Source organism: Chenopodium album, chromosome 3 (genome assembly GCF_948465745.1).
Source record: "Chenopodium album chromosome 3, dcCheAlbu1.1, whole genome shotgun sequence".
NCBI classification, from domain to species: Eukaryota; Viridiplantae; Streptophyta; class Magnoliopsida; order Caryophyllales; family Amaranthaceae; genus Chenopodium; species Chenopodium album.
The window spans coordinates 2,927,873-2,999,961 of NC_137836.1; the positions used below are offsets into that span (position 1 = coordinate 2,927,873).

At 34.6% G+C, this 72,089-nt stretch overlaps 1 long non-coding RNA gene across 3 annotated transcripts; it reads left to right on the forward strand.

Annotated features, from left to right (window-relative positions):
* The first annotated feature begins 22,355 nt into the window (after positions 1–22,355).
* On the forward strand, positions 22,356–24,753 carry LOC145610398 (uncharacterized). 3 transcript variants are annotated; one of them, XR_014106280.1, is made up of 3 exons: positions 22,356–22,410; positions 22,965–23,030; positions 23,508–24,753. It is a non-coding gene; the product is annotated as an uncharacterized LOC145610398 (long non-coding RNA). The 3 variants fall into 3 exon arrangements; XR_014106279.1 differs by lacking the exon at positions 22,356–22,410 and having other exon boundaries at positions 22,502–23,030; XR_014106281.1 differs by lacking the exon at positions 22,356–22,410 and having other exon boundaries at positions 22,502–23,030; positions 23,563–24,753.
* The last annotated feature ends 47,336 nt before the right edge of the window (positions 24,754–72,089 follow it).

Sequence of the window (72,089 nt, forward strand, 5' to 3'; positions counted from 1 at the left end):
GTTGGGAAGCTGGAGAATCCTTTGGTATTCTTAATGTTGTCAAGGGTTTGAAAGATGAAGGTAACACTTTCTACAAAGAGAGTAATATGGATTTAGCTCTTGAAAAATAATTTCTTGCACTCAAGATCTTAACTTTTGTTTTAGTTTGTAATGATGAAGATAAGTCAGTCTTTTTGAGTCTTTCCGTGTCTCTTAATCTGAACTTGGGTGCTTGTTACGTCAAAGAGAAAAACTTTGACAAGGTGGGTCAATTGTGTTCGGTAGTTTTGTGTTATGATACTTCATTTCTAATGTGAAAGCTTACTTTCGAAGGGCGGTGGCAGCTTTAGAGCTCAATAAACCTAACTTAGCTTTCATGGATCTTGCACAAGCGATTAAGATTGATCCCAATAACAGAGAGTTTCAACAAAAACTCAAGGAGGTGACGTCTCTGTTGGCCTGGTCTACGGATTTTATCAATAATGAGGCACTTGCAGTTACAAGAGAGGATGAAATGTTTCGATATGTTAATTTTGGGAAAGAAGAAGAAAAGAGGAAGTTAGAGAAGAAAGGGAAAAGAAAGGGATGAGATGGTAGTGGAGATGGTTGTGTTCGTAGGTGTATTGGTGTAAAAGATGTCACCAAAATGAAAAAGGATGTTATTGGAAAATCTTTGAATTCGAAGGAGGGTAAGCTTAACCGTACCCTATCAATCAAGATCAAAGGCCCAACGTTATTGATAACAATTCTGATATGAAGTCAACTTCATAAACCAAAAACCCAAATCTTACAGGGTTAGGTTATCGGTTTTGTAACCAAAAACGTATTGATTCCTATTTGCATGTAACTCCAACAATGTATGGAGCGATTTCTAAGGGACAAACACTACACTGCTATTGCTCTTTCAGGAAAATTTTTATTAGCATCCGAATACTCAATCCTCCAATGAAGATGGATTGTGTTGAAACTCAAAAAGTTTTTACACTAATGGAGATTTGTCACCCCCTGTAAAAGGGCATGTTAGGTGTGAAACAAATCCAATTTGGCGCAAGAAGATTTGACCATAGGTATGGTTAATCAAGTGTCATCGTGTGAAAGTACGTCGGTGCCCCTTCCAGCTGCTCCAGTCGTCCGATCTCCATCGAAGGTTGCAGTGAGCCCTAACAAATCTTCTCATAATTTGATGATATTGGTTTCCTCTCGTCGCTCTGAGCTAGAAGGAAAAATGATTCTCTAAGAAGTTTAGCTTCCTTTTTTTCGACTAGCTCTTTATTTTACAGGATGAGTGACTCTAAAAGAAAAGCGTCGTATCACGTCGAATACTTCTGGTTTTCGAATAGAAAGTTGTGTATGGTTCTACCCCTAATGTTCTAATATGTAACTTAGTTTATACTCCCTCCGTTTTTAAATACTTGCTCCATTTCTCCATGCGCGGAGTTTTAGGAGAAATTGGAGAAAGCATTAAAATATGGAGATAGTGGGGTTGGTGGAAGGTAAATTGGAGGAAAGAGAGTCTAAAAGTAATAAAATTGGGTCCATTAGTTGAGAAAAATGAATTCAATATTATAAAAGTTTTCCAAATAAGAAAATGGAGCAAGTATTTAAAAACGGCCGCAAAAGGGAAGTGGAGCAAGTATTTAAAAACAGAGGGAGTAATTAATTTACGATTTTGCTGTTGTCCAAAAAAAAAAAAAATTTAAAAAATAAATAAAAGACAAGTATGTAGATGAGATTTGATCTCAAATTTGCATACCACTTTATATAAATAAAAAAATCATAACCTTAGGAGGACATATACAACTAATATAAGTAAATCTTATATGTTTGGATTAATGAATATACTAGATGAATCCCGTGCAATGCACGGTTTGTTTGAATTTTTTAAAACATTTTTTATTGTTTTAATTAATGTGCTAAAATTGGTTATATATTTAGATAAAATTCCTAATATCAAAAGATAATATTTTATATTTAATTAATTTAAATTTTAAAATCCCATTTGCCAATTTTGCTTACGTGGCATTTGAATTATTTAATTATAATTTAAATTTTAATATCTCATTCGCCAATTTTGCTTACGTGCGTGGCATTTGAATTATTTAATTATAAAATATTTTAATAAATATCTTATTTAATTGGATACTACTAAAATATATAATCCTACATGGCACACTAAGAAAATTAGATCCTATGTTGCTCTCTAAAAACTCGGGAAAAAACTCTCCTTTATATATACTAGGGAGCTCACGCGCGCATTGTGTGCTGTATAATTAACCAATTGTAGTGGAATTATGTATTTGGACTTTAGAGTTTACATACTTTCAATTGCTATTTAACGATGGTGTGGAATTAATATTTGATGATTAAATAAGTACACTGTAGACACCCATTTGTGTCTCCCCAAAACCAAACCCAGTGATGAGTACCTTTCACGTCGAATCATAATCAAATGAAACGAAAGTGTGGAAGGTCTAGTGTTGCGGAAAGTTTTTTATTTCTTTTCTCTTCTCTCTGTTTTTGAAAACTTTATTTTAAGAAAACAGTCAATCCAGTTTGGTTGGTCCATGATATGGGTCCAATAGTAGTGTAGTTGGATGGGGCTTGCAAAGACCTTTCCAACGATATATTATAAGCCCAATTCCGATGAATATTGAGGAAGTTATGGCCAATTTACTAAATTGGGCCTGGTTTGAGCTTTATGTACGGCCCAATGATCTAGGGGAGGGCCTAATATGATTTATCATTCCTAATGCAATTAGGAATGGTTTTGGTCTTCTAGAAGGTTCTTTTCATTCCTAATTCAATTAGCATTGATAAGTTGACTTTGTTGACTTTTCAGAGTTTTAATCAAAATCAAATAGCATTTTCGAAGAAATTATATTATTTTATCTTCCAGTACGGTAAACTTATCGGATTTTCGAAAACGCGTTAGAATCAAGACTGGCGTCCAACCCCAGGCCTTGGCGCCAGGCGCTAGCCATTGGCGCCTGGCGCTAGCCCCTGGTGCCTGGCACCAGCTAGCCAGGGTTGGCGCCAACCTTGTTTCCTGAGCGTCAGACTCTGTTTTGTTAAATTATCTTTTTTGGCTGATTTTCTCTATAAATATCGTATCAAAAACTCCGTTTTCATTCACCAATTCATCAATTTTCACCAATTCTATTCATTCTCAAGCTTTCATCAACAATCATTAATTCTTTAGCATTCTATAATTCATTCAATTCTTTCTTACTTGTTTTCATACAAAATTCCGTATTCACAAGATCTAGAAACACCTAGCCATATTCGAAGTTGTCTTCGCCCTAGACGTGAAAGGTTTAATTTCTGAGGGTTTGGTCCTAAATTTCTCTTTCAATTATTTAATTTAATTGTTTGGTTATTATTTTCCTTGAAGTTACTAATGTGTGTTTTTTGTTATTAGAAAGAGGTACGAGGCATCAAAGTAAGTGCTTTAATTGATTTATTGATATTATGATGTAGACATCATGTTTGTATTGTTATTATGATATTCCTAGTATCATGTCTAGGGTATTTTTAATATTAAATATGATTGTTATGATGCCTCCTATGTTCTTCCTAATGTTTATTCATGTTAGTATCATGTTAGGGTTAAAGATTTGATTTTTATTGCTTAGTGACATGCTAGGGTTTGTTATTAACCTTGTTAGTATCATGCCTAGGATCTTGCTATGTTCATTGTGCTTTAATATTAATATGAGCATGATTTTGATTATGATTATAATTTATGATGATTATGAATATTATTATTATAATTATTATAATTCATGTTTATTCATGATATTTATTATTATGTTGCTTGATGCTTATTATTTATTGCTTGATCACCTTTTATGCATGTTTAAAGGGAATTTGTACTTGTAATCACGCCTGATAAGATAGTTAATAATCTTGTTAGGGTTAATTTGATTATAATTCAAGTGATCGCCAATAATAGATTTGTTTGTGCATTAAATTCAACCAACATAGATTAAACAGGTTTAGGGTTAATCCTAATGATTGTATGTTAGTCAAAAAGCGCACATGAATACGAGCAGAATAAAGTAGAGGCCTATTATTAGGGCAGGTTCAATCTCTTTTAGGTTGGATTTGTACCATCATCCCCGAACCCTTATTTGGTTCATGACCTTATGGAGTTGACGATCTCTTGGATCGTTAAGGGGTGTAACCTTCATCCTATGAACGGTTTACAAGTTCCTTAAAAACTTGTTGGCGACTCTTTTGCTCTATCCTCTTCCCTTTTGGCGCCACCGTATTTCAGTGTATGATCACAGTGGGGTTCGAGCTAGTGGGATTTTAAAGGCTTGAAATTATTCCCTACATACACCATTTTCTTGCTTCGTTATTCCTAACTTCAAAATTGCTCTTTAAAAAGTGAGAGAAATCAAATCATTAAGGATTAAGGGCGTGTTTTGATTTATTGAAGTAAACTAAACTGGAATAATTAAGCTGAAGAGGCATGTTAATGCCTTTTAAAAAAACATGTTATTGAACAAATGATTTAATTATACACATGAACAATTAAGAATAATTACATATTAGGAAAAATACAAAATAATTACAGTGGAATGTGATTGGAATTTCTTCTTAAGAATCTGCTGAAGTGGTCTACCTTCGGCCATTTTGTATTGAGCATGTCTCAACCTCCTGAACATTAACTTGTGGTGTCATCAAGCTAGTACCCATTTCAATTGTTCATTTAAAAAAGAAAATTGAAGAAAGGAAAGAAAAACATTTTGCACTATTATTCATTTATTCCTATCTTAGGCCGTGGTCTGTGGATTTAACATCTTTTCCCTGTTTGGGCTATTTTCACCAAAACTTCCCCATAAAATACAATCTTATCCAATAACCAAGCAGATGAAGACTCCAATGAGATATAGGTCAATTTAACTTGAGCATTGAAAAGAAAAAGTTCACAAACCTAAGGGGTAGTAAAAACGCAGGATCTCCAATAGTGGCACACATGTAAATATCGCCATTTATAAATGATCCAATACCGTGCTCTGTTTCGCCGGATGCCGTCGCCGCCACGGGTGATCCCCTCTCCATGTCATTTCCCGGTGAAGCCTTTCTTTCCAATTCTAAACCCACTGAATTTGACATGTTTTGATCAATTTAATTGTATTAAAATTGAGCTAAGTTTATTGAAATATGAGAAATTTGAGATTCTTGGTATTTTTTTTATTTTTTTTTGGGTGAAGTGGAAGAAAAGGAAATGCAAAAAGAGGTGAGATGAAGAATTGAAGAAGAAAAAACAGAGTGGATTTGTTGTGTTTGTATTAAGTGAGTGATTTTATTTTATTTTTATTTTATTTTTAATTTTTTGGGGGGATAATATGCCAGCTTGGAAAAAGAAGGAGCTTTTTGCTTTATTTTATTTAATTTTGTGTAACTAACTTGTAACAGGGTGGCACTTAAAAACCCAAAAAAGAAAAATACAAGTATAGAAAAAGGGTGATAAATGAGAGTTTATTTGCCCTTTTTAGGGTATAATAATTAAGTTGAATGAAAGAAAGGAGATGATCCAAATAGTTGCATAATTGATAATTGGAGGATGAGGGTGAGGCCGTGAGGGTGAGGGTGAGGGTGAGGGGTCTCGTTCATTAAAATTATACGTAGTAATAACGAAATATTATCAGACCATCTATCCTTTTTAGTTTTTTTTTTTTTTTTTTTTTTTTTTTTTTTGACAGCTGGGAAACAATAAGGTTATTGTTGTTGTTGTTGTTTGTATGTGTATAAAGGGTGATATGTGGGATACAAATTTTATTTGCGCTTTTATATTAAACTTTAGTCCTGGATAATTTTTAATTTATGACGGAATTAATTTATTTTAAGGTATATTTTATAATTTCATTTTATAAAAGTTAATATTATTAATCTATCATGTCAAAAAAATATTATTAATCTAATATAATATAACTTTATAAGTGACAACAACAATCGGGAGGGGACTGCAACCTAACTATCCAAAATTGATCTCGAATCCGAATTAGCCCTAAGGGTGAACTGAGTGGAGCACCAAAAAAAATATATATTATAAGTGTTTTTCTAAAAGTAAATTTATGTTAGAAAAATGATAACTTTTATGGTAAATAAGGTAACTTTAACATGTTTTACAATAACTTAATGCAAGTCTACCTTAAATAAGATGATTTTTATAGCGGTCGTTTGAAATAAAACTACCATACATTAACCTAAGTGTCGCAATATGATTGAATGATATTATCCATGTCATCAATATTTTTGACTTATTTTTTAAGCCAAATTATTTTCAAATCTCTGAAATTCATATTATTTATGTCAAAGATTAATTATTCTATTTTCTTTTTTTTTTGAAAAAAAATTATTCTATTTTCTGAAATTCATTTATTTATTTCAAAAATTAATTATTCTATTTCTGAAATTCATTTATTAATTTCATGATTCCAGAAATTAAAATATAATTAAAAATAAGTTTTTCATTGTACGTTCATCATCCACAATCAAATTTCTTTTTTCGAAATTTTGTAAGTTTTATTTATCAATTCATTCAATGATTCAATTGTAGTTTTTAATTAATATGTTTCGTTCACAATTCATTCATTAGGGATTTGTTCTTCAAATTGAACAATGAATTTTTAATCCTTTGTTAAAAAAGAATGAGGCGAATAGATATTTGAAAATATCGTTGTGGACGATGTGTCATTTATTTAGGCTCAATTAATGGTGTTTTTCGACTAATCAATCAAAGAAGAGAACCTTTTGTGATAGAGTATAAAACATACTCCTAAGCTTCAACCAAACGCGGATCATAAGCTTATAGTTGAGGCCCAAAAATATGTTTTATACTCTATCATTTTGATTCCTTATTAGAATACATGGAATCCTTTTTGATTCATTAGTTGTCTGCACAAAACAGTTTATAAATATCTACAAAATATTGCAAGAACATACACTTTTGAGTTAGGACTAATGTCTTTTATTTGTCTTAAATATTGATTATTAGTAAATCCTTTATAATAATTAATTAAGGTCAATCAGGTCATTAGGAGGCTAGCAGTTGTTTACCCAGGCCCATTAAAGGCCCAAAGCGTTGAAGTAGTGTAGAACAATGATCCCAATTGGTCTTGGCTGCACAAGTTGTTAATGGTTGAGATCGACCTCAGTTAGTGTTGTAATACCACTCATGATTGCTTTAAAAAGGATTTGATATAATACTCATATCAACAAGATACATCTTTCTTTTAGGGAGTTCATATGCTAAGATACTCCACAACTAAGCGTGCTTGGCTGGGAATAGTCTTGGGATGGGTGACCTCTTGGGAAGTTTTCTCGGGTGTGCATGAGTGAGGACAAAATGCGCCGGAAGGACTTGTATTGGTTTGTTGGGACAGTTGTTGGCCCTTGATGTGCATTTCGTCACAATAGGCTCATCCCTAATTTGGGAGCTAATATGCTAAGATACTCCATAGTTAAGCGTGTTTGGCTGGGAGTAATCTTGGGAGTTGGGACAATAGACCAGGGCCGTCTCGGGATATATAGAGGCCATGTGTTAAGAATAAAATTTAGGCCCCTATTATAACAAATTTGAGACATTGGAATAATTGGATGGTTTTGACCCACATAGTTGCTTGCTGAAAAAAAAAAAGGAACGGGAAGGTAAGAGTGATAATTAAGAGAATTAATTGTATTTTGGGTAAAAAGAGATTAGAATCATTTAAAACCATGATAAATTGTAGAGTTTGTTGAATTGTTGTGTTGGTAATGGTGAGCATTCAACCCGGAAGCCATTAAGGAGGAAATGAAAGGGTTTTCTTTTTGGGTTATTCAGTAATTTTTTTTATTTTTTGGGCCCCAAATTTTTGGCGGCCCTGTGTGTGGGTGAGAAAAAACCGCCCAAGAGACGGGCTTGCAATAGACCATGAAAGAGAAAGTATGTGTCTGCATTTCGTGCAGGACTATATGTCTATATATGCATTTGACAAACTTACATATCGAAATAAATATATAAATAAAATTAGAAAATAAAAAAAACTATCTTGACTAACCCACTTTGAAAATATGACTCAAGTTTATTGAGGTTAGATTAACACAATCTAAACGTAAATCTTAATCCTATTAAAGCAAAATACGAGTAGTAAAGAAGATGATCCAACAACACAAGAATTTACGTGGTTTGATGTATTAGAATTACGTCCACGCACAAGTGGGGATTCGTGTAATGCCCTGTTTTTTAATCAATATTATTAAGTTAATTAATGTATAATACCTATTTTGAATAAGATTTTTCATATATAACGAACTTGTAATCATGTTCCTCTTATCAATATTAAATTGGAATATCTATGCATGAACATACGTAATATTGTACTCTGTAATAAGTTAATAACCCTTGATCATGTTGAATTGCTCGTGAACCTTTTACACGGATCGTGATCAAGAAAATATCACCTGAACATTTCTATGCTGTAGGCTGTAGGTTTAAGGCTTATGGAAATATATGTTATGTTATCTTGACCTATGGTGAAGGGCTGAAGGCATAAAGCTAGGGTGTTTATCCTTTGTATGATTGTATTTGCCTTTGTTAGAGGAAATTTTCTTGTATTATTAGCCAAAAATGTGCCAAATTGTCTAAAATGTCATGAATCCACTTCAGATTAAATGAAGCTTTTAGTCAATAGATGGATTACATTGGTATTGGAATGAGACCAATTATACTGCTTTGGTATGTTGATGTAATAAGTATATTTCTCTGGTACAGTAAAGGACATGGTCCTTGGCAAGGTCCATTGATCCAATTGTTGAAGGATTTCTCTGAATTATTGGCTCACCTCAAAAATGAGGTTTCTGGGGAATTTGAGTGAGATTTTGCTTAGAAGTTGATTAAGAGTATGATTTAATCCACCCCGTGTAAAGGAGGACTATCATAGAGGATAGTATGATGTAACTTTTGGGATTTTGGGAGCCGATTAAAGATGGACTCTTTTAGTGAAGAATCAAAAGCAAACAAAACCGAACAAAGAAACATAAACCTTGGATGAATACGTCTCTCCAAGCATTAGGCTTGAGCTTCATTCACTCACCATCTTTCTTTAGTAGCTATATTACAACCTTAGATAATGACTACTGAGGCTAATTTAAGAGAAGAAGTACACAAAATAAGCTTAAGGTTTTGGTTGATTGTAATCAGTTGTAGTACATGTGTGATACCCTGGCCGGGGGGGTTGGGGGGGGGGGGGGGGTTGTTAAATTTATTAGTGACAGTCTTAACAGTTTTTACTGACATGCTGGAGGGATGTGTTAGGGCAACATAGGTGATCATGTTGAGTTTGTGGCAGCATACCAAGTGCTTTTGGTTGGCAAAAAGACTCAAGTCATAGATATAATGAGTATTTCTTACGATTTCTCAATTACTTTTGAATAAGTATATCTAAGCGAATTAACGATATTTGCATATAGCTTATAATTTTTTGATAGAGGATACAATTAAATTTAGGAATCAATATTCTTTGTATTTTTTCCCCACGTATAGATAGACTTACCGTTGATCTGTTGGCAATACGACTATACGAGTATATATTTTAATATATTGCATAGTATTTTTTTAAAGTAAGTGATAGTGATTTCTTCAAAAAACAAAAAAAAAAAAAAAAAAAAAAAAAAGTAAGTGATAGTGATGAGCAGACGAAAAAATTAAATAAAAGGAACTAGTATAGGATCGATGCAAGAAAATAGCTTTTTGAGCTCTTTTAATCCTAAAAAGATTGTACTTAGTACAACATAATTAAAGGTGGACGAATGTGACGTGACATAGTTTGTGACTTTGTGCTAGATTAGATCTCAATTAATTATAGAGCTTTTAGAGCTTACTAGCTTAGACACAACCTTAGTTTTATTTTATTTTATTTTATTTTTTATTTTTTATTTTTTTATTATATTTTATTTTTTTTAATATACTCCGTAGTGTATATAAGAAGTATATATATTTTACAATTATGAGCAGAAAATGATAGAATGATACGAATTATCACCACCGCCACAATTTAAATCAACTGATTTAAAAGTTAAAACTATCTTATAGTCGTAACTCGTAAATCAGCTCATAATGCTTTACCAGTTTACCCATAAATTACTCATGAGAACAAATTACTACAGCTCGTTTTGAAAGTTCCTAAATTAGTACAAGTTGCTTATAATCCGCGTCTGATTCGGGAAAGCACAAACTGTTTTTTCTTCTGCCAGGCATTTAATCTTTACTTCAGCTTTGGACATTGCCTCGTTTTAAAAACAGCTTCCCCTTTGCCCCAGGGGAGCCAATTGTAAGGACTATATATGCATTTCACAAACTTACATTGAAATAAATACAAGTGGTAAAATAAATTAGAAACTACCGAGTACTGAGTATCTTTGAATAATTGAATTTAAGACTCAAGTTTATTAATGTAAGATTAAGTGATTAACTTTCACCAAAAAAAAAAAAATAATGTAAGATTAACACAATCTAAATGTAAATCTTAAAACAAAGTTTCCATTGAGAAATAGGTTATATACGTTGTGTTTTATTTTATTTTATTTTGTTAAGGTAAGGAGAAGGGCTCTATCGTGCCGAAATCTCTCATAGGTGTCTGACTCGGATTAGCGGGCTAGACAATTTGGGAGTGGAGGGAAGGATAAGGGAATCCCCACCCCAAATTGTCTCTAGTGAGGTTTGATCCCACAACCATGGTTGTGAGGTGGCCACTAGATCAAACTTAATTAGCTTGGTGTTGTGTTTGATTAATTGCAAAACAAACCAATGAAATACAAGAAAAACAATACGGAGTAATAATTAAAGAGCATAAGAATTTACATGGTTTACGGTTAGTTAGATTTACGTTCAAAGTTGGAGGATTCGTGTAATGCCCCGACTTCTAATCAATATTATTAAGTTATTTAATGCATAATTAGTAGCGGAAACCTAGTTTGAATAAGATTATTATACTACTATTTAAATTAGATTGGCCACTTGTATCAATATTTAAATTAAATTGGAATATGAGCATGGCATAACATATATATAGAACAAGCAAAATCTCTGATATATCATTGTCAATTACCCAAACTGTAAAACATTATTTCGTACGGAGTACGGAGTACTGAATGAAATAAACTTGGATCATATTTGAATTGGTTGTAAACCTGGCTTTTACACGGGTCGTGATCAAGAAAATATCATACAAATATTTTTTTTTTTGGTGAAGAATATCATACAAATATTATCCTTTTCATCATACAATATCTCAACCACTTCTAGAAATGAGTATATCAGGAAACGTGACTTGACAATTTTTGCATGAAGTTTATGATTTTGTGATAGAGGATACACTACTCCATATAAATATATTTTTTTTATTTTTTATTTGACAGTACCATATAAATATTTCTTTATGTTTTTTCAGGAAGGTCAAATATAATTAGTTTTGCGGATGGCAGATTATCTAAGTAATGTACTTCAGAAATATTTGAAATTTCTAAGTAATGTACAAGGATGTGTGAATCTTATCATTTTATACCCAAAGAGTAGTTCATTCTAATTGTGTCAATGTGCCACAAATTCAAGTTTCATTGCAGAATTCGGTATAAAATTCATTACTTATTACGATCCATTTTTAGGATACCAAAGTGCATAAGAGTATTACACTCCAATACCGAACTCTAATATTGATTAAACTAAAACAGATGTAATGCAATCAAAGGTAAAATAAATCTAGCTAAATTATCACCCTATTATTTATTTATACAAGTTTGCATTAATAAATTAAGATTAAAAAAGTAACATTGGAATTAAATAGATAGATTACTTTAGTTCATCACTAACATGCATATAGTAACAAAACAAACAATTTAAGGCACACAAAAGTATAGGGGATGAAACACCGAGTATTATCAAGCGACAAATTATTACTGAACCTTGAAAACTATTGTGCCTTATGAAAAGAATTAGAGAAATTCGTATACTTTTTTATGATATGGAGTGTAATTGTGTAAAGGCGCGTAGCAAGTAGCAAATAACAATAGGGAATAATGTTGCTAAAATAAAATTAAATAAGTACATAGATCTAAGTATCCGGTCTAAATTAACAAGCTAAGATGGATAATAATATAATTTGGCACATGTCATAATTCTCATAATTAAGGGCCTGTTCCAATTGACTGAACTCAGCTGAACTGAACTGAACTGAACTGAACTGAACCGAACCGAACCGAACTGAACTGAACTGAACTGAACCGAACCGAACCGAACTGAACTGAACTGAACTGAACTGAACTGAACTTATTAATTAGTGATTTTTAACTACGGATTAGTGATCTTTGATTATTTATTGATTATTTATTGATATTTATTACTATACACATGTGTATATACAAATGTACATATTAAAATATTTACGAAAAATATACTATATAATTATAATTATAAAATATATGGAAAATATATTATAAAATGTATGGAAAGCAGCTATGGATATTGTACGACAAGAAATAACTGATCAGATATGGGAGTCAGTTCAGAGGAATGCCGAGGTAATGGAGGAGTTTGGTGGACAAGAAGAAGACGAAGAACTAACTGAAGACGAAGAACTAACTGACTATGAAAATTAGTTTAAGTTGTGTAGTACTCTAATTTTCTCAATGAGATTAACATTAGAAATATGTTTCAAAAAAATAGAACCATTTGAACAATGAATTGTATCAATATTATTATTGTTATTATTATTATTAATTATTGATAATTATTATTATTATTATTTATTGATTATTATTATTAGTATTATTATTATTATTATTATTGTTATTATTATTATTATTATTTATTGATGATTATTATTATTATTTATTGATTATTATTGTTAGTATTATTATTATTATTTCAATTATTATTGTTATTATTATTATTATTGTTAATATTATTATTATTATTATTATTATTATTATTATTATTATTATTATATACTATTTATTATTATTTTTGTTGTTGTTGTCGTTGTAATAAGATCTTAAAAGAATGAAATTTGGCTTTATATCATTAGCAATATCATTAGACATAAATTAAGAGCTGAGCTGAACTGAACTGAACTGAACTGAACTGAACAAAGCTGAACTGAACTGAGCTGAGCTGAACTGAACTGAACTGAACTGAGCTGAACTGAACTGAACTGAATTTCAACGGAACAGAACAGGCCCTAAATATGTAATGGAAGCATATACTCGTATTAACTAGTAGGGAAGTAGTTATTCATCATTTACTATATCATCTTCATTCATTAGAGGTATAATAAAGTAAAAACTGCTATATAGGATATTATTGGAATAAAAAATAAGTTAAATTCAACATATTTATGGATCAATCATACGAATAACTTTTGCTGTTCATTCTTAATCTAGTCGATCAATTGACCTAAAAGAATACAGTAGGTTATTAAATTAAATTAAAAAATTTACACACCGACTAAGCTAATTAAGTTTACATACCATATACTTTCTAGCTATTAATAGTTAATTCCTTTGCTCCCTTTCAAAAAAAAAAAAAAAAAAAAAAAGTTTACATACCTACCATATATGAAAATGTTAAAAATTAAAAAGGAATTTAAGAGATGGCATGGATAGTCGTGTGATAATTTATCTATTTTATTACGGAATAGAAATTTATACATGACCATTCAAAAGAAAAATTACTATAATTAAATTTTAAAACAATATAAGTCTTACCAAACAAAAATATGATAAACATAAAATTACCCGTAAACTTTACTAGCTTTACATCACATTTAAAAAGACAAGTGTATAAAATTCATATCTATGTAATCTGATAATAAGTAATCAAACATAATAATCATTGGATTAAAAAAATATTAAACATTGCCAAACAACAAAACAATCAAAAAAATTAAACATGAAAACCAATAGAGTACTGAGTAGGGGGTTAGGGGCTAGTAAGCACTAGCTGGGCATTTTATGATTCTCCCTATTGCAACATTATATTTGTCCAAAATACTAGTAAAAGATTTGCATGAAAATGGGAAGAACATTTGTCTGTCTAATAGTCTGATACATACTGTAGCACTCATTTTTTGACCCCACTTGATTTTTCCTTAAGAGTTACGGAGTAGTTATATATACTCGCTTGTATGTATACGTAGTATATATTACGAGTATTAACAATAATGTTAAAGAGTTATTGATTGCATGCAGAAAGTTGTCTAAGATAAGTAGATAACCACAAACCCAACCCTTTTTTAAATTAATCATAGCCTCGTATAATTGTACATACTTGTGAATGTTGTGAACTTGTGAGTTGTATATATAGTGTCATAGGATGTATATTAATTAGATTACTTGGTCTATTAATTAGAAGGATTGATAATTGCTCATAGGATGTATATATAGTGTCACCTAATCAAAAGAAACTTGAACATGATTAATTAAGTCTCTATATTTTGATCAATGTTTATGATTAAAATATTAGTCTCATTATATCATAAGGATCTCCAAGAAGTTGATAATTGTTGTACGAGTTGGCGGATCACAAGGGTCCTTCGCTAATTTTTTTTCTTCTCAAATTTGAATTCTAGTTTTCATTGCACGAAAAAAACAAAAAAAAAAACTATAATAAGGTACTCCTTCAATAAGAATATAATAAAGCTCAAAATGTACCCGAATAAAATTTAAATAGTACCCGACTTTCAAATTAGGGCTATCAAATAGGTCATGTCGTGTTAACTTTGTGTTCGTGTCCATATTAAACGGATTGATAAACCCTGGCCTTAATCCAAACCTAACCTTATGAAGTTATAAATTTATTTTCGTGTTCGTATCAGCTTTTTATAACCTACTTCAAATCAATTATCAAGTTATAAATTTATAAGAGTAATTTTTAAAACTTATAATATTCCCCATATATATACAAGTATCTAATTTTTTTTTAACATATATCAAAATTTTAACATTACCTACCCGCTAAACATTGAATTGGAGTAAAAAGTCTCTCAACAAATATAAACATAAAACACACAATAATAATTTCTCCAAAAAAACAAACTTTCCCCCACATCCATCCAAAATAAAGGGGTTTACACTTTACTCCACCAATTTTTTTTTTATCTCTGGACTCCGTACATTACACCCCTCTGCAAATCCTATACTAGTAGTACTGCCACATATTAAATTTCATACTGTAATTTTCAAATTGGAAAAAAGACAGCTGTAATTTGCATAGCTGTACTGTAATATGCATATACTTGTATACGTACACCTCCATTCTTTTATTGGTTATTTTTTTTCCTTTTTAATTTCTTAGCTATTTATACTCTACTCGTAATGTTTACAGTGTTCCATTCCATTTCATTTTAACTACAGAAAAGCCAATTTCTAAAGCTTCTTCATCATCTATTTCTCAATCATATATCTATTTCTCAATCATCTATTCCTTTCTTGCTTCTTCTTTAATTTCTTACTTCTTTAAAAATGTCTGATCATATATCAACCAATCAAGCCCAACAAATTTTGACCGAAGAGTTTTTTCGCCAAGGTTCGCCCGTCGAGAAATCATGGAAGTTAGTTCAAGACTTCATTTGCGGAGCGGGGGTGAAAGAATTCAACAAAGTGTTTTTGAAGGATTACCTCCCTGGAGCTTTATATGGTATTTTTCTTGTTCAAGATTTAGAAACGGTAAAGATTTTCATTTTTGAATCTTTAAATGAACTTATAAAGGATCTTAGTATAATTACTCATGCTAAGCGTTCAAAAGAATGTTTGTTTTGGTGGGTTGTTTTGTTGTTTATTTATGTTAATTTTTCTAAAGAATATGGTATTTTTAACAACTCTCAAGTTTTACAAGTCATCTTTCGGTTTATTTTTCAAAAGGAGATTACAAAAAAATTGTTCAATTTTCTTCCGAAATTTCAGACATTATAGCATTTGCTATAAAAAAATTTAGAAAAATTGTTTTCAAAGAAAATTCATTTTTATATTCTCAAATTTCTTCTAAAATGGGCGAGCAAAAAGCCAAAATTATTTTCTCTCATTTAAAATTTCAAATAGAAGAAATTCCAGAAGATTTTCAAGAAAAAATTAGGTCTGAAATTCTTCGTGATGAAGGATTTCGGATATCATACTTGGGATTTGCTATTTCGGTTGCGTTAATGCCTTTAACGGTTATAAGTTTTGTTGGGAATTCACCGTGGTTGGCAGACAAAAAAGCTAGTATTAAACCATTCCAAATAGCAATATTTTCAATTTTAATTGTTGTTATTTTATCGTTAATTATTTGGTTTATTGTGATGTTGTACAAAAAGCAAAGAAGAGTGAAGGAAGCCTCAATATTAAATTTATGTTAGATTAGAATGTTGTAATGAAATTATTGAGAATTGTACTGTTATGAAATATTTTTTGTTTTATTTTTATTATTTAAATGTTAAGGAAATGCATGTTCTCTCGCTTGTTGATGATTAAACTTTGGAGTAAATGAAAAAAGCATAGTATAAAGGGTGCAAGTAAAATTTTTAAAAATTACTCTGTATAATACTTTATAAGTAATTACTAGTGGTCTTGTCAAAAAAGTAATTACTAGTGGTATACTTTGATTATTCACTTAAGCCTCTTTAAATAGGAAAACAAGAATTACCCTAGGAGTACACAAGTAGTCGACTATATCATAAATAAAAAGTGAGATACGGACTAATTAAGCTATAATAACTAATCTAAGAATAAAGAAAGCAATCTTATCAACATTGACTAGGTCTATAAAGATATTTACAATTTTACATAGAAACAGAAAGAATAATTTGATGCTCTATTTATTCCTTAAAACACCCTCGCAAGATGAATGTCCTTTGGAAAGACTAATCTAGTAATCTTGGAAAAGTGATTTTGAAAAGACTAATATAGTAATCTTGGAAAAGTGATTGCGGAATATGATAAGTGTGTCGTGTACCTAACAAAAAAAACCAAACTAACTTTACTATGTAGCCGAGCAAGTAAGAGTCGAATCCCAAGAGATTAATGACTAACTAATTAAACCGACTAAAATCAATGATAAATAAGTAACCAATCAATATCGATAAAACTATACTAAAATAAATATTAACTATTAATCAACGAAAATAGTACAGAATTAAATTAAGAAAAGACATCTAAGACTAAGTATCCCCGCTAATATTAATCAATGCAATAGAACAATTCTTATCCCTCAAGTAAACCAATAAATATTCCACAGAACGGATACTCCCTACAATACTAAGAGTTTATTTCGATAAACTAATAGCTTCCCTAACATGCAATCATACCTATTTTCATTGAATCATACATATTAAAGACATTAAGAATGACATCCTATAAGTCCTAGTAAGAACTAACAATTAGCCATTTTCATGCATAAAGGCTCTTATTAGGGTTCTAAAATCAATTAAGAATCAACTTTCGTTGTAAACCTAATCACATTCAATAATACTATTTCTAGTTAATTACTGATAATAAAACCAACCCTAACAAAGAAGAATTCTAAATCCATTCAAAAAAAAAAAAAAAAAAAAAAGAAGAATTCTAAATTAATTGAATTGGGAATCAAATAATACATCAATCCATATAAGGGTTCAACGAACCTACCCCTAGATTATGAGAATACTCACACATGATGTTATAAATAACAAGACAAATAATTAAAGAAAACATAATAACAATAGAAAATTAAAGAGATTAAAGATGAAAGAGAAATACTTGAAATTGAATTAAAGATGAATGCTTCAATGGAGTTCAATGTGTTCTCTCACAAATAAAACAACGTAGAATAGAAAAGGCTATGAAAATTAAATGTTTCAAAATAGGGTTAAAACCACTATTTATACTTTCCTAAAAATAAACATTAAATTATAAAAATAAAATTATCTTTTGCGCACACGTACACAGCCATGTGCTGCTGGGTACACGACCATGTAGCTAGCCTCTACTTGATCTCAGATTTCATCATGTATATGCACGGTCGTGTAGCTAAGGGGTACATAAATGACCCGTGTAGGCAGACTTCATAAGGAGATGGCATCACACGACCGTGTAGCTCTTGGTACACGGCCATGTAGCAAACAGTCGTACATGGAAAATATCACATGACCGTGTAGTTAGAGGTACATGTCCATGTAGTAATGTCATCATCTTCACTCTAACATACGACTTGCTTCTTATGACTTGCAAATCATCTTATGAAGTTCACTAATCCATCTCAAAAGCATATTCATCATCACTCCAAATGCTCTATTTCATCCTGAAATCACAACATAACAACCAAATAAAAAGAATAGAAGAAATTGAGTCCAACTTGGATAAAACGTACAGAAACAGGAACTATATGTTGAAATTCTATGGTAAACACATTCCAAATAACCCAAAAATAATGGTATAATATCGACTTATCAAATTCCCCCAAGCTAGACCAATGCTTGTCCTCAATCATTGAAACATGGAACACAAGAAGCTAAGATAAGGGTAAGATAGGCTCTCAACCAAGAATAATATATGTGCCAATAAATTAAAACCAAGTGAAAAACAAGAAATGCAAGTCATTGATTAAAAACCACAATAATCGTCATGCACTCATAATTGACAATCAATCTTCCCACGCATCTCCCCTAACCAATTACTCAATCATATATAAATAACACCTCAATTTAGTTGTGCAAAATAAAACAAACAAGCCATTCATATGTTTACAAGGGTTAGAATAAGAAATCACTCATCCTAATTGTAATTATGCACGTCGACTTCATGCAATTGTCCTCTTTAGATTTGCTAATAGATTTTCTCCACTTGTAAAGCGGTGATGCAAATACGAAAGTCATGAGATCCTAAATAAGGGTAGGCTTGGTTATATGGGGTTAGACGATGTCATTTGGGAATGTGATGCTAAAAAAAACAAAAATCCTAATCCCACCACATAGCCAAATGTTGGGTTCAAACCAACCTTATATCCTCCGCACAACATACAAGCATGCCTTTATTCTCACTTTTCTTCACAGGACAACGTAGATTTCCATGACAAATATTACCTTTATTTCTTCTTCATGGATTTCCAACTCGAATTCTCATGAAGCTATAACATTTTTCTATTTTTCTCTCTTTTTTTTTTTTTTTTCTTTTTCCAACTTTTTTTTTTTATATTTTTTCCTTTGAAACTTAGAGCATAAACATGCTTATTTTTCTGATTTTTTTTCTTTCCATTTTTGCTCTTTTCTTTCTAAGTTCTTTTTTCTTTCTTTTTTATTTTCAAACACAACTCGATAGGGCATAAATAACAATACATTGATTCTCAATAAAATAAACCTACAAAAAGGCTCTAAGGCTTAAAATAAAAGGCACATCGCATAATAAAGTCTCAAATAATCACAAAGCGAATCCAAGAATCAAAATTACATGAAGGAAAATCTAACACACATGAAGAGAATGACCTAAATAAAATGTATCAGTCAACAATGGCTCAAAAGTCTCACATAGGTACTCAAGCTATCAATATTGGTCATGCGAGGAGACCATTCTAGCCACAAACAAGTTCGATTCCAAGCCAATTAGTGAATGGGTTTTCAAAAACAAGTTTTGCAAAAACCACACATGTATTACATATTACCATCGAGGCATGGTTGTATAAAGACACTAAAAAACAACCCAAAGCAAAAGAATTACTATATACCTACAAAGCGAAAAGTAATCCCTCCCCCAAGCTAAACTTCACATTGTTCTCAATGTGAACATATATCAAATAAGAACAAGCAAGGGAAAGAGAAAACTAGGCCTGGCCTATTGGCCAGAAGAAGGATCGATCATACTTAGGGGCGGAGCTAGGACCGCCCTTAAAATAATGTCGCATCATACCCCTAAGACATTAATTAACAAAAATAAGAATAAGGAAAATAAAAAGAAAAGAAAAGGGAGAAGAAAAAAAAAACAGAATGGGTTGCTGATAGGCCGTCGCCGAGCCTACCAAAGATAAAGTCCTATCTTGGTCTCACTAGCTAATAGCAAGGGTAAGAAAGGGTCGAACCCAAGAGAGGCGTTGAATCAACCACCGAGATACTACCGTTTAAATATGCTAAATGAAGTCGAAATTGGTTTGGTTTTACGTAACATGTACTAGTTCAAATCAACTAACGCTAGGGGGAGATTAACAATATTTAGAGGATTCTAGGACTCGGGTTGTTACACCACTCAACTTCATCACAAAGCACAATTAACATGCACAATCAAGGTAAAATAAGGGGATAAAATAGGGGAAGTCATCTAAAGCACCCAACTACTCTCTCAAGCTAGAGGGATTATTACTTGAATCATGAATACAACCTACTCTCGTGGTTACAAAGCATAAAGAAAGTGTTAAAGCATAATCACGGTGACATAAACATTCCCTTGACCGGAAATTCCTATTCTCATGGCATTACTAGTCAATTAAGCATAAGGGAGCTAACTCAAGTTCATCTCTCGATCCTTCGTTGAGAAAGCTTGGATAATAGTTCTAGCAATGGCCATATACAAGAACTAAGCAATTAAACCACTTAAGCTCAACTAATTAACACCCAATAATTACCAAATTAACACATGCACGCAACAAGTAATTAGTGACTATATTGAGGGTTTTACCCTACCCTAGAAAATTAGACTACTCACAATCTATGGAGATTAAAGCAATTAAGAATTTCAAGCAACTCATGAACAAGTTTTAAACTAAGAATTAAACTAATTAACAACGTAAGTATGTAAGAATTAAGAAGACAATAAGCAATTGAAGTAGAGAAAATAGAAGAGAAGAGTGAGAAATAATTACTAGAAGCTTAAACTTTAAACAACAATGGACGAACTTTGTCTTCTACAATGATTAAATTGAAATTTCCAAGCTAATAATTAAATTCTAACTAATGATTTAAGAGTATTTTTGTTTCCAAGATTACAAACTAAGAGAAAAGCTCTCAAAACTTGGATGCTCGTTCAAATGAGCAAAGGGGAGTATTTATATGACCCCCCAAATAAAAAAGGACGGAGAAAACAAGAGTCGGGCTCGACTGCAAGACTGCACGGACGTGCCAGGATTGGCACGGACTTGCAGCCTGCTCTGCATGAACGTGCAGCTCAAGACAGACAAATCAGTTTCAGTTCTGATTTGGGCTGGGCAGACTGCACGGACGTGCAGCCCTCTACACTGACGTGCTGGAGATATTGCACGGATGTGCTGAAGTCCTGCACGGTCGTGCAAGGACTGGCAGAAAGCTTCAGCTGCTGGAACCCTCCTGCACGGACATGCAAGACATGGCACGGCCGTGCAGGGTCTTCTAGGCCCTTTTCTTCGTCACCTTTTCTTCGGTTTTTCTCCTTTGTCTTGGCTTCTAACCTCGGTTTATCATCCATATGCTTCAAATGACTGTCTTTGGACCTAAAAATACAACAAAAACACTAACAACCCGTGAAACAAGGAATACACAAAAATTGCACAAAAATAGAGTAAAAGTGAACGAAAACGCCAATTTACCAAGTAAACAAGGTCCAAAATCATCCTAAAATCATATCGAATAACAAGTTATCAGTTGCCTCCCATTTAGCGCTTGTTTAAGGTCTTTAGCTCGATCTCTCTTTAGTAACTCAACCTGGATCACCACAGTAAACAAAGAAGATACTCCGTGGTATTGCTCATTAATATATCCGCCTCCAAACTACTCCTTTAGATTAAAGTTGATATGTCCATCCGAATTTACCTTCATATAACTAAACCCATCATGTGGTGGAATATTGTCCTTTTTGCTCACCTATTAACCAAAGGGTTAGTAGCATCAATTCTCAAACAAGTACCACCATCAAAACTAAAATTATGGTCGGTAAAAAGCTTAAACAGAATTTCACTACAAGAAAAAGGGAAATTAGCAATTGATTTTTGCGACTACCATAATAATCAGTCGCAAAAATTATTTTTGCGACTGAAAAAGACGAGTAGTCGCAAATTTTACAACCGATTTTGCAGTAGTTGCTATGCGGTCGCTAATTTGCAACTAATTTTTGCGACTACCATAATAATCAGTTGCAAAAATAATTTTTGCGACGGAAAAAGACGAAAAGTCGCAAATTTTGCAACCGATCTTGTAATAGTTGCTTTGCGGTTGCTAATTTGCGACGCTCTTATAATTTTTTGTGACTAAATTGTAGTTGCTAGGGTTAATAATTTTGAAACCATTTTTTTAAATAAATTTGCAACTACTAATGCAACTAATATGGTAGTCGCTACCATTGTTTTTAAAATTTATTTAAAAAGAAATAAAAAACCCTTAGTATAATAAGCTGTTGCCGCAAAAAAAAAAAAAAAAAAAAAAAAAAAAAGCACTAACATGGTAGTCTTTTCTTATTCTCTCAATCTCTCTCCTCTAATCGGTAAACCATACTTTCCTCTCTTTTCTCTCTCTCTCATTACCGCCTCTTTCCCCCCTGCTCTCTCATTCTACACTCAACCGTCGTCCCTTCACCCGCCGTTGACCCATTCTACCTCTCTGTTTCTTCTATCTGGCCTTATTCACTAGTGGTCGTGATGGTGGCGGCAATGGTGACGGTTTTCGTGACCACCGTGATTAACTTAACCGGAGTCGGATCTTTGCCAAGCAGCGGAAACCGCCACCCCTCCTCAGTTTTCCTCTTTCAATCTCTTTTGGGATGGGGTTTTGATTTTGGATTCGTGATTTGGCTGTTCATCCAGATTGACATTAGATAAAGGATTTTGAATGATGTCGTTAAATTTAAAGTCTTTGCATACTCAATTGCATGTTCGCATCCCTTCTTTCATTTCTCTAGGGCTTGACAAAATTTAAAGCTTTTACTTCTGCATTTCTCACTTTCTCTTTCCTCTAGCTTGGTATTCAAGGGCTTGACAAAATTTTTGGTTAATTTCTGAAAATTCTCCTAATTTGTAAAATTTGGGCTTTGATTTTCAGTTAGATCAATGGAAATTTCTCAACGCTAATCGGAGAAAAAGCTGCAAAAGACGAGACGATTTCTAGGTCTGGTTTGTTTTCTGCTTAAATCGTTCAATTTTCGAGCTGTATCTATAATTTCTAGAATTTTTGAATTTTTGGCTTCACTTTTTTTTTGATTGCAATCTATTTTGTTTGAATGAATTCCATTCTATCAAGCTGTTTGATGTCAACATTATAATTTCTTTATTTGCTGTTTTTGTTAATTAAATTGAATTCTACAATTATGCGTCAGAGTTTCTTAATAGGCCTCATCACTCTCATAATTCAGAGTGTGGTTATATTGTTCAATCAATTATCTAATTATTGTTTAATTTTGATTTCTCAGTAGTTTCAAATTACTTTGTTAGGTTACGTGGTCTTTTGATCGAACACCAACATTTATCAGTGCTGCAATTCACTAATTTGGTGATTTTAAATGTGTTAATGATTAATTGTGTATGTTGTCATATTCACTTGTATCTTTTTAAGGAGTAATTTTTTTTTATTACATACAATGTTCAGGCACATATCAAAACTGATATCAAAATGCATCTAGCTTGTGGTGGTCACATCTCAGGTTGGAGTTCACTCAAGCAAAGGTCAACAGAGTTTTGAGCTAGTTTAGGCATTTAGATTTATTAAGGTAATAATTTAAATTTGCAGATAAAGAATGACTTTCCTAAGTGTATGTGATGTTATGTGATGTTACCTGAGTAGTCACCCTGTATTTCACGCAACTGCTAGCTTGTGTATGTGACAGGTTGTGCTATTTCAGGCACCTGCTATCTTGTGTATGTGATGGTTTGTTCTAGTTCAGGCACCTAAAAGAAATTTGAGCTACTTCAAGTACCTCCTAGCTTGTGTATATGATAGATTGTGCTAGTTCAGGCAATGCTTGTAAAATTAATTACATTGGTTTGTCAATTGCTTTCCAATCAAGTGTCTGATTGAAACACCCTCTCCATGCTTGAAATTTTGAGAATAGCTGCAGTTATAATCATTGACTCTATCTTATTTATGTCTTCTTGTGTGATTATATATCATGATTAGGATGCTGTTCACATATTTATTTATATTTTCATTAGGTTTTTGGTCTGTATACTTGTATAGAGAACTCAGGTATACGTGTTATCAGATTGACAGTATATGCTCCATGTAGATACCCTTGAGAAAGTGAGAAACATTCCAATGCTGTGTTTGTAGCTGATTGTATGCCTGGTTTTCTATCATAAGAAAGAGAATCTGTCAAATAAATGATCTGGGCTTGTTATCAGTTATTTCTCAACTAAGCTCTCAAGTTGAAGAATTAAAGAAGATGGCGGAACAAAACCATGACAAGGCAGAAGAAAGCCAAAAAATGGCGGCAGAAAGCTTAAAATATGCCAAGCAAATTGCTGAAAATCATGAGATAGAAAAAGCAACATGAAAGAAGGAAAAAATAGCTTTGCAAAAAACATTAAAGGATATGACAACACTTGTCCAACATTACTATCCTACGAAGCCTCCTACGTTTACTGTCACCCGCTCTCGTGATGCAACTAAGTGATTTTTATTTTCTTGGTGGTAATTTTGTGAATAGTTGATCTTTAATATTTGGAGGTGTATTTGTATATCGTCATTAGTTCTTATTGGAAGTAGCTTCCTTTATATGGGAGATGATTTTGAAACAATTAGTCATATGGTTTAGAATATTGTTTTTTTTATACATTGATACAAAATTTATGATATTTTTGATATATGAATAAAATTGACATTTTGGTTATTTTAATTTATGCTTGATAACCCTTTTTTCTGTGACTGATATTGGTCGTTGCAAAATTAGTGACTGCAGATTTGTTTTAGAGATTGAATGGTTAGTTGCAAAATAATTAGTCTCAGTATTCTCTAATCCGTCGCAAAAAAAATTGTCTCGTAGTCGCTAATCCGTCGCAAAAAAAATTAGTCTCGTAGTCGCTAATCCGTCACAAAATAAATTAGCCTCCGTAGTCGCAAAAGTTTGTTCTGGTAGTTGCAAAATTTTCGTATGGTAGTTGCTAATCCGTCACAAAACATTGGTCTCCATAGTCTTAAAACATTCGTCTCCGTAGTCGCTAATCCGTTGCAAATATTTTACAACGGACAAAGGTTTAGTTGCTAAAATTCTAAAGGTAGTTGCTAAATGGTAGTTGCAAAGTCGTTGCAAATCCGTCGCTAAATTTGCGACTATCCAAAAATTAGTCGCAAAAATGGATTTGCGACGAGGTCTTTAAAGACTAACCAAAGTAGTTGCAAATCTGTCGCAAATCCATTTTTGCGACGGATTTGCGACTACTTTGACCGTCGCTAATTCGCCTTTTTCTTGTAGTGTTTGTTTATCCTGAGCTCTATTGGTCACTTGTCCTTTAATTTAGGAACATCTATTAAATCTTGACTTGTAGCAAGAAAAGGGCAGCCAAAGATAGGTGGGATCTTATGGTCTTCTTTCATATCCACTACAACAAAGTCAACAGGAAAACAAGTTTACTAATCCCAACTAATACATCTTCAACCCTTAGGGAGTCTAACACTCCTATTAGCCATTTGAAGAAATATGGGAGAGGGTTTAAGTTTTTTTGAAACCTAGTTTTTCATATAAAGAAGAAGGCATTAAATTAACACTAGCACCTAAATCACACAAGACCCTATCAAAAGATGTTTTATTTATCTGCAAGGAATAGTAAAACTACCAGGGTCATGCAATTTAGGTGGTAGGCTCTCATGTAAAATATTAGAGTTTTTTTCCCTTACTACTACACTAGCTTACTAATTCCTCATCATTATGATTATGATCTAAAATTCCTTTCACTAATTTTGCAAATAGAGGCATTTGAATTACAAGATCAGAAAAAGGAATAGTGGCATATACCTTCTTAAGAGTCTTAAAATATTTCCCAAAATGCTTATCGAGCACAACTTTTGATAATCTTTGCGGGAAAGGCATTGGTTCCTCATTGGCCTGTGGAGCAACATATTTTGGACCTTCATTATCACGTTTCTCTGTTCTTGACTCCACATTGCACACTTTCTCTTCTAATCTTCTCGTATTCAATTCATCTCTCCTCACGAAAATTGCATTGCATTGTTTTGTTTGGACATTTGCTGGATCTTGAAGAGTAGATAAATGAATCACTTGTTGTTATAGTTGGGAATTATGAGCCTCTATCCTCTTATTTTGAGTGACGAGTTGTTGAATCGAGTTTTCAAAATATTCATCTTGCTTTGCTTGTAACTCAAACTGCTTTGATATAAGCTCTTGTTGTTGACGTCTAAAAGTAGTAAAAGTCTCCATAAAGGTTTCAAGATCATATGTTAAAGATTGGGGTAGTGGTTGGTGCGTGGATTGATGATTGAAAAGTGCATTTGCTAAAAAAACGGGTGGTGGAGGATTCACTGGAGCTTGAGTATTCTTGTATGAGAACCCTTGTTAATTTCTCCACCCCCATAATATGTATTGGAATGAGGATCATATGGCCTTGTGGAGGTCGTGTTATAGAAATCATTCACTTGCTCAATCATCATTCCATCATAATAAAGTTGACACTCTCGTGCAGTATGACCCTGCGTTTCACACATTTACAAAGTTTTCATCGAGGGTCGGGGAGACCCGGCTTGGAGTTGATCTATTTTATGAGTTAATGCCTGCACAGAATTTGTCAAAAGAGTTATAGCATCAACATCATGTTTACCTCTTCTATTGGTAGCATTTCTTCCTCTTAGATGATAATCAAATCCTTCACATCAGTTGGGTTCTTAGTCATGATAGAACCTTCGAATGTAGCATCAATGTATATGCGAAACTCATAGGTCAAACCATTATAGATTGTTTGGATCAACATCCACTCTGGAATACCATGATGAGGGCATTGAAATTGACAAATTCACCAGAATCAAATGAGCAAATTTACCTAGTAACATCAATCTTCTCATCAGTCTCAGAAGCAGTGGCTTCGAATCCGTTCACGCCACCTCGGTAACTCACTACTGGATCTTCCTCAAGTGTCACTATGTAAATCTCTGCATTTAGGAAAGCCAAGTGGGCAACCAACACTACCACTAAAAATCCAATTGAAATGCCCTTCATTTTTACAGTAGCCATCAAAGTTGATCAGCAGCTCATCCCCTTTATCTATTCAAGAAATTACTCAAATCTTAGTACAATACACTGAAAGGGTGTTAAAGTAACACTCAACTTGAAACTTATACCATACATAAACATAAACTAATTCTATTGGCAGGATAAAAATATTCATTTATCAACTAAAAAATTGATAAAAATATAATTACATCAATCATACACTTACACAGATTCTGACAATCAGATTTTTCACAAGATCTAGATAATTAAGTCTACAAAATTTACACTCAAGGAATTAAACAAATTAAAATTAAAGCAAAAGTGGGTATTACAAAAAGGGAAAGTTGCCTGCTTTCTTTTATTTGTAAGTTTATAAAATGCAGTCCAATGTAACACACACATTCAAGAAAGGAATCCAAAACACCCAACTTCACATCCACATTCAGGTTGAGGATTAAATCCCGTCTACATCACTGTCCTTTATAATTCTCGAAAGATTATACATTCACATTCAACAGTACTCCACTAAAACCACAAACAAACCCCACAAAAATGTAGATAAAAGTACAGGAAATAGAAAAAAGATAAGATCTTTTTACTCACATTAATCCAAAGAAAGGAATCAGACCCAGAAATTGCAAAAAATAAAATAAAAATGGAACAATTAGATAAAATCTGAATGTACCCAGTAGTTATTTATGTTGGTAGATAAAAACCCAGAAATTTGGTGATACTATTGGTTGAAAGAAGGCAGAATGATTCAGTGGAGGTGAGTGGAAGTAAGAGTGAGTGAGAGTGAAGTAAGAAAGAGAGAGAAAGATGGTAGTTAGGGTTTTTAATTAGACTTTAAAGATAGGAGTAATTGAAAAAACGCGCCAGACAGGAAAAATCGAACGTGGAGGGGTCTCCTTTTTGCGTTTATTTTTTTTTTGTTGCGACTATTACGGTCACTGTTTGCGACTACTCCGTATAATAATACCCGAGTGTAGAATGGAAATTGATGATTAGTCAAATAACGATACTTGGATTTACTCTTGTATGTATATTGGACTTCGCTTGTAGATAGATTTATTTATATGTATCAATTGACTAATGACTAAGGGTCTGTTCTCTTCAGCTTAAGTTCAGTTCAGTTCAGTTCAATTTCTAATTTCCTCCTCCCACAAAATATTCAGTTCAATTGAGTTCAGCTCAATTCGGTAAATCAGAACAGGCCTATATAATAAAAAAATCTTGTAAATAGGTATGATAGGGTTTTTGTTCTTGTGTTTAAAATCATAATGTAGCCATTGTTTTTGTAGCAAATTATTAATTGTCTTAAAAAGTGTTAAGGATGATGTCTCCCTTCCGTGTGAAGGCCATATGCGAATGTGTGCTTGCTCGTTAGCACAAGATGTGCACACATCCGTTCAGGCGTCCATGTTGGCATGTATCATCCTTTGTGTGTCCCAAAAGTCTCAAGAGGATAGTTATACATGTTGAAGAAGAATTGTTCTTATAATTTGAATCCTTGGTTGTTTAATACTTTAATATTTGTATCATGTTGTTACTTCATTCAATCCATCAAAATATAAGCCACCTTAGTTAATATCTTTTGATCTTAAATCAACAAATTCAAAAGTGCCTTAATTTAACAATATCAACACGATGTGATTTTTAACTTTTATCTGAATTAGAGGAATAGAGGGATTAGAACAAAATTAAATAAAACATGATGAATCCAACTCACTCATTAACAATAAACCATGTAAATGTTGTGGTGGGACAATGTTGGTATAATCTAGGCAATCAAATTACTAGTTGTATGAAAATTATGTAGCTATAATATGAGCAAATCGGGCGAGAGGAGAAAAAATGATGGAATTGGACCATTTTTCCAGCTTTGACAGCTATCACCATAATCATATATAGAAACAAACTATACAAGTACCTTTTATCAATTTTATGCAATGATTTATTGAAGACCAAAAATGTTATTATTGATCGAATTTTTTCTTTTTACCTTAATTGATGAACTATGCAATATCAATTTGGATCAAACCAAAATATTATAGATTAGGATAGAACATACAAATCTGCTAACTGGTGTATTTGATATCATGTCAAAAAACCAGCTTATCTAAAAGTTTAAGATGATAGTTTAAGTCTGTGATTGGTTTTGTATTCTACCAAGTCCTCGCATGAAAGTCTTAAATGTAGATGCAGCATGGACCCTTCTTCCCATTATGCAAAATATACTACATCAGAAAATGATGTAAACGGAATTTGACATGCATGTCTTGAATACTACCCCTCACTATTTAACCAACTAAGGTATGTTCTGATTGACTGAACTGAACTGAACTTATTAGAGTTGAACTCAACTGAACTGAACTAAATATTTTATGAGAGAAGAAAATTAAAAACTGAATTAAACTGAACTGAAAATAATCTGAAAAAAACAGGCCCTAAGTTAGTTCTCATTCACTTTAAGAGTACGTACAAAACTACAAACTTACACGTTAAGAAAAATCGTACTCCAACACAAAACAACTCATGATTAGTTCTACTCATAGTATTTTCTAGGATCGGGCTAACAATAATAATCAAGATAATCTATGAAAAGCTAAAAGAATTCACCAGCTTTTCAGTTAAAAATCAATAATTATTGGTAGCTAAGAAAAGGGTAAAAAAGCAATTCAAACAATGGCCCCCCATCCTTTTTATAGTCCTAAGTATAATTAAGAAACATTATAATTAAAATTTTGGTAAGGTAATTGATATAATAATCGATTATAGTTTCACAGCTGAACTTTCATGAGAATGTTTGCCAAAAAGTGAAGAAGAAACGCGTTAAAATCACTAATGTTGGGTTAAAGTCAAAAAGAAGTAAAGATTGTGATTGAATTTTTGCATGAAATTTGGACGCATGCATCATAAATTCACAATCTTTTGGTGTTAATAGTTGATTCTTTTGAAAGTTAGCACATGGCCATTGCTACACTTACATATAGTGTTTGACAATAACTTTATAATTTGTGGACTTGTGGAGCATACTATATATGACCATAATATATAAATCTATATATAGTATGTTTATATGGTGTGTTGTTTTGGTTGATGACAATAAGCAAGGGGAGAATTTAGAAAAGTTGTGTAAAAGGAATGAAATATATTAGCTATAAACTAATTGAAGAAGAGCTATATATGGGTTAAATCGTGTTATTGTAGGGATCATGACGGGTTATAAATGTTTTATAAGAATCAAAATGAAGAGCCTGTTCTCGTAAGATTATTTTTAGTTTAGTTCAGTTCAGCTCTAATAAGTTTAGTTCAGTCCTAATTTTCTTCTCTTATAAAATATTCAGTTCAGTTCAGTTCAGTTCAGCTCAACTCAGCTCATTTCAGTCAATGAGAACAGGCTCGAATTAGGCTAAAGTACGTTAAGAATAATAGTGGATCGATATTGGACTAGTCATTAAAATTATTAACATATTTCAATAAAGAACTGACGCGGCGTATAATATGCAGATATGCACATAGTTATGGTTAAAGCATGATTGATCATCATGTCAGTAAGACATCTCATACACCACTATTTTACAAATTATAATAGAGAATGGGAACCGTTTTCAATTTTCAAATTTTTAGGGTAATGTTGTATTAGACATATGGAAAAATAAATTTACTATACCAACAATTTAAGAGCTTTGGATTCGGTTAATTATATGAGATAGGAGGCCCATATATTAGAGGTTTGGATACACAATAGGACTCAATACTTGGCTTGATTGGCTCAAATAATTTATAATCTATAAACTCCAAATCAAATGGGGTATGATTAATTAGAAAAAGAAAGAATCAAAGATCACAGACCATGATATTCGTATGATGTAGAAGGTCACGTGAAGTTGCATAATTAAATTAAAAAGGACAATACGACGGTTGGTTGAATGGAGATATATGTTCATTTATATTTGGAATTTGACCCTATTTTTTCTTTGGATTGGCCCCTCTAATTTATTAAACTAATTCTATTACTAATTCTTTTTCATTGTTATTCTCTTCTCTTGAGGGCACAACACAAGTCTACCTAGAATATAGAAACATAAACAACAACGTGAGTAATATAATTTATGCGAGACAAATACTTATATAGTCATTCAAGGCTAAATATGACTATATGAGTAGGTTGATCCAATTAATTAAAATATTTAATGCTTAACATAGAATTAATTTTATTTCATTCTTGAAACCACATAGAATGATTTTATTATGTAACTATGATGTAAAGATTCAATTACCTATCTATTTATCAACTACCTATTAATCAATATTAACTACTTCAACTTTTAGTTATTACTAGTCATTACAACAACTAATTTTTCCGAAACTACATGCATGATTCGAATCTAACTAAGCAGTCGATCAACCTACAATATATGATCAATATCCTTATTAAATTACCTCCATGGTCCCTATCATCTAGCTAAATCATACAAGTATGTGTTACTCACATAAATAAACCAACAATAAAATTTACCAATCTAATCTAATATATATAAATAAAGTAGGCATTATATAAATAAAGTAGGCATTTTTCGGGAGCATTCGGTGCGCCACATAAGAAAAGGAACATATTTGACCAATTAAAATTAGATTAATAATTTATTTAGAATTAAAAAATTTACTCGCCACCTAAGCAAAAGTGACGAATAAGATTTAAGAATTCTGCCACATAGGTAAAAGCAACGAATAGTGAACAATTAAAAGATAAATTATTTTTTCTTCAAAAAAAAAAAGATAAATTATTTAAAAAACTAATAATTATCTTTTTACATATATGGATGCAAATCATTGATCGCAAATATCTTTAATCTCTCCTTAAAAAATATTATATAAATTGGATATTAATAATATACTCATCGAAACGAATAAAATTAAATCTCATATGACTATATTTTTCATTATATATAAAGAGAAATTAGAAGATTCCCCGTAATTTTTTTAACAATTAAAAAATTCTAGATGAGACTAACAATTTAAAACAGAACGAGTATATAAAAACAAAAACACATTTGCAAAAAACTTATTTTAACCAATAAATAAAATGATTTGTCATTTATTTTTGAATTAAAATTTAAATTGTCACCTAGCAAAATTGATACCTTCTCTATGCCTCATATAGGGAATCGTCATTAGATTGATGGAAGGTAGATAGCTTGTTTCTTAATTTTGCGGTTTTCTCTTTCCCCAAGAATTTGACTAGAAAGGCCTTGGCTAGCTTGTCCCACATATCTTAGGAACCAATACCTTCATCTTGTAACCACTCCCTTGCTCTATCCCGTAGTGAAAAAGGGAAAAGGTGTAGTCTAATAGCATCATCAGTGACACCATTGAGCTTCATAGTGTCACAATTCTCCAAAAAACTGTCTATGTGAGTCACAGGGCAATCATTTGTGAGCCCGCAAAATAATCATTAGAGATGAATTGTATGAATTGGGGCTTCAACTAGCTCAAAACTCTAAGCGGGTGACTGATGGTCTAACCATACTAGAGAAGAATTTGGTAGTCGTATCAGGAATACCATACACAATAAGAGATTTTGTTCCCAGATCAACCATGTTTCTTGTATATTGATTTCTCCTTCTTCTACCTCTTTGTCTTCTTGCAGTAGCTTCGATCTCAAAATCAAAAGGTGTTATATCATCTGAACCTGAACTTCGAGTTTGCATGCAATAAAGACCTGAAATGGGAGATCAAATACACAAGGGAAAATAGTCGGAGAAACAAAATATATGCTTAGTAAAAACGAATTGAATCGCGAATAACTGGAATGAAACCGTTAGTCCCCGACAACGACGCTGAAATTTGATAGGCGTGTCACGTACCTAAAAAAATTAACTAAACTAGTTAGGTACGCGACACGCCTAGAGCTGTCAAAAGCTGACTCAACCAGAAATACCGACCCAACCCCGATTAATAACCGACCCGTCTGACACGACTTGAAACCAACCCTAAACCCGAGTTGACCGAGTATTTAAGACCCAAATCCGAACATGAACCGACCTGGAGATGACCCGGCCCGAACGTAACCCGTAAATTATTGACCTAAACCGAACCCGACCTGAACCAAAATTGACCCAAACCCGTTTTAACCTGTGAAAACCCGAATTTAACCTGACCTGTTCCTAACCCGACCCAAATTTAACCTGACCTATTATTAACCTGACTCGAAATTCAACCAGACCTGTTACAAACCCGACCGAAAATCAACCCGACTTGTTATTGACCCGACCTTAATTCAACCCGTCTTGTTATTGACCCGACCCGAATTTTACTGGAAATAATATGAACTTATAATGTATATATATCTAATCTAAACTTTTACTTGAACTTATTAGCTCGAATTTAAACTTCTCTGAAATTATTTCTCGTACAATAAATGAAGAATTGATAATGATTAAACGTGAACGTCATTACATGAACTGTTAACAAACCAATCCAAAAAATGTAACTGAACCCGATATGACCCGACCTGATATCTACCTTAAACCCAGATTAACCTAATGTTTTGATACACGAATCCGAACATGACCCGACTTGATTATTATAACCCGCAAATTATTCCGAGAACGATTAGAGTTGGAAAGGATCGACCTGATTATAACCCAAAAATTATTGACTTGAATCGAACCCGAGAATGACCCGACTTGGAAATGACCCGACCTGATTATAACCCGCAAATTATTGACTTGCCAACTTAAACCCGAGAATGACCCGACTTGGAAATGACCCAGCTTGATTATAACCCGCAAATTATTGACTTGAACCAAAGCTGACTCAAACCCGAGAATGAACCAACCTGATTCTAACCCGCAAATTATTGACTTGAACCGAACTCGACTCGAACCCGAGAACGACCCTAACCCGTTTTAACCCTAATTAAACCCGACCTATTATTCACCCGACCCGAATGTAACCCGACCAAAACCCGACCCAAACTCGATAAGATGTAAGACTCGACGTGACCCGACTCAAGCATGACCCAACACGAACCCGACCTGCATAGGTTACGGTATTAACCCGAATTAACCTGACCCATTCTTACCCGACCCAAACCCGACCTGTTTACACGAATTGACATCTCTAGACACGCCTATCAAATTTTAGCGCGACACGCCTGTTTCTAGTTAATTACTGATAATAAAACCAATTGCAACCCTAGCAAAGAAAAATTTTAAAATAATTGAATTGGAAATTGGGAATCAAATAACACATCAATCCATATTAGGGTTCAACCTAACCCTAGATTATGAGACTACTCACACATGATGATAAAAATAACAAGGCAAATAATTAAAGAAAACATAATAAAAATAGAAAATTAAAGAGATTAAAGATGAAAGAGAAATACTTGAAATTGAATTAAGATGAATGCTTCAATGGATTTTGTGTTCTCTCACTAAACAACGTAGAATAGAAAAATGCTATGAAAATTATTAGATGCTTTAAAATAAAGTTAAAACCACTATTATTTATACTTTCCTAAAAACAAACATTGAATAATAAAAATTAAATTATCTTTTGTACGCAGACGTACACGACCATGTGCTACCGGGTACACGACCGTGTAGCTAGCCTCTACTTGATCTCATATTTCATCATGTATGTGCACGGTCGTGTAGCTAAGGTATACATGACCGTGTAGACAGACTTCATATGGAGATGGCATCACACGACCGTGTAGCTCCTGGTACAAGGCCATGTAGCAAACAGTCGTACATGGAAAATATCACATGATCGTGTAGTTAGATCGAGGTGCATGACCATGTAGTATTGTCATCATCTTCACTCTAACATACGACTTCTTATGACTTGTAAATCATCTTATGAAGTTCACCGATCCATCTCAAAATGTCATAGCATATTCATCATCAGTCCAAATACTCTATTTCATCCTGAAATCACAACATAACAACCAAATAAACATAATAGAAGAAATCGAGTCTAACTTGAATAAAACGTACGGAAACACGAACTATATGTTGAAATTCTATGGTAAACGCATTCCAAATAACCTAAAAATAATGGTATAAGCACTAGTAGAAAAAAGTAAATGGGAAGCCCCAAATGGCAAGCGGCTTTCGAATTGCGCTTCCAAAAATACCTACAAAAATAATAATTTTGAAACAAGCAAATGGCAAGCGGTTTTGCGTGAACCGCTTGCCAAAATTATAAATGGCAAGCGGTTTGAACATTGAACCGCTTGACATTTGCTACAAAAACATTAAGAAATTAAAACCCCATCTCACATTCTCACGCGACGCCTCTTCTTCTCTCTCCTCTTTCCCCTCATTTTCACGATTAAGTACTCCTTCTCTCTCCTCTCATTTTCATGCTCTCTCTCCTCTCTATCCCCTCCATCATGCCTCACTTCTCTATCCTCTCCCCCCCTCCATCTCCTTCTGTTTCTTCTCTCATCTCCTTTCTCAGCCTCACCACAACAACGACAGCGACAATTTCTCAGCCTCACCACAACAACGATGAGCGACGAGTGTGAAGAAGGCGTTAGGGTTCATATCTTTCGGCTCGACGTTAGGGTTTAGATCGTTGGTTCTCAGGCCAGATCTCGCTTTAATTTCCGATATTTCAAATTTTGTGGATCGTATTGTAGGTAAGAATTTAGATCTAATTCATTCTAATTTTGCAAAACTTTTGTTGTTTTAATTTAAGATATGAAATTAGGTTAAATGTTGTTGTTTATTTTTTCAATTTATTATTTGGATTAACGCTCTCTTTTTTTTTTTTTTTGGTTTCAGGTGCTGTGTTGGATTCAGATTGCGGTGATGGCGTCAATCCTGGAGGTTCAAGCCCTAAATGGCTGATGATGCGTCAATTTTGTAGTTTGGTTTGCTTTGGTGTGGTGGAGGTTAAGAAAGTGAGGTGAAGGATAGGGAATAGGCTGTGGAAGGGCTGATTTTATTACTTGTATTAATTTGTTTTAATATTTTTTTTGATGGAAATGTAATATTACAACAATAAATTAATGAAAATATTAATGTTTTTACACATGTTTTGTTTGTGTATCAATTTAAGTGTAAAAACCCAATTTTTTTTTAAAAAATTGTTTATAGTCGTAATGGGCAGCGGTTTAGCGCTAAAACCGCCGCCCTTTCACTATGGCAACCGGTTCTAAACCGCTTGGCATTTAAAAGGCCAATGGCAAGCCCCCTAAGTGCATGCGGTTCAAAACCGCTTCCCATTAGGAGGTTTGAACCGCTTGCCATTTAGTATTTTCTACTAGTGAATATCGACTTATCAGAATACGTGGGAGTGGTTGTGGTTTGCTATAGCAAGAAATATGTTGTACTCTTAATACTCCGAGTTGTACTTTTTTTAAGCAGAAAGTGAAAGCCAACATTAGATGCTTCATACGAGTGTGAAATATTGGGTTTTTCGAGTAATGTGTAGCACTCAAATTATCACAATCGATAGATGGAATCTAATTTAGCTTGACATAAAGCTCGGAGAGCAGTGAATGAAGCCATAACACCTCAGCGGTGGAAATTTGGGGGGTATTATCACATTTATGAACGTAAACAAATATACAATGTGAAGATCCTTTTGTTAAATGACCAACTCAACCAAAAGCTTAAACTGTTGGTTGAGGCCCAGGAATATGTTTTTATACTCTATCACGCCCCCTCACACGAGAGCCCGTTTGGGCTAGAAGTGTGGATGGAGCATGGGCCCTCCTCATACCCAGCGCTTAATATTCCACCTGAAAGTGGGGGGTGGATGAGATTCGAACCCGTGACCTTTATGTCACGCTGGCTCTGATACCATGTTAAATGACCAATTCAACCAAAAGCTTAAACTGATGGTTGAGGCCCAGGAATATGTTTTTATACTCTATCACCTTTTTTTCTTAAAAAAAAAAAATAACAGTTTTAGTTTGTAGATTTTTTTTAAGAAAAAAATCAAAAATAAAAAATAATCTAGCAGTGTACTATACTTCATATTTATAATATTACATTAGCTAGCAAAAGTTACAAAACAGAAACTGATCAGAGATGAAGCTACTACAATTAGCTCTAGTTGAGTTTCAACACAGTTAGTTAATTATAATTACATTAGCTTAGATTCCTTGCAACGTAGGCATATGGATTGCAATCTTTTTTTTTTGTTTTACATTAATTTTTTTATTATAAAAAGGATTAAATTTTTTTATAAAAATAAATTAACTTGAATTTTAAACCTATGTTGTGACAAAAACATCAATATTGGTACTACACAATGCTATCTTTGTAACACACCCTACCAACTAATAATAATACATAAAAAATTAAAGGAAAATTATCCATATTTATAATTATAACAACATTGCGAAAGTATAAACCTAAATCGAAGGCATTACCATCACACTTGATAACTTGTTAAGTGTTAAGGCTTACGTGCACTATCCCAATTATACACTCAATAAATCTAAGTGAGCTTCGTATACAACTTTACAAACTTGTTAAAAACACTAGTTGAAACACTTGAGCTCCTTTAGCTACAATCGTCTGATCAACCTTGTTTAACAATTTGACTGCTAACCATTAAGGACAAATTTCAAAATATATCGTTGCAATGCCACCATAAGAAAAAGACATAGCCGTAAACACATGCAGCAAAACAAGTGTAGCAAAACATATTAAACAACACACACGTCAGCAAAAAGTTAAGTAATCACCACATATCAAAATATATGTTAAATAATAAAATAACTAATATAACCAGTACACTTAATTTAACAATGTAGTTTAAAGCTACATTACACACACATATATATGCCTCAAGGGTAAATTCAACACAATACTCAATATATAACCTTTATTATAAAGTTCAACGTACCTCAACTCATATACTCCCTTCGTGTTTTAATAAGTATTATAGTTTGACCGGCACATAGTTTTAGACAATTTAATTGACTTAAATAAAATAAGAGGTGAGTGGGGTAGTTGAATGTTTAAAAAAATTTGTATAAGAAAGGTAGTAGAGTTAATAATTTATTAAAAAGTAATGAATGTGAGAAAAAAAAAATATAATAAAAAATTAGTAATGGGTTTGGGAGGGGACCATTATAGGAGAAAGATATAATATTTAAATGTAGCTTTTTGCCAAAAAAAAAAGTAACTGTAAACACCTAAAAATGTCTCCCCAAAACCAAACCCGATGATGAACAACCTTTCACCGTCATTATTGGTTGGGTTGAGTATTTAATCTTTGGAGTGCTTAAATCCATATTCATCCCAATACATTTCTTAAAACAACCCAATTCCTAGCCATTTCCTCAAACCATAACTTATTTTCCTCTTTTCGTGGCTTTAAACCCAAAATAATTCATTTCGTGTCTTTTAAAATCATTCATTTTGTGTCCTTTTTATAAAAACGTTTTGAGCAGTTTATTTTGGACCATAATCTTGGTCCAATTATTAAATAATTGGATGGGGCTTGAAAAGAGCTTTCCAACGATATATTATAAGAACAAATCCGAGTTATAACGAATAAGTTATGGTCAAAATACTAAATTGAGTCCAAACTGAACCTAAGCCCACCTTACCTACGACCCAATGATCATGCGGAGGATCTAAAGGAATTAATTCCATTCCTAAACCAATTAGGATTAATTGGAAGCTTCTATTAGTTTCTAAAAGATCTTAATTATCCTTTTTAAAAAGATAAGATTAAAGAGTTTGAATTTGAATAAAACTCCTCTTTTTGAAAATCCTAATTTTACTCAAATTGAAAGACGTTCAAAGATAGTCAGATATTATTTTCGTGCCTCATATCTTTTATCTAAATCTTATATGTTTATATATCCCTTGAAATTGTCTTTCCAATGATATATTATAATGTTAATTCCGAGCTATAACGAAAAAAATATGATTGAAATACCAAACTCTATCCAAAACTGACACCGTCTCACTATTTCAGCCATATCTTTTATTATACAAAATATTTTAATCTGATTCTAATTGGTTTAGAAAGTAGACTTCAAAATCTTTCCAACAACATATTATTTATCTTATTCCAATTTCTGGATAAAAGATATGATAAAAACAAAAACCGCAAAAACTGTTGTCTGTCGCAAGAGTTTATTCCGATTCGGATTCGATCTTTTCTTGATTCTTCGACCCTTCTTTTTCATTATAAATAGAGGTTATCACCCATTTTTCAATAATCAACAAGCTTGGTCATCAAAACATTCTCACTTTCTCTCTTATACACCAAAAATCACACACTCTCTCTCTCTCTCCCTACACCAAAAATCATTCTCTTCTCACTCTTTAACCTAATTTCTAACCTCCCTATTCTCTCATAATACTTCCCTTAAGCACTCCAAGGAGTCCATACTCGACCCGAGGTTCCGTCCTTAAATCAAGGCGTGAAAGGTACCAATAACTGAGGGTTTGGACCAAATCAACTCTACTATATATATTTATATAATTTAATATCTATTTGATTTATATTTTTTTTATTGAAGTTACTAACAATTTATTCATGATGTAACAATTTAAAGGAACGCGCGGAATGTGAGTAATTAATTAATTTAATTACTTATTTTTATTCTTGTTGGTAGTATCATGATTAGGTTTATTTATATGTGATTTGACTAACCCTATTATTGTTAAATTGCTTCTGATATTAATGTTTATTCTAGTATTATTTATTAATCACCATATTGCATGTTTAAAGGGAATATGTAATTGAAAATCACGCCTAATAAGATAATACCGGTTTAGGTTCCTTTTTAATCTTGTTATTTAATTGAAGTGATCACTTATAATTAGAATAATATGTTGCATTGATATTCAACCAATTTAGCTTAATAATAGTTTGGAGCAAATTGAATTTTTGTTTGTATACCTTTGAGATCACATGAATGCTTTTCACAATAATAATCGAGTAGAGGCCAATAAGGGCGAATGTGACTCCATGACTCACTTCGTATCATCATCCCCGATTCTCCTTTCATGGTTCCGAACCATATGGAGTTAGTAATCTCATAGATTATGAATGGGGTGTAACCTTCACGGGTCAATCGTTGTCCCTTAATCGTGGTTGCCTTTAATGATCCGTGAACGGTTTACAAGTTCCTTAAAAACTTGTTGGCGGCTCCCTACTTTCCTTGTCCCTAATCGTTGTCCCTAATCGTAATGTCAATTCCCACTTCCTATGAGTGCCAAGCATATTCACCACATGCTTTAATGTAGGCGCACTTTAAACGTCGCCTACAATTTGGCGACTCTACTGGCCTGGGGAGGATTGTTGGTTATTTATCGATTTGAGTGATCGGTATTTAATTAAGATGAGTGGATGAGACTTGGAAAATTCTTGAATTGTATTCCTGCGATTTAATTGGCATTATCACATATGCATATGCATTTTAGCTTACCTATTTTACCACAACAGTACGTGTTCTACGTATGGGGCTAGCCCGGGGGATTTAAGCTCTATCAACCCGAAAACGTTCATGACAGTAAGGGTTCATTCGAGTTTTTAAATCCACCCAAATCATGGAGTCGAGTTCGAAATCATCACGAACTCGTGGAGTCGCCCGTTGGCATACACCCTCAAGGGAAGCTGCCTTGCTAACGCGTCCAAACTCTTAACCAAGGTACCCTTTGACACCCAAATAAGCTTGACCATAGTCGAACATAGAACTTGAATTTAGGTTGCGAACTTCATTGCATCATGCGTGACAATGTGCTTATGTGTGCATTTTTTTATTGAATTTTTTTTCCTTATATAACTCTTTGTTTTATTAGATTCGAGTCATAGGTTTTTTTTTTTTAATTTTTATTTTGAGTCAACCTGGATTTTTATTCCCGTATCCTGCATAAGAGTCAACTTGTTTTGCTCATAGTCAGAGTTCTAGAAAGAGTTACGTGTCGTTCCACCTATGGATCTGTAGCCCCGAGTTTTATATTTCATTTGGCGTTGGTTTCGTCCCAAGCAGAATCACAGATACAAAGTTATAATCAATATACTACAGCCTGTTCAGTTTTGGTGTCTTGTTAGTGTCCAACCTTCTTTTTTAATTTTTTTTTTGTAATTTTTCTTTGTATCTTTTCGTGTCAAGCTAGTCTTAGCCAAGTCCTTTAATTCGTGTCAACTTGTTAAACATAGGATTATAATTAATTAATTATTTATTTATTTATACCCATGAGTCCTAACTCTTCTAAAATTCCACTCGTCTTCCTAGTTTCTTGTGATTATTGTGCAAACCTTAACATGTGATCTTTGGTTGTGTTTGATCTTATTTATGACTAACGATTGCCAATGGACCGTTTTCACCTAGTAAATAGCATAAACGTTAAAATTGGACAAAATTAATCAAGTTAGTTTGTCTTTTAGTCTTCTGTGCTATTTGGTCATTGGGTCCTTTGTTTTTCACAACGTCCTCATGTGTAGCCATGCGATCATACCACGAGTCTTAATAAACTCACCTAATCACACATGTTGAGTCGTTGCACACACTTAGTCTTCGAGTAATGCACTATATTGTTTATGATCATATACTAGGACCATGCATGCGTCGTTTTCCGTCGTAATAGGAATGAGTGGAGTATTTCTCATTGGTTTTAAAAATTCTTTCATACACTCTTCCTTTCCAATCCGAGTATTGAGTCATTGCATTAAGTGAGCTCATTTTGTTCCATAGTACTTGAGTTCAAGAATCACTAGGCAAGAGTTGGATGAATAAGGGGAACGTCATTCCTTCCTTCTTTTCTTCCAATCAAAGCATCAGCAATAGCAAACTTCTTGTCCCTCCTGGCGGTAACAAGTTATTCATAAGCAACCATGAAGACAAAGCACAAAACAAGTTTTGCATACAAGATTTCATGTTTTTTTTCTTCTTTTGTTTCTACCCTTTCCCCTAATAATTATTTCTTGCATAGTTTCTCCTTATCCTTATGTCTATATGCCATGTTCCATCAATGAGCATTCATTTCCTTTGCAATCGATCATGTCATTCGTTAAAAAAAATAATAATAAATAAAAAAATAAAAAAAATCGCCGAACTAAACACAATGTACACTAATGATTTAAGGCACCTTTGCAACCCATTATTCCCCTTTAACGATTCAATCACATATCCATTTCTTCGTTAACTACTTTGAGCCTTGTCTAACAATTGGCCTAATTTATTCAACCCACATTCACCTAAACTTGGATGGGAAGGTGTGCAATTTGTGTAACATCCAAAAAGCAAGTTAAAAAAAAGAATAAATAAAAAAACAATGTCAAAAGGCAAGTGTTCCAATATCTTGGATACGAACACGCCTCGAATTGCGTCTCTCATCGAGTGCTTGGTACCGTTCCTGAGAAACATGAATGCTAAGTGAGTGATGGACCGCATGATTCGAGATTGCCTACATTGATTAAAAAAAAACAAAGAAAAAAGGGAAAAAAAAATCAACAAGAAAAAAATAAAACGTGAAAAAGAAAACTTGCAAAGTCCAAATTTTCAAATAAACAATTGCATATCTTGGGGGTTCTCTCGGGTCTTGAGCCTTTTACGTCTTTATTCCTTAAACCATCAGCTTAACCATATTACAACCCTTGAAAGACCTCTTTTAGGTGTACATTTACTTGTGCAAGTTCGGTTAGAGCTACGTTCGGCCTGATTCCTAACGGATACGTAGGCAACCTCACATTGAGGTGCAGCCACATTCATATTCATATCCATGCGTGATTAAGTCATATCCAATGCTTATCCTTACCCATATAGAGCTAAACTTGGGGGCTTGAACCCACATCACTTAGCTTACCCAGCCTAACGAGAGTCATCATTTTTTACTCTTCTCACATCTATTCCCATCACCCTAACCTTTGCAGCTAACCTTAGAATCACTTTCACACACTTCACTCACACATACCTAGCCATATCATCCTTCCCTCAGGAACCCCTTATCATGAAATCTTGCTTCAAGAAAACATTCATTAAAATATTATATACTTGCTTAGCTTCCTGAGCAATATTCATTGTTTCACGCATCGCATGCTATGCTTAGCTTCCTAAACTAAGCGAAATTTATCAAAGATTTGTAATTATACAAAGCATATCGTGCTTAGCTCCTTAACCTAAGCAACATTCATTATGTAATACTCATCGATCACTTCATCTATATACGTGCTTAGCTTCCAGACCTAAGCGACGTTCGTTCAAGATCACTTCTTTACACAGTATATGATGCTTAGCTCCATGACCTAATTTTATTCATCTATCGTGTCACATGATGTAATTGTCCTTAGCATCCTGGCCTAAGAACATGCATCATGCATACATTATCTTCAAGAAAAGCAATTCAATCCTAGCGATTCATTTCGTTTTGCTCAACAAGAAAGTTCAAAACTTCTTCCCTTTTTTCATGTCTTTTTTTTCTTTTGGGGAAGTTTAAAAACTTTTTCAAAATTTTCATCGAGGGAAGTCGGTACCCTCCACTCATGACAAAAATGATGGAAAATTTTTGCTTTTGCATTTTCAGTTGCTTGTGTCTGCACACACACACCATATACACACAATCACAAGTCATACACATGTCATGTCATGTCAAGCTTGGTCAAGACAATCATAGTCTATACGAGTCCCTTGGAAAATTTTATTTTGCAGGCCTCATCTACAGCCCACGTTCGGGGACAAGCGAACCAACTACATCCCACGTTCGGGGACAAGCGAACCATCTACAGCCCACGTTCGGGGACAAGCGAACCATCTACAGCCCACGTTCGAGGACAAGTGAACTATCATCATTTTAGTGATCATCTCCCAAGCAAAGACGATTCACAGCAGCATAAGGTTCTCATCATCAGACAATTTTTTCATCAAGCATGGAAAATTGTCGATCGTTGCTACCTCTCCAGGCGAAGAAGTCAACGATTATATCATCTATCGACTTTCCTGAAGCATGGAAAGTATCTCAACCGGTGGGTTTCTTCAAGCAAAGAAAACTGCCAAAATCATTTGTCGACTTTCCTCAAGCATGGAAAGTATTATCCGGTGGATTTCTTCAAGCATAGAAAACTGCCAAAATCATCTGTCGACTTTCCTCAAGCATGGAAAGTATTATCCGGTGGATTTCTTCAAGCATAGAAAACTACCAAAAGCATCTGTCGGCTTTCCTCAGACATGGAAATCATCTCAAAAAAAGTCATTCGGTGGATTTCTTCAAGCATATAAATCTACCAAACTCATTTATCACCGATACACTGGTGTCAAATACTATGTAGCATATTCGTCACCTATACACTAGTGTCAGATACGCATTCTATCCCTTTACTCTTTTATTTGTGGAACTGACATTTTTCTGCAGGTATCGACGTATACAGAGTGGTTTAGGATCGCAGAACATCTTAAATCATTCTCCGTCCCTATCGACTACTTTGTCTATCGTTTTCAAAACTTACGTTGCTACTGTAATACCCCTCATGATTGCTTTAAAAAGATTTGATATACTACTCATATCAACAAGATGCATCTTCCTTTTAGGTAGCCCACATGCTAAGATACTCCATAGTTAAGTGTGCTTGGTTGGGAGTAGTCTTGGGATGGGCGACCTCCTGGGAAGTTTTCTCGAGGTGCGCATGAGTGAGGACAAAATGCGCCAGGACTTGTGTTGGTATGTGAGGACAGTTGTTGGCCCTCGATGCGCATTTCGTGACAATAGGCCCCCCCCCCTAATTTGTTTGGGGTCGGGGTCTTACATCTACAAACTCAGTCAAAGTGGGGGCTTCTGTAGACACCTAAAAATGTCTCCCCAAAACCAAACCCGATGATGAACAACTTTTCACCGTCAATACTGGTCGGGTTGAGTATTTAATCTTTAGAGTGCTTAAATCCATATTCAATCCCAATACATTTCTTAAACCAACCCAATTCCTAGCCCATTTCCTCAAACCATAACTTATTTTCCTCTTTTCGTGGATTTAAACCCAAAATAATTCATTTCGTGTCCTTTAAAATCATTCATTTCGTGTCCTTTTTATAAAAACGTTTTGAGTAGTTTATTTTGTCCCACAATCTTGGTCCAATTTTTGAATAGTTGGATGGGATTTCCAACGATATATTATAAGCCCAAATCCGAGTTATAACGAATACGTTATGGTCAAAATACTAAACTGAGTCCAAACTGAACCTAAGCCCACCTTACCTACGACCCAATGATCATGCGGAGGGTCTAAAGGAATTAATCCCATTCCTAAACCAATTAGGATTAATTGGAAGCTTCTATTAGTTTCTAAAAGATCTTAATTATCCTTTTTAAAAAGATAAGATTAAAGAGTTTGAATTTGAATAAAACTCCTCTTTTTGAAAATCCTAATTTTATTCAAATTGAAAGACGTTCAAAGATAGTCAGATATTATTTTCGTTCCTCATATCTTTTATCTAAATCTTATATGTTTATGTATCCCTTGAAATTGTCTTTCCAATGATATATTATAATGTTTATTTCGAGCTATAACGAAAAAGATATGATTGAAATACCAAACTCTATCCAAAACTGACACTGTCTCACTATTTCAGCCATATCTTTTATTATACAAAATATTTTAATCTGATTCTAATTGGTTTAGAAAGTAGACTTCAAAAGCTTTCCAACGACATATTATTTATCTTATTCCAATTTCTAGATAAAAGATATGATAAAAACAAAAACTGCAAAAACTGTTGTCTGTCGCAAGAGTTTATTCCGATTCGGATTCGATCTTTTCTTGATTCTTCGACCCTTCTTTTTCATTATAAATATAGGTTATATTACCCATTTTTCAATCATCAAAAAGCTTGGTCATCAAAACATTATCACTTCCTCTCTTATACACCAAAAATCACTCTCTCTCCCTACACCAAAAATCATTCTCTTCTCACTCTTTAACCTAATTTCTACCCTCCCTATTCTCTCTTAATACTTCCCTTAAGCATTCCAAGGAGTCCATACTCGACTCGAGGTTCCGTCCTTAAATCAAGGCGTGAAAGGTACCAATAACTGAGGGTTTGGACCAAATCAACTCTACTATATATTTATATAATTTAATTTCTATTTGATTTATATTTTTTTTTATTGAAGTTACTAACAATTTATTCATGATGTAGCAATTTAAAGGAACGCGTGGAATGTGAGTAGTTAATTAATTTAATTACTTATTTTTATTCTTGTTGGTAGTATCATGATTAGGTTTATTTATATGTGATTTGACTAACCCTATTATTGTTAAATTGATTCCGATATTAATGTTTATTCTAGTATTATTTATTGATCACCATATTGCATGTTTAAAGGGAATATGTAATTGAAAATCACGCCTAATAAGATAATACCGGTTTAGGTTCCATTTTAATCTTGTTATTTAATTGAAGTGATCACCAATAATTAGAATTATATGTTGCATTGATATTCAACCAATTTAGCTTAATAATAGTTTGGAGCAAATTGAATTTTTGGTTGTATGCCTCTGAGATCCCCGATAATAGCTGACTAACAATACGGCCGAATGTGACTCCATGACTCACTTCGTACCATCATCCCTGATCCTCCTTTTGTGGTTCCGAACCATATGGAGTTAGTAATCTCATGGATTATGAATGGGGTGTAACCTTCACGGGTCAATCGTTATTGCCTTCGTTGTCCCTTAATCGTGGTTTTGTTTTATAATCCGTGAACGGTTTACAAGTTCCTTTAAAACTTGTTGGCGACTCCCTATTTTCCTTGTCCCTAATCGTAATGTAAATTCACACTTCCTATGAGTTGCAAGCATATTCACCACACGCTTTAATGTAGGCGCACTTAAAACGACGCCTACAGTAACACTTATTAAAACACGGCCGGATTTGGTAAGTGTAATACCTATTAAAACACGAAGGGAGTATAATAATACAATCTTTTGTTTGATTAACTCATCTAACAAATATTTGTGTGATTCTTTATTTATTTATATATAGTCTTGGACATGTGTAATTCAAAAAAATAAACCAACAATTATAAAAAAAATTGAATAATTCAAATAAAACAAATCAACATGTATAGCTGTAGACACCCATTTGTGACTCCCCAAAACCAAACCCGGTGATGAGTACCTTTCACGTCGAATCATAATCGAATGAAGCGAAAGTGTGGAAAGTCTAGTGTTGCGGAAAGTTTTATTTTCTTTTCTCTTCTTTCTGTTTTTGAAAACTTATTTTAAGAAAATAGTCAATCCAGTTTGGTTGGTCCATGATATGGGTCCAATAGTAGTGTAGTTGGATGGGGCTTGCAAAGACCTTTTCAACGACATATTATAAGTCCAATTCCGATGAATATTGAGGAAGTTATGGTCAATTTACTAAACTGGGCCCGGTTTGAGCTTTATATGCGGCCCAATGATCCAGGGGAGGGCCTAATATGATTTATCATTCCTAATGCAATTAGGAATGGTTTTAGTCTTCTAGATTCTTCTAGAAGGTTCTTTTCATTCCTAATTCAATTAGCATTGATAAATTGACTTTTGTTGACTTTTCAGAGTTTTAATCAAAATCAAATAGCAGTTTCGAGGAAATTATATGATTTTATCCCCCAGTACGGCAAACTTATCTGATTTTCGAAAACGCGTTAAAATTAGGCTTAGCGCCTAACCCCAGGCCTTGGCGCCTTGTAGACACCCATTTGTGTCACCCCAAAACCAAACTCGGTGATGAGTGCCTTTCACGTCGAATCATAATCGAATGAAACGAAGTGTGGAAAGGTCTAGTGTTGCGGAAAGTTTTATTTCTTTTTCTCTTCTCCCTGTTTTTGAAAACTTTATTTTAAGAAAACAGCCAATCCAGTTTGGTCGACCCATGGTATGGGTCCAATAGTGGTGTAGTTGGATGGGGATTGCAAAGACCTTTCCAACGATATATTATAAGCCCAATTCCGATGAATATTGAGGAAGTTATGGCCAATTTACTAAACTGGGCCCGGTTTGAGTTTTAAGTACGGCCTAATGATCTAGGGGAGGGCCTAATATAATTTATCATTCCTAATGCAATTAGGAATGGTTTTAGTCCTCTAGAACATTCTAGAAGGTTCTTATCATTCTTAATTCAATTAGGACTCTTCAGAGTTTTAATCAAGATCAAATAGCATTTTCGATTGGAATTATATTATTTTATCTTTCAGTACGGGAAATTTATCAGATTTTTGAAAACGCGTTAAAAATCAGTTTGGCGTCCAACCCCAGGCCTTGGCGCCTGGAACCAGGATTGGCGCCAGGCGCTAGCCATTGGCGCATGGCGCTAGCCACTGGTCCTGGCGCCAAGGTGGTTTTTCGATCTTCAGACTCTGTTTTGTTAAATTATCTTTTTTGGATGATTTTCTCTATAAATATCGTATCTAAAACTCCGTTTTCATTCATCAACAAGCATCAACCATTCATCAAAATTCATCAATAAGCATCATCGATCATCAACTCTCTTTATTCACAAATCATTCATCAATTCTTTTAATTCATTCTCTTCATCTTCAATCAAATCATTCATTCATTCATTCATCAACTTTCAATAACATTCATTATTTAGAATAAATATTCTTTCTTGCTTTTTAATACAAAATTCCGCATTCACAAGATCTAGAAACACTTAGCCATATTCGAAGTTGCCTTCGCCCTAGACGTGAAAGGTTTTAATTTCTGAGGGTTTGGTCCCAAATCTCTCTTTCAATTATTTAGTTTAATTGTTTTGATTATTATTTTCCTTGAAGTTACTAACGCGTGTATTTTGTTATTAGAAAGAGGTACGAGGCATCCAAGTAAGTACTTTAATTGATTTATTGATATTATGATGTAGAAATCATGTTTACATTGTTATTATGATATTCCTAGTATCATGTCTAGGGTAATTTTAATATCAAGTATGATTAAAAGAACGATGCTTCCTATGTTCTTCCTAATATTTATGATGTTAGTATCATGTTAGGGCTAAAGATTTGATTTTTATTGCTTAGTGACATGCTAGGGTTTGTTATTAATCTTGTTAGTATCATGCCTAGGATCTTGCTATGCTTTAACATGATTATTATTGATTATGATTGATATTATTATTATTAATGATGTTGATTATTTATTACGTTGCTTGATATATTTTATATTACTTATTGCTTGATCACCTTTTATGCATGTTAAAGGGAATTTGTACTTGTAATCACGCTTAATAAGATAATTAATAATCTTGTTAGGGTTAATTGTGATTATAAATTCAAGTGATTGCCAATAATAGTTTATTTGTGCATTAATATTCAACCAACATAGATTAAACAGGTTTAGGGTTAATTCCTATTGATTGCATGTTAATCAGAAAGCGCACATGAATACGAGCAGAATAAAGTAGAGGCCTATTATTAGGGCAGGTTCAATTTCTTTTAGGTTGGATTTGTACCATCATCCCCGAACCCTTATTTGGTTCATGACCTTATGGAGTTGACGATCTCTTGGATGGTTAAGGGGTGTAACCTTCACCTCGTGAACGGTTTACAAGTTCCTTAAAAAAATTGTTGGCGACTCTTTTGCTCTATCTTCTTCCCTTTTGGACGCCACCGTACTTTAGTGTATGATCACAGTGGGGTTCAAGCTAGTGGGATTTTAAAGGCTTGAAACTATTCCCTACAGTTTTTGGCGACTCCACTGGGGAGGATTTCTATTTTAATTCCTGAATTTGTTTCGGCAATGATTTAGAATGAGTGGATGAGACTCGAAAAGTTCTAAGTATTTCATGTGCGTAATTTTGATTAACATTGTTGTCATATGCATAAAAAGGTTCGCATTGGAAAGACCATCCGTAATGAGTAAAAAACATAGGATTTTACACGTAGGAAATTTGAGAAATGTCTTTCACAACTAGGACTGAAATAACACCACGCGAAACTGGATGATTTTATTGAGCACAGAAAGCTGCTGAGGCATGTGGGAAGTAGCGTCAGGGGCCAGAGCTTGGCGCCATACTTTTAGCCGTAGCGCTAGACGCCAGTATTGGCGCCCGGCGCTACAGTTAAAAGTTGGCGCCAGTCTCTGTTTGCTGGCGCCAATTTCCCCCAATACCGAGCCAGAAATATGCGTTCTAATTTCGACCGGTTTTTCGTATTGTTTGCTCGATCCTGCTTCCTGATTGAATTTTTTCTCACTTTTTTGAAACCCATATGTGTTCTACATATGGACATAAACCTCTGGGATTTCATGCTCTATCTACCCAATTGAACGCTCCTGGCAACAAAGGGTACATCTGAGAGGTTGAATTCACCAAACCATGGAAGTGAGTTTTTTCTAAAAACTCGCGGTGTCCTATCCACACGCGCTAACCCTTCACGGTTAGGCTTCTGCGCGGTGCATCTGGACAATTAACCATGGACCTTATTTGACTAAACCATATCCCGAACTTTAGAGAACTAGAGCGATGGTTAGGTTGCGAACTCATTGCATCATATTGTGCCTACTTGACTAATTGTGCATTATTTGTTGTGCATATATATTCAATGTTTCTCTTAACCGTTTGTTGATTTGTGTTGAGACTAAAATTAATGACTTAAAGAACTTTGCCTAATTAATTAATTAATTAATTTGAGTCAATAAAGTTTTTTTTAATCGGAATTGACCTAGTACGACTTTAGGCATACCTCAGTTGACTAATAATACCGAAAACAGTCCCAGACCGAAGCTCCAATTTTGGCGCCAAAGTTTGAGCTGTAGCGCCACATTACAGTGTATAGCGCCAGACATTAACCAAATGATCTGGCGCCAACCACCATAGTGTGACGCCAGTCCTGTCGCTTGGCCGACAGTTCGGATTATTTGTCGAGTCATCACCTAGGGTCTAATTAACCAGTTTGCTAATTAATTCGGTTAATTTTCGCCGTCAATAACACCTTGTCAAGTCATTAATCGAGCCTTGGTCACATAGTCTAGCCGCATGGTCATGACACGAGTCTTAACATACCACCTACACTCACTAGTCTTAGCACACACTTTGAGTACACATCACCATGGCCATGTCTTAGGTTCATGCATGAGTCGGTCTTTTCCGTTATTTGAGTTGGGGGGTACATTCTATTCCTAATTCTTCATATCCCTCCATCAAAATCTTCCTTCACATTTTATTCCAATTTTTCTTTATTTCCTCCATCAATTGCATGTTGAATAAAGTCTGAGTCAAATAATTAACAATAAGTATCCCCAAATTCCTTTCCCACAGTACTTGGTCGAGGAGAGAAGGGCGATTAATCAAGGACAACCTCTTTATTCAAGTCTCGCTTTTTGATAAACCGATTCGTCAAAAGAGGAAAGCTAAGAAGATAATGGCAACTCAAGAAGAAGTAAATAATCTTAAGAATCAATTGGCTACCGTGACTGAGACACTGAAGCTTCTCGCACTTAAGATCGATGATCCTGTGAAACAACAACAAATGGACCTCATGCAAGAGAGTCTAAGCAAGCTATCTAGTGACTATAAATTTCAGGGCATGAGTTCACAAGGGGTCTCGCTGGACAAAGAACTTCTTCCGCATAAGTTCAACGCCACCGACATCCCTAAGTTCAAGGCAACAGATAACCCTTACTTCCATCTAAGAGCTTTTGAAACTATAATGAGCATTATGGGTATCGATAAGAAGGTTTTCCCCTCTCTGTTCCCCCTATCTCTCGAAATCGTTTGTCAACAATGGTTCTTTTCTCTCGAGAAAGAAAAAAACCTCTTCTTGGGAGTCGATAACAAACGCTTTCATAGATAGATATAAGTGTAATATCCAAGACGAGACAGACCACAGACAACTTGAGATGTTAAAACAAAAGGAAAACGAAGGGTTCACTTCTTTCTTCAATAAATGGAGGGAAACTTCTGCTAATATGGTCAAGGCTCCTACCGAAAAAGAATCTGTGAGGATGTTCATCAAGAATCTCCAAGAGAAGTATTCAAAGCACTTAAAGTACCAACACAACTTGAATTCTTTCAAAGCTGTCTATAATATAGGCATTGACATTGAAGATGACCTTCTGAAAGATAATAGTGCAAGAGGAAAGAAGAGCGATCATCCTTCTTCTTCCTCTAATGAGGTACATGCTACAAACACCTCTAAACCACGAATCCAAAGATCAAAAAGGGTGTTCACTCCACTTAGTATAAGTTATGAAACGGCTTTCGAGAAGCTACATCATAAAGGACTAGTCATGCCCATAGGGCCCATCAAAGATCCGGTTCCAGAAGCTAGGCCACCTAAGTGGGACCCTAAAAAGCACTGCAAATATCATCAAGGAAAGGGTCACGACACTGAAGAGTGTTGGAAACTCAAAGAAGCTATTTAAGATCTGATCGATGATAATGAAACTTCCGAGATTCTAGCCATCGAAGATGACCAAGCATCTTTTGATCCATCACTTCTTATCACACCTGTAGGAGAGCCTGTGATCGAGACAGCTTATATGACCTCTCTCAATGAAGTGGCCATGATCGAGGAGGATGAAAGTATTTTCTTAGATAATACCAAGGAAGACTCGTCAAGTCTAAAAGAGGACATTCGAAAACTACAAGATGTCATTGCTATGCTCTTGAATGTGGTAGAAGGATTAGCAAATCGGGTGATGGCCATTGAACAAAATTCTCGCCAAGGGTTTAATGAAGAACTCAATGCTCCTAAGCCACAGGAAAAACGGACCATTGTAGAATACACACCAATAGGAGTGACTTACAATGAAGCTTTTGACTGTCTTCACGATCAAGGTCTCATTCACTCCATTGGTCCCAGTCAAGACCCTCCATCTGAAAAACGTTCTCCTAACTGGGATCCAAATTCCTATTGTTGATACCATAAAGGTCGCGGTCACACTACTGAAAAGTGTCTTGCCCTCAAGGATCGTGTTCAAGACTTCATTGATTCAAACCTCCTTCGTGTTCCTCCGTGTGACAAGAAGGCCAAGATCAGTAACAATGGTAACAGTGGCTGTAAAGGGAAGAAGAACGACTATCCTTCTTCTTCCGAAAACACCTACTCTAGTAATAGTGTTGGTACTTTCGACCTTAGTGAGATCCTAGCCATGGGTAATCGAAAGCAACCGAAAAAGGAATTTACCCCTATTGGAACTAGCTACAATGATGCTTTCGATCGACTCCATGCCAAGGGAATAATTACTCCCATTGGACCTACTAAAGATCCCCCACTTAAGAAAAGATCGCCTAATTGGAATCCAGACGAACACTGCAAGTACCACCAAGGTAGGGGTCATGCTACTGAGAGCTGTTGGAAGCTAAAGGAGGCCATCCAGCATTTGATTGATAACAACAAGCTTCCCATACCTCCATTTAACAAGAAGAGCGAGTAATGATAAGGCAAACAACACAAGACAAGAGGCGAGCTTTAATGACAAGATTCTATGACCTCTTTTTCTATTTCTTTTTCGTTTTTTCCTTTCCCCAATAAGTCTAGCATAGGCACCTTTTCTTTTCCTTTAGATTATTTTTGTAGTTTTTCTTTTCTTTTTCCTTTTTAATAAAATGAGCATTTATTTCCTTATATATGATCATTTCATTGCATTGCATTAAAAAAAAAAAAAATCCATGTCGAATTAAGCACAAGGTATACCAATGATTTGAGGCACCCCTTGTAGCCACATCATATCTCCTTTCAGCTTTCGAATTTACAATCCTTTCTTCATAAACCACTTTGAGCCTCGTCTAACGATAGACCCTTCTTTTTTCAACCTACATCTACCTAACCTTGGGATGGGATGGTGTGCAACTTATGCCATTCTAAAAATCTTGAGTGATTTCAAAAGATCAAAACAAAAATAAAAGCAAATATAAATAAAAGTGTACAAAAGGGCAAGTGTTCCAATGTCTTTGATATGAAAATATCTTTGATATGAACACGTCTCAGATCGCGTCTCTTATCGAGTGCTTGGTACCGTGCCTGAGAAACATGAATGCCAAGTGAGTGATAGACCGCATGATCGGGATTGCCCACACTTATTAAAAAAAAAAAAAAATGCTAAAGCAAAAGAAAGAGCTAAAAATAAAAAAGAGTAGAAAACCTCAAGCATGAAAATACAAATATTCAAAAGCAAGGTTGCACACCTTGGGGGCTTATCTAGGGTCTTGAAACTTTATCCCCTTCTTCTTTAAACCTTTAGCCTAACCACATTACAACCCTTAAAAAGACCGTTTTTGAGGTATACACACTTGTGCGAGGTTTGGCTAGAGCTACGTTCGGCCTGATTCCTAACGGATACGTAGGCAACCTCACATCGAGGTGCGGCCGTAATAAACATGCATTCATATTCACATTCACACACTTACACCATGATCATATCAAGGGATCCCCTATGCTCATCCCTATTCATTTAGAGCTAGACTTGGGGGCTTGATCCGTACATCATTAACTTACCTAGCCTAAGAGTCACCACCATTTGACTCTTTTCAATAATATATTTTTTTCCACACACTTAGCTCTTGCGGCCTAGCTTTAGTGTCACTATCACACACATCACGCATACATGACCAAATATATTTCCCTTAGGAACCCTTAGTCATGAAATCTCAACGCTGAAGCATGCTTCGTCAAAATCACTCACAATTGTCATTGCATCACGAAGTATGAAGTGCTTAGCCTCCGTGCCTAAGTCACCCAAATGCTTTCATCATTGAGTCAACCATTGAGATAGCCTAGGATGGATTAATCCTTGCACCTTGAGAGATAGTACCAAACAACATTTGACTAAGCCCATTCAACATGCATTCGAAAACTTCGATTCTTTCTTCGCGTCTTTCTTTTTCGGGAGAAAGTCGGTACCCTCCACAAAAATGACGGAAAATTTTTACTTTTCTGCATTTTCGAGTCGCACGATCACATTACAATGCACACACAAGTCATGTCGTGTCATATCACTTTGATTTGAGTCTAATACATGTGTCAAACACTTCGAGTCGAGTCAACCTCGAGTCAGTCAATCATATCAAGTCAAGTTTATACCTTGAGTCGTGTCAAGTCGATGAGTCAAGCAACATTAAGCCTTAGGTCAACCCTAAGATAATTAAAGAAATTGGCAAAGTTCTATAGTCAAAAATAAATACAGGTGCAGCAGAATAGGGAGGACCCTACTCAAATTCTTTGCGCCAGAGATATTTCAGCAACGACAGAGCTCGAAGCCTCTCAGAAAGGTGATTTTGACCTCATACAACAATTTCGGGTTCCTTGGTACGCCAGTTAGCCCCTATAAGCAATTTGACATGATTAAGTAGTCAGTTTGATTACAATTGCAATAAGTGATCGACCTGATGAAAGATCGTCTCACTTAGCTTAAAGCGCCTAATCACGGAGACACCGACATACTGGTTTTAGCGGAATAAAGTTCAGGCGAGCTTTAGAGATCGACAAACGTTGGTCTTCGGAAATTTTTCTTCAAGACATTATCGCAACAAACGTTCAAGTACTGAAGCTCTATTGTTCAGAGACACGTGAACATTTCCATCAAGCTCTTTTGCTCCAGAGACGCGTGGGCATATCAATCAAGCTCTTTTGTTCAGAGACGCGTGGACAATCCTTTTCAAGCTCTTTTGTTCAGAGACGCGTGGACATTTCATTCAAGCTCTTTTGCTCCAGAGACGCGTGGGCATATCAATCAAGCTCTTTTGCTCAGAGACGCGTGGGCATCCTATTATCAAGCTCTTTTGCTCAGAGACGCGTGGGCATCCTATTATCAAAAAGAAGCTCTTTGTTCAGAGGCGCGTGAACATATCAAAAAGAAGCTCTTTGTTCAGAGGCGCGTGAACATATAAAAAAGAAGCTCTTTGTTTAGAGGCGCGTGAACATATCAAAAAGAAGCTCTTTGTTCAGAGACGAGTGAACATCGAAAAAGCAAGGTGGCGTTCCCTAGATTGTGGAAAGTTGTCACAAGCAGCTGAGGATTGTTTCAAGAGAAGTAATCTTCGATGGTATTCCCTTGGATGTGGAATACTATCATTGTAGAGAAGATCGTTTCAGGCGAAGCAATCTTCAAATTGGAAGCAGTTACAGGCGTAGCAGTTTTCAAGCGGGATGGCATTCTCTAGCTTGTAGGAGGTCATCAAAACAACAAGGATACAGTAAAGCGGCAGCAAATCGGTTAATTTCGGAGACGTGTGCTCGACGGTGCAAGATACGCATTTCTTAACTCATCTATCTGTTTAACTAATGCTAGTTTTTCAGGTATCGGCGTTATAAGAGTGGTTTAGGATCACAGAACGTTCTGAATCATTCTCCGTCCCTATCGCTACTTTGACTTTCGTTTTCGAAACTTACGTTTCTCCAAACTCAGTCAAAGTGGGGGCTTCTGTAGACACCCATTTGTGTCTCCCCAAAACCAAACTCGGTGATGAGTGCCTTTCACGTCGAATCATAATCGAATGAAACGAAGTGTGGAAAGGTCTAGTGTTGCGGAAAGTTTTATTTCTTTTTCTCTTCTCCCTGTTTTTGAAAACTTTATTTTAAGAAAAAAGCCAATCCAGTTTGGTCGGTCCATGGTATGGGTCCAATAGTGGTGTAGTTGGATGGGGATTGCAAAGACCTTTCCAACGATATATTATAAGCCCAATTCCGATGAATATTGAGGAAGTTATAGCCAATTTACTAAACTGGGCCCGGTTTGAGTTTTAAGTACGGCCTAATGATCTAGGGGAGGGCCTAATATAATTTATCATTCCTAATGCAATTAGGAATGGTTTTAGTCCTCTAGAACATTCTAGAAGGTTCTTATCATTCTTAATTCAATTAGGACTCTTCAGAGTTTTAATCAAGATCAAATAGCATTTTCGATTGGAATTATATTATTTTATCTTCCAGTACGGGAAATTTATCAGATTTTCGAAAACGCGTTAAAAATCAGTTTGGCGTCCAACCCCAGGCCTTGGCGCCTGGAACCAGGATTGGCGCCAGGCGCTAGCCATTGGCGCCTGGCGCTAGCCATTGGTCCTGGCACCAAGGTGGTTTTTCGATCTTCAGACTCTGTTTTGTTAAATTATCTTTTTTGGATGATTTTCTCTATAAATATCGTATCTAAAACTCTGTTTTCAATCATCAACAAGCATCAACCATTCATCAAAATTCATCAATAAGCATCATCGATCATCAACTCTCTTTATTCACAAATCATTCATCAATTCTTTTAATTCATTCTCTTCATCTTCAATCAAATCATTCATTCATTCATTCATCAACTTTCAATAACATTCATTCTTTAGAATAAATATTCTTTCTTGCTTTTTAATACAAAATTCCGCATTCACAAGATCTAGAAACACTTAGCCATATTCGAAGTTGCCTTCGCCCTAGACGTGAAAGGTTTTAATTTCTGAGGGTTTGGTCCCAAATCTCTCTTTCAATTATTTAGTTTAATTGTTTTGATTATTATTTTCCTTGAAGTTACTAACGCGTGTATTTTGTTATTAGAAAGAGGTACGAGGCATCCAAGTAAGTACTTTAATTGATTTATTGATATTATGATGTAGAAATCATGTTTACATTGTTATTATGATATTCCTAGTATCATGTCTAGGGTAATTTTAATATCAAGTATGATTAAAAGTACGATGCTTCCTATGTTCTTCCTAATATTTATGATGTTAGTATCATGTTAGGGCTAAAGATTTGATTTTTATTGCTTAGTGACATGCTAGGGTTTGTTATTAATCTTGTTAGTATCATGCCTAGGATCTTGCTATGCTTTAACATGATTATTATTGATTATGATTGATATTATTATTATTAATGATGTTGATTATTTATTACGTTGCTTGATATATTTTATATTACTTATTGCTTGATCACCTTTTATGCATGTTAAAGGAAATTTGTACTTGTAATCACGCTTAATAAGATAATTAATAATCTTGTTAGGGTTAATTGTGATTATAAATTCAAGTGATCGCCAATAATAGTTTATTTGTGCATTAATATTCAACCAACATAGATTAAACATGTTTAGGGTTAATTCCTATTGATTGCATGTTAATCAGAAAGCGCACATGAATACGAGCAGAATAAAGTAGAGGCCTATTATTAGGGCAGGTTCAATCTCTTTTAGGTTGGATTTGTACCATCATCCCCGAACCCTTATTTGGTTCATGACCTTATGGATTTGACGATCTCTTGGATCGTTAAGGGGTGTAACCTTCACCTCGTGAACGGTTTACAAGTTCCTTAAAAAACTTGTTGGCGACTCTTTTGCTCTATCTTCTTCCCTTTTGGACGCCACCGTACTTTAGTGTATGATCACAATGGGGTTCAAGCTAGTGGGATTTTAAAGGCTTGAAACTATTCCCTACACACCTGGAACCAGGCCTGGCGCCTGTCGCTAGCCATTGGCGCCAGGCGCTAGTGTTGGTGCCTGGCGCCAGCTAGCCAGGGTTGGCGCCAGCTCTGTTTTTTGTGCGTCAGACTCTGTTTTGTTTAATTTATCTTTTTGGCTGATTTTCTCTATAAATATCGTATTAAAAACTCCGTTTTCAATCATCAAGAATGACCGACAATCAGTTTTCATTCGCAATTCTCATCTACATTCATCTACAATCAGTTTTAATTAGCATTCATCAATTCTTTCTTTCTTTCTCTAAACTTTGCTTTTCATTCAAAATTCCGCATTCACAAGATCTAGAAACACCTAGCATTGTTCGAAGTTGCCTTCGCCCTAGACGTGAAAGGTTTTAATTTCTGAGGGTTTGGTCCCAAATCTCTCTTTCAATTATTTAGTTTGATTGTTTTGATTATTATTTTCCTTGAAGTTACTAACGTGTGTATTTTGTTATTAGAAAGAGGTACGAGGCATCAAAGTAAGTACTTTAATTGATTAATTGATGTTATGATGTAGAAATCATGTTAAAATTGTTATTATGATATTCCTAGTATCATGTCTAGGGTAATTTTAATATTAAATATGATTGTTACGATGCTTCCTATATTCTTCCTAATATTTATAATTGTTAGTATCATGTTAGGGTTAAAGATTTGATTTTTATTGCTTAGTGACATGCTAGGGTTTGTTATTAATCTTGTTTGTATCATGCCTAGGATCTTGCTATTATTATTATGCTTTAATATTAACATGAACATGATTATGATTATAATTGTTATAATTTATGATGATTATGAATATTGTTATTACTATTATTTTGATGATGATTATTTTATTTATAATTATTATTCATGATATTGTTTATTAATTATTATGTTGCTTGATATTTATTGCTTGATCACACCTTTTATGCATGTTTAAAGGGAATTTGTACTTGTAACCACGCTTAATAAGATAATTAATAATCTTGCTTAGGTTTAATTTGATTATAATTCAAGTGATCGCCAATAATAGATTTATTTGTGCATTAATATTCAACCAACATAGATTAAATAGGTTTAGGGTTAACCTATTGATTGCATGTTAATCAGAAAGCGCACATGAATACGATCAGAATAAAGTAGAGGCCTATTATTAGGGCAGGTTCAATCTCTTTTAGGTTGGATTTGTACATTCATCCCCGAACCCTTATTTGGTTCTAGACCTTATGGAGTTGACGATCTCTTGGATCGTTAAGGGGTGTAACCTTCACCTCGTGAACGGTTTACAAGTTCCTAAAAAAAACTTGTTGGCGACTCTTTTGCTCTATCTTCTTCCCTTTTGGACGCCACCGTACTTTAGTGTATGATCACAGTGAGGTTCAAGCTAGTGGGATTTAAAAGCTTGAAATATATTCCCTACAATAGCCATCTAAAAAGACATTTTACTAATTTTAAAAAAAACTTTAATACTCTCAATACAAGAAAAATACCTTGAACTATGATCACATACGAGTCAAATCCCACTATAGAAGTCCATAAAAAATATAAATAATAAAGATTGTTTCTCAATCTAAATTAAGGATTATAATTATCATGTACTTACAAACATGCCAAGGACTAACTCATAATAATAATCAGGGAATGTAGGGAATAAATTTCAAGCCTTAAATCCCACTAGCTTGAACCCAAGGGCGGATCTATTAAGGTGTACAGTGAGTCACGTGACTCACCAGCACCAAAAATAAAAAAAAAAATCAAAGAGACCGACTATTACAGATAGGCGGTCTCTTTGATGTTTCTATTTGAGATTAGACCACTGTCTGTTTTATAAATATCAAAGAGACCGCCTATTAAAATATAAAATAGGCGATCTCTTTGTTGCTGCTATTGTCAGGCATAGCGCTACTTTCATATTTCATTAAAGAGACCTGTTATGTAAATAACTGGTCTCTTAAGTTATTCCACTTTTTTTTTTTTTTAATAATTCTTGTTTTTATTTATTCTATATTTGTGCAACTAATTTAATATTTTCCCACAAAACTAATTAAGTAAAAAAATCATAAAGTTAGTTTAATTTAATAGTTTTATAGTACTAGTATGTATTTTTTATGTCTTATTTTTGGATTGAAATTATTTTGGTAAAATATAACTTTTTTTAATATAATTTTTGGATTAAAACAAGTATTTAATTATTGATGGTGACTCATAAGTTCGAAAATCCTGGATCCGCCACTGCTTGAACCCCACTGTGATCATACACTAAAGTACGGTGGCGTCCAAAAGGGAAGAAGATAGAGCAAAAGAGTCGCCAACGAGTTTTAGGAACTTGTAAACCGTTCACAGGGTGAAGGTTACACCCCTTAACGATCCAAGAGATCGTCAACTCCATAAGGTCTTGAACCAAATAAGGGTTCGTGGATGAAGGTACAAATCCAACCTAAAAGAGATTGAACCTGCCCTAATAATAGGCATCTACTTTATTCTGATCGTATTCATGTGCGCTTTTTAATGAACATGCAATCAATAGGATTAACCCTAAACCTGTTTATCTATGTTGGTTGAACATTAATGCACAAATAAATCTATTATTGGCGATCACTTGAAATTATAATCATATTAACCCTAACAAGATTATTAAATATCTTATTAAGCGTGATTACAAGTACAGATTCCCTTTAAACATGCAATAAAAGGTGTGATCAAGCAATAAAAATAAATATCATCAAGCAACATAATAAAATTATAATAATAATATTCATAATCATCATAAATCATAACAATTATAATCATAATCATATTCATGTTAATATTAAAGCATAATAATAGCAAGATCCTAGGCATGATACTAACAAGATTAATAACATACCCTAGCATGTCACTAAGCAATAAAAATCAAAGCTTTAGCCCTAACATGATACTAACAATCATAAATATTAGGAAGAGAATAGGAAGCATCATAACAATCATATTTAATATTAAAATTAACCTAGACATGATACTAGGAATATCATAATGACAATATAAACATGATTTCTACATCATAATATCAATTAATCAATTAAAGCACTTACTATGATGCCTCGTACCTCTTTCTAATAACAAAATACACACGTTAGTAACTTCAAGGAAAATAATAAATAAACAATTAAATTAAATAATTGAATGAGAGATTTGGGACCAAACCCTCAGAAATTAAAACCTTTCACGTCTAGGGCAAAGGCAACTTCGAATATGGCTAGGTATTTCTAGATCTTGTGAATGCGGAATTTTGTATGTGAAAACAAAGTAAGAATTAAGAGAGAATTGAGAGAGATGAGAGAATTAGAAAACTGATTGTCGGTGAATAATCGTGAGAATTGGTGAATGATGGTGAATGTAGATGATCGAAAACGGAGTTTTTAATACGATATTTATAGAGAAAATCAGCCAAAAAGATTAATTAAACAAAACAGAGTCTGACGCACAAAAAACAGAGCTGGCGCCCTGGCGCTAGGCACCAACACTAGCGCCAGGCGCCAGGCCTGGTTCCAAGCGCCAAAGCCTGGGGTCAGGCGCCAAGCCTATTTTGAACGCGTTTTCGAAAATCAGATAAGTTTGTCGTACTGGAGGATAAAATCATATAATTTCCTCGAAAATGCTATTTGATTTTGATTAAAACTCTGAAAAGTCAAAAGTCAATTTATCAATGCTAATTGAAGTAGGAATGAAAAGAACCTTCTAGAAGACGAAAACCATTCCTAATTGCATTAGGAATGATAAATCATATTAGGCCCTCCCCTAGATCATTGGGCCGTATATAAAGCTCAAACCGGGCCCAGTTTAGTAAATTGGCCATAACTTCCTTAATATTCATCGGAATTGGGCTTATAATATATCGTTGGAAAGGTCTTTGCAAGCCCCATCCAACTACACTACTATTGGACCCATATCATGGACCAACCAAACTGGATTGGCTGTTTTATTAAAATAAGATTTCAAAAACAGAGAAAAGAGGAAAGAATTAAAACTATCCGCAACAATAGACTTTCCACACTTTCGCTTCATTCGATTATGATTCGACGTGAAAGGTACTCATCACTTGGTTTGGTTTTGGGGAGACACAAATGGGTGTCTACAGGGAAATTCTCAACGGTAACCCCCAACTTTTGCTACGCACTAATGACAACCTCAGCTCCCCGTTTTTTATTATACAAAATGACCCCAATTAACAACTTTATTTCACTTATGACATTAATGAGAGTTAATTTAAAAAAACTAACTATGGTTAGCTTTACAAAAAAAAAAAAAAAAAAAAAAAAACCACCAACCCAACCACCACCACCACCACCCTCATCCCCACCAAATCTAGCCAGCACCACCTCCACCCTCATCGGAGCCACCTCCTACCCAACCCCCTCATCTGAAACACCGACCTCACACCCAAACCGCCGAACCCTAGCGCAACAACTCCCTCGTACATCAGCCCGCAACCAACCCACCTCAGCTCCCTACTTCCACCTTCAACCCATCGTCGCAAAACTCCTTCACACAGCAGCCCGCAACCAACCAACGACCGATTCCCACGAGACAACCACCGTTAGCCTCCGAATTAACCACCAGCACCTTCAATTCGACAACAACATCCACCATCGCACTCAGTCCACAACAGAGCCACCACAAGACCCTTCGGAGCGAGCGCTCATTCCATTGAAGCGGTCGCTCCTAGTTCGATCTACAAAATCCAATTCGTGTTTGGGTTCAGCGGTGTGGGGGTGGTCGGGGTTCCGAGATCGACAATCTAGTGGTGGACGGGTGGTGACGGTGAGAAGGAGGACAGGGAAGGAGGTTTGTGGCCAGGGATTTGGGAGTCTAGCTTGGTGGTGTTTGAGGCGGAAATGGCACATCATCACTGGCGGTCGGGGGAGTCTGGGTAGCATCGCCGGTGATCGGAGGAATTTGGGGTGGTGTGCCGGAAGGGAGATGGTGGTTGGGCAGGTAGTGGCTGGGCAATTGGTGGCTGGTTTTTGGTGGTTACAATTAATTTTTTTAATTTTTCTTTTTTTTTAAATATAAATCTAACTATGGTTAATATTTAATGAAATTAGGTTATGAGTGAGATGAAATTTTTAACTAAGGTCATTTTTTATAATAAAAAAGGGGAGGTTACCATTGGTGCGTAGCAAAAGTTGGGGGTTACTATTGAGAATTTTCCTAATAATAATACTCAATAATGGCACATGTTCCCAAATGATAATACTCAAACCAACAACAAAATAATAATAGTCAACTATTATATCTTATAATTTGATCAAATGATAACCATTTACAGACTAATAAATAATATCTTAATAATGAGTTATGTTCCTGTAGACACCCATTTGTGTCTCCCCAAAACCAAACCCAGTGATGAGTACCTTTCACGTCGAATCATAATCAATGAAGTGAAAGTGTGGAAAGTTTAGTGTCGTGGATAGTTTTAATTTCTTTTCTCTTCTCTCTGTTTTTGAAAACTTATTTTAATAAAACAGCCAATCCAGTTTGGTTGGTCAATGATATGGGTCCAATAGTAGTGTAGTTGGATGGGGTTTGCAAAGACCTTTCCAACGATATATTATAAGCCCAATTCCGATGAATATTGAGGAAGTTATGTCCAATTTACTAAACTGGGCCCGGTTTAAGCTTTATATACGGCCCAATGATCTAGGGGAGGGCCTAATATGATTTATCATTCCTAATGCAATTAGGAATGGTTTTAGTCTTCTAGATTCTTCTAGAAGGTTCTTTTCATACCTAATTCAATTAGCATTGATAAATTGACTTTTGTTGACTTTTTAGAGTTTTAATCAAAATCAAATAGCATTTTCAAGGAAATTATATGATTTTATCCTCCAGTACGTCAAACTTATCTGATTTTCGAAAACGCGTTAAAATCAGGCTTGGCGTCTGACCCCAGGCTTTGGCGCCTGGAACCAGGCCTGGCGCTAGCCATTGGCGCCTAGCGCTAGTGTTGGTGTCTGGCGCCAGTTAGCCAGGGTTTGCGCCAGCTCTTTTTTTGTGCGTCAGACTCTTATTTGTTTATTTTATCTTTTTGGCTGATTTTCTCTATAAATAACGTATTAAAAACTCCGTTTTCATGCACCAATTCTCACGATCATTCATCTACAATCAGTTTTCTAATCTCTCTCTTTCCTCAATTCGTTCTTCTAAACTTTGCTTTTTACATACAAAATTCCACATTCACAAGATCTAGAAACATCTAGCCATATTCGAAGTTGCATTCTTCCTAGACGTGAAAGGTTTTAATTTCTGAGGGTTTGGTCCCAAATCTCTATTTCAATTATTTAATTTAATTGTTTTGATTATTATTTTCCTTGAAGTTACTAACGTGTGTATTTTGTTATTAGAAAGAGGTACGAGGCATCAAAGTAAGTACTTTAACTGTTTTATTGATGTTATGATGTAGAAATCATGTTTATATTGTTATTATGATATTCCTAGTATCATGTTTAGGGGAAAAGTTATAATAGCAAATATGCTTATTATGATTCCTGCGATGCTTCCTATGTTCTTCCTAATATTTATGATTGTTAGTATGATGTTAGGGTTAACGATTTGATCTTTATTGCTTAGTGACATGCTAGGATTTGCTATTAATCTTGTTAGTATCATGCCTAGGATCTTGCTATTATTATTATGCTTTAATATTAACATGAATATGATTATGATTATAATTGTTATAATTTATGATGATTATTAATATTTGTAGGGAATAATTTCAAGCCTTTAAAATCCCACTAGCTTGAACCCCACTGTGATCATACACTAAAGTACGGTGGCGTCCAAAAGGGAAGAAGATAGAGCAAAAGAGTCGCCAACAAGTTTTTTAGGAACTTGTAAACCGTTCACAAGGTGAAGGTTACACCCCTTAACGATCCAAGAGATCGTCAACTCCATAAGGTCTAGAACCAAATAAGGGTTCGGGGATGAAGGTACAAATCCAACCTAAAAGAGATTGAACCTGCCCTAATAATAGGCATCTACTTTATTCTGATCGTATTCATGTGCGCTTTCTGACTAACATACAATCAATAGGATTAACCCTAAACCTGTTTATCTATGTTGGTTGAATATTAATGCACAAATAAATCTATTATTGGCGATCACTTGAATTATAATCAAATTAACCCTAACAAGATTATTAATTATCTTATATAAGCGTGATTACAAGTACAAATTCCCTTTAAACATGCAATTAAAGGTGTGATCAAGCAATAAAAATAAATAATATGTATCAAGCAACATAATAACAATCATAATAATAATCATGAACAATATAATAATCATCAAAATAACAATAATAATCATAATCATGTTCATGTTAATATTAATATTAAAGCATAATAATAATAGCAAGATCCTAGGCATGATACTAACAAGATTAATGACAAACCCTAGCATGTCACTAAGCAATAAAAATCAAAGCTTTAGCCCTAACATGATACTAACAATCATAAATATTAGGAAGAGAATAGGAAGCATCATAACAATCATATTTAATATTAAAATTAACCTAGACATGATACTAGGAATATCATAATGACAATATAAACATGATTTCTACATCATAATATCAATTAATCAATTAAAGCACTTACTTTGATGCCTCGTACCTCTTTCTAATAACAAAATACACACGTTAGTAACTTCAAGGAAAATAATAAATCAAACAATTAAATTAAATAATTGAAAGAGAGATTTGGGACCAAACCCTCAGAAATTAAACCTTTCACGTCTAGGGCGAAGGCAACTTCGAATATGGCTAGGTGTTTCTAGATCTTGTGAATGCGGAATTTTGTATGAAAAGCAAAGTAAGAAAGAATTGAATGTTGAAGAGAGATGAATGAAATCAATTGGTGAATGAATGTAGATGATGACTGAAATCAATTGGTGAATGATTAGTGAGAATCCGTGAATCAAAACGGAGTTTTAAATACAATATTTATAGAGAAAATCAGCCAAAAAAGATAATTTAACAAAACAGAGTCTGACGCTCGCAAAACAGAGCTGGCGCCAACCCTGGCTAGCTGGCGCCAGGCACCAACCTTAGCGCCAGGCGCCAATGGCTAGCGCCAGGCGCCAGGCCTGATTCCAAGCGCCAAGGCCTGGGGTTAGGCGCCAAGCCTGATTCCATCGCGTTTTTGAAAATCCGATAAGTTTACCGTACTGGAGGATAAAATAATATAATTTCCTCGAAAATGCTATTTGATTTTGATTAAAACTCTGAAAAGTCAACAAAAGTCAATTTATCAATGCTAATTGAATTAGGAATGAAAAGAACCTTCTAGAAGAATCTAGAAGACTAAAACCATTCCTAATTGCATTAGGAATGATAAATCATATTAGGCCCTCCCCTAGATCATTGGGCCGCACATAAAGCTCAAACCGGGCCCAGTTTGGTAAATTGGCCATAATTTCCTCAATATTCATCGGAATTGGGCTTATAATATATCGTTGGAAAGGTCTTTGCAAGACCCATCCAACTACACTACTATCGGACTCATATCATGGACCAACCAAACTGGATTGGCTGTTTTCTAAAAATAAGTTTTCAAAAACAGAGAGAAGAGAAAAGAAATAAAAACTTTCCGCAACACTAGACTTTTCCACACTTTCGTTTCATTCGATTATGATTCGACGTGAAAGGTACTCATCACTGGGTTTGGTTTTGGGGAGACACAAATGGGTGTCTACAGAAGCCCCCACTTTAACTGAGTTTGGAGAAACGTAAGTTTCGAAAAACGAAAGCCAAAGTATCGATAGGGACGGAGAATGATTCAGAACGTTCTGCGATCCTAAACCACTCTTGTAACGCCGATACTTGCAAACTATCGTTAGTTAAACAGATAAAAGAGTTAAAAAACGCGTATCTTGCACCGTCGAGCACACGTCTCTGAAAGTAACCGATTTGCTGCCGCTTTACTGTTGTTTTGATGACCTCCTGCAATCTAGAGAATGCCATCCCGCTTGAAAACCGCTACGCCCGTAACTGCTTCCAAATTAGAAGATTACTTCGCCTGAAACGATCCTCCTCCACTATGATAATATTCCACGTCCAAGGGAATACTATCGAAGATTGCTTCTCTTGAAACAATCCTCATCCGCATTGATAATATTCCACGTCCAAGGGAATACTATCGAAGATTGCTTCTCTTGAAACAATCCTCATCCACATTGATAATATTCCACGTCCAAGGGAATACTATCAAAGATTTCTTCTCTTGAAACAATCCTCAGTTGTTTGTGACAACTCTCCCCAATTTAGGGAACGCCACCTTGCTGTTTCGATGTTCACTCGTCTCTTAACAATGAGCTTCTTTTTTATATGACTCCAATTTCCGCTGTGATAGTCTTCGAAAAGATCACTGCTTTTTAATCCTTAATGCTGCTATGCCAGTACGTCGGCGCTTTGCTGCTTGTGAACCAGTATGTCGGCAATCCTCTTTTATTTGGGAATAGTTGCCAACACAACTCTTGTATGATGTATGACAATCCGATTTAGGGAAAGTTGTCAATGCCACGTAACAATCCATCCTTGGAAATGTTACCACGATGAAACGACAATCCGTATCTCGGAAAATTTGCCAAAGTCCAATTTTTGGAAAAGTTGCCAATGCTTCGTAACAATCTTTCATAAGAACTTTGCTACGATCGACAATCCACATCTTGGAATATAACTCTTGAAAGCAATCCACCTTGGAAATTTGCCATCGCTTACGCGACAATCCTTTTAGGAAAATATTGCCACAATTGACAATCCGCGTCTTGGAACATTTGCAATAAAGAGTCGACCGACAATCCACTTCGGGAAAATTTGCCACTTGCTGAAATGAATGACAATCCACGTTGAGGAACCTTTGCCGAAATTTATGATGAGTAGAGACCTACAAAAATCCTTTGGGAAATTTTGCCGTAGGGAACTGGGTGCATGACAATCCAATCTCGGAAAACTTGCCAGCGATCTATGAATGTATGACAATCCGAACTTGGAAAAACTTGCCAAACAAAGGAGCATGACAATCCACGCTTGGAAACTTTGCCAGAGATGACAATCCAATCTTGGAAAAATTGTCGTTGAAGAAGATGCACGACAATCCATTTTTGGAAATATTGTCAGTTGGGGATGACAATCCAATTTTTGGAAAATTTTGTCGTTTAATAAGAATGCGCGACAATCCATATTCGGAAATATTGTCGTTTAAGTGCTTACTTTTAAACCGATGCTTTGGTGCTTGTAATGAGCCAATACTTAGGCGCTTAAGCTAAGTGAGATGATCTTTCGTCAGGTCGATCACTTATTGCGATTGTAATCAAACTGACTACTTAATCATGTCAAATTGCTTATAGGGGCTAACTGGTGTACCAAGGAACCCGAAATTGTTGTATGAAGTCGAAATCACCTTTTGGAGAGGCTTCGAGCACTGTCGCTGCTGAAATATCTCTAGAGTAGGGTCTTCCCTATTCTGCTGCACCTGTATTTATTTTTGACTATAGAACTTTGCCAATCTTTTTAATCATCTTAGGGTTGACCTAAGGTTTTACGTTGCTTGACTCAATAACTTGACACGACTCAAGGTATAAACTTGACTCACTGTGATTGACTGACTCGAGGTTGACTCGACTCAAAGTGTAATGACAAATGTGTTAGACTCAATTCAAAATGATATGACACGACATGACTCAATGTGTACATGACTTGTGTGTGCATTGTAATGTGATTGTGCGACTCGAAAATGCAGAAAAGCAAAAAAAATTCGTCATTTTTGTGGAGGGTACCGACTTTCTCCCGAAAAAGAAAGACGTGAAAAAGAAAATCGAAAATTTGAAGATGCATGTTGAATGAGCTTAGTCAAATGTCATTTGATACTATCTCTCAAGGTGCAAGGATTAATCCATCCTAGGCTATCTCAATGGTTGACTCAATGATGAAAGTATTTGGGTAACTTAGGCACGGAGGCTAAGCACTTCATACTTCGTGATGCAATGATGATTGATAAGTGATGTGATGTGATAAGGCATGCTTCAGCGTTGTGTTAAGATTTCATGACAAAGGGTTCCTAAGGGAAGTATATTTGGTCATGTATGTGTGATGTGTGTGATAGTGACACTAAAGCTAGGCCTCAAGAGCTAAGTGTGTGGAAAGATATTATTTGTTAAAAGAGTCAAATGGTGGTGACTCTTAGGCTAGGTAATCTAATGATGTAGGGATCAAGCCCCCAAGTCTAGCTCTAAATGAATAGGGATGAGCATAGGAAATCCCTTGATATAATCATGGTGTAAGTGTGTGAATGTGAATATGAATGCATTTTTATTACGGCCGCACCTCGATGTGAGGTTGCCTACGTATCCGTTAGGAATCAGGCCGAACGTAGCTCTAGCCGAACCTCGCACAAGTGTGTGTATACCTCAAAAAGGTCTTATAAGGGTTGTAACGTGGTTAGGCTAAAGGTTTAAAGAAGAAGGGGATAAAGGCTCAAGACCCTAGATAAGTCCCCAAGGTGTGCAACCTCACTTTCGAATCTTTATATTTTCAAGCTTGAGTTCTTACTCTTTTTTAGCTCTCTTTGCTTTAGCATTTATTTTATTTTAATAAGTGTGGGCAATCCCGATCATGCGGTCTATCACTCACTTGGCATTCATGTTTCTCAGGCACGGTACCGAGCACTCGATAAGAGACGCAATCTGAGACGTGTTCATATCAAAGACATTTTCATATCAAAGACATTGGAACACTTGCCCTTTTGTACACTTTTATTTATTTTTTGCTATTTTTGCTATGTTTTGAATTACTCAAGCTTTGAAATTGCATAAGTTACACACCATCCCATCCCAAGGTTAGGTAGATGTGGGTTGAAAAAAAGAAAGGTCTATCGTTAGACGAGGCTCAAAGTGGTTTATGAAGAAAAGATTGCATATTTGAAAGGTGAAAGGAGATATGATGTGGCTACAAGGGGTGCCTCAAATCATTGGTATACCTTGTGCTTAATTCGACATGGATTTTTTTTTTTTTTTTTTTTTTTTTGAAATGCAATGCAATGTGATGATCATATGCAAGGAAATAAATGCTCATTTTATTAAAAGAAAAAGGAAAAAATCCTATAAAATTAAGGTGCCTATGCTAGACTTATTGGGGAAAGAAAAAATGAAAAAGAAATAGAAAAAAGAGGTCACGAAATCTTGTCGTTGAAGCTCGCCTCTTGTCTTGTGTCATTCGCTTCATCATCACCCAGTCTTCTCGCTAGCTAGAGGCAATGGGATCTTATTTGCCTCAATGAGATCTTGAATGAGGTTTTGAAACCTGTAGCATTCATCAGTAGTATGACCGTTTCCTCGATGGTACTTGCAATAGGATTTTGGATTCCATCTCGAAGATTGATTTTCTGGCGTTGGATCCTCGGTAGGGCCAATAGGTTTGATTAATCCTCGATCATAGAGACGATCGAAAGCAGCATCGTAGGTCATTCCAATGGATGTGAACTCTCGCCTGGGTTTCCTTTTAGATCCTTGATTGTCCATGGCTAAGACATCATTATGGTCAAAGGCGCTAACATTATTACTAGAGTGGGCGTTTTCGGAAGAAGAAGGATTGTCGCTCTTCTTTCCTTTCCAGCCACCGTGGTTACTATTGTTAGTAGCTTTTTGCTTTGCGAGGTCATCTTCGATTTCAATACCTATGTCATAAACGGCCTTGAAAGTATTCAAGTTGTGTTGATATTTTAAGTGCTTTGAATACTTTTCTTGGAAATTCTTGATAAACATCCTCACATACTCCTTTTCGGTGGGGACCTCAATCATCTTGGCGGAAGTTTCCCTCCATTTATTAAAGAAAGAAGTAAAGCCTTCATTCTCTTTTTGTCTTAGCATCTCAAGTTGTCTATGGTCGGTTTCAACTTGAATATTGCACTTGTACCTATCAATGAAAGCGTTTACTATTGATTCCCAAGTAGAGGTTTTCTCTTTGTCAAGGGAGAAGTACCACTGTTGGCAAACGGTTTCAAGAGATAGTGAGAACAGAGAGGGGAAAACTTTCTTATCGATACCCTTAATGCTCATTATGGTTTCAAAAGCTCTTAGATGAAAGTAAGGGTTGTCAATTGCTCTGAAATTTGGGATGTCGTTGGCATTAAACTTCTGCGGAAGAAGATCCTTTTCCAGCGAGACCCCTTGTGATGTAAGCTCTTGAAACTTGTAGTCGCTGGACAACTTGCTTAAACTCTCTTGCATGAGGTCCATTTGTTGTTGCTTCACGGGATCATCGATCCTAAGTGCGAGAAGCTTCAGTGTCTCAGTCACAGTAGCCAGTTGGTTCTTAAGATCATTGACTTCTTCTTGAGTTGCCATTATCTTCTTATCCTTCCTCTTTTGACGAATCGGTTTATCAAAAAGCGAGACTTGAATAAAGAGGTTGTCCTTGATTAATCGCCCTTCTCTCCTCGACCAAGTACTGTGGGAAAGGAATTTGGGGATATTCATTGTTAATTATTTGACTCAAGCTTTATTTAACATGCAATGGATGGAGGAGTTGAAGAAAGATAGAATGTGAAGAAGATTTAGATGGAGGGATATGAAGGATTAGGGATAGAATGTACCCCCAACTCAAATGACGGGAAGACCAACTCATGCATGAACCTAAGACATGCTCAAGGTGAC